Below are 72,089 nucleotides of genomic sequence, written 5' to 3' on the forward strand. Positions count from 1 at the left end.
TAACACAAACCATCGAGTGCTATAAGCATTGTGTATTTATATATATAACAGTAACACTCCATAGTATCAAGTACTGAAAGCATTTGTGTGTAATTGGGTATTTATTAGTATCTTCAACTAGTGAAATTTGCTATACAGTCCATGCGGCTGAAGCAATGAAGTGTAGTGCGTGATTCTTGCTTTGAGTGCTAATGGGATTCTAACAAGTCCCTGCATATTATCTGATGGTATTTGTGCCGACAAAACATGCAAAATATCTGTAGATGTAAGAGAGGTGGCTCTAGTGTTGATTATATCTAGGAGAAATGCTCTGCCGCGTCGATTATATCTAGTGTTGATTATATCATTTTTTAAAACTAGTTGGATGAAAATAGTAGGTGCCATGTCGATTTGTTCAGTCCTTGGATGAAATAGTTTTTCTTGCTACAGTTAAGTGAAAATGTTCAGTGTTCCAATACTGTAGAGAAACTATAGTGCCTGTTATTCAGTTATGACTCCTTCACTGAAACTATAGTGTTTGCTAAAACTGAGATGTAAACTAAAGGAGTTTGTGATTTGCAGAAGCTGTAGCATACTCCAACAAGTGATAAATGCACTCACTGAAACTGTTGTATATACTGTCATAAAGTTCAGCAAGAACAGGGCATCAACAATGCTACTCTAGTATCAAGTTGGGGAGGGACAAATGGACATGGCATCATTGTAGCTGTACTTCACAACAAACTATTAGTCTTAGGATTAACACTCCTCATATGAGATGAGAGGACTTTTTTAAATGGCTTCTTGCAGTTTTGAGAATTCAGTTTATTCGGTTACTAAAGATTCAGTTAATTCAGTTAGGCACACAAATTTTAGAACTTTTGTGTGCCCTAGTACTTGGTGTTTGTAGAAAACCAGGAGTGTCAATGTGACTAGAATTCACTTGTTCTTATATGGGTGAAACTTCACTTGTTTTTAGGCTAGTGTAGGGTGTTGCTTTATTCTGTCATCATTTGTAACTATGTCACAAATAAATTGTTCCTTCTTCTGTATTTGACAAGTAATGACTGTTGATAAGCTGAGGCATGGATTAAGCTGTTTCTTTGCTGTAACATACTGTATATCGCTCCACAATGAAATACAATACATATTGATGTGCTTTGTAAAACTTGTTCATGTACTGAACTACTAATGCCTTGTGATGCTCTGAATTACTTGTGATGCCTCTGAATTACTTGTGATCACATTGAGAAAGACTTGTAAGGATGATGATCATCTTTTACAGAAAACAATTTGTGATGATTTTGCTAGTTTGCTGGGTTTTGTCTCCGACCATCGTGTCATGATGATTGTGCAGGTACCCCGAGAGGCCCTTGAGTTTGCCGGAATGTCGATTAACTTCCGTTCCAACAAATTCGGGTAGTCCATATGTCCTATTTTCAGGAAAGGCCATGCTAAAATTTTCCGTGAATTTTAGCATGACTTTGCTAAAAATAGGACATATGGGGTACTTGCGACTAATGCATGGGCCGGGGTATCTTAGTACTTAATTAAGTAGGATCAACTGCCCCGCCATTCTTGCTGCATTAAACCATAGGTGGCAATAGAGCCAAGTGATTAGGCCCAACCTAAATGATGAAACTTAACTTAGCATTTAGGGTGCCTCGGCATCGACAAACCCTAAATGATAAAACCTTGGCTTTTAGGGTGCCTCGGTGTCGATGAGAACCTAAATGATGTACGCTTAGGCTTTTAGGGTGCCTCGGTGTCGACAAACCCTAAATGATAAAAGCTTAGATTTTAGGATGCCTCGGAGTCGACAAACCCTAAATGATGAGACCATGATCTTGTTCCTTGACAATAACCAACTTTTTGACCAAACTTTTTTCCTATTTAGAGGAAAACATGGCCCACAACAATGAGGCCGGCGGTTCGGGTGGCAAGCAATTCCGGGAGCTGTCCCAGGCGATGGAGGAAGAACCTCGCCGCCATGAGGACGCCGTGGACGACACCGATCCTGACTACACAACCCCTAGTGGCGTCGGGGATGACACCACTGATGGTGCCGCCGAGGATGACACCACTGATGATGGCGGCGCACGCACAGATGGCAGCCAACCGAAGAGGCAACGGAAGGACCGGCGCCCGAGCGTGCTCGGCACCGTCAAGGAGGAATTTACTGAAGTGAACTCCGACGGGCATCCAACGGCGCCCAAAGAATTAGTCAAGGGGTACTCGGTTCAGCCCGGGTGCATTCTCCGGAGCATCATCTCGATCAACACCGAGAACCTAATGCATAAGGACTGAGGGAATTTGCATAGCCTCCTCTTCACGAAGCTGCACGAATGATACAAGTTCCCCGCTGACTATGCAAACACACGCCTATCACGGAATAAAGTGAATAGTGCCGCCCTCACGAGGATGAGCACGACCCTGTCTACTTGGAGAAGCACGGTGAAGGCAATGATTGAAAAAGGTGATAGTTATGAGAAGATCAAGGCGAAATATCCTTTGATCAGCGAAGATGACTACAAGGAGTTCAAGATCAAGTGCGAGAGCAGTGCAATCTCCGAATCAAGTTAGTGGGGGAAAGAAATGCGGCAGTTGAACTTAGGGATCCACCAACTCGGTCCCGGCGGTTACAGAGTGGAGGAGCCTATATGGGACAAGGAGGAAGCGAAGCGTGTCGAGCAAGGCCTACCGCCCCGCTTTGAGAAATACCGTGACAAGCAGACCAGGAACTTTCTTAGGGCCCGGTACAAGGAGGACCCGGTAACAAAGGAGCTTACCACGGATCCGAAGACCAGGGCGCTTGAGCTTGTTCTGTTAAGGAATACACCCCCGCGTAATTATCTCCATATGGTTGCATTCTAATTAATCCCCAATATTTCTAAATGGTTCACGTTCCTTCCGCAGGACACTGAAAGCAGTAGAGCGGGGTTGTCTTAGTGCTCCCCTTTTGACACCCCTTTAAATAGGGCGTTGAACGTAATGAAAAACAAGTATAAGCTCAGTAAGCCGTCGTCAGCTGGTCGTGTGGCCGGCAAAGGCTTGTCCACAAAATGGTCATCATACTATACCACTTGTGGGCGAAAGGAGAAAAAGACCAGCTCGAAAAGCCAGTCACGCGAGGTTGAAGCACTCAAGGCACAAGTGGTGCGGATTCCAGAGATTATCCAAGAGCAAGTGCAACAACAACTGGGAACGACGCTCACCGCCATGGAGCCTACATTGATTCAGGGGCTGACGACCTGGATTGCGGGCGGCCAATAGGGGCCTCCCCCGGTTCCCAGCTTCACGACCAGCAACTCGCACAATGCGCAAGCGGCGCCATTGGTGTCTTCGGTGGAGGCGGTATTCATGTCTCCGGCGCCGGCACGGGCATTGGATCTTAATGCACCCGGGTGTACGCCGGCCGGCACCTCGCCAGCAAGAGGCCCCTCCGTCAGTTGCGCGCCCGCCGTTGGCGGTGCCTCGACATTAGTCGAGCTCGACGGCATCACGGTAACTAAGCCTCTCGGCCGACGACTTCATCTCCTTGCCTTTGACTGGGCATCCCTGACGCCCTACATGTTTTTGCAGGGCGCCGCCGACGTTCCTTGCACTCTCCTGCACCTCGTGGGCGGCGAGTTGGTCGATGTCGCCAAGGTCATAATCGTTCAACCGGGCAACCCCGTGTTCCATGGTAATCCGATGCCACCCACAGTGTATAGGGTTGAACTGGTTCGGGTGCTGCCAGGCTGCGACGAGTTGTTACCTCCGATTCGACCCGCTGGGGCCGACGAAGATGATGAGATGATCCTCAGGGCCTGCGTAAGCTGGCCCCTGCTTTGGCCGAAGAGCCAGATTCATTTGGGGCTGGGGGACACCACCCCACAGACAAGATCGCCAGTCGTGCCGGCGCCAAGCCATGGCAAGAACGCTGCAACGCTATCGGACATGCCGGACATCCCTATGGCACAGGATCCGGACATGCATATGGCATAGGATCCGGACGACGACAACAACGACGACGGTACATTTACCAACGTCGATAAGTACTTTGCCGAACATGGGTACAGTGACGAGTTCTGCGGGCCTCCTTCTCAAGAACCCAACCAAGACGACCGCGATCTAGCTAGTACCGCGGAGAAACCCAACTGCAACAGGCGTCATCTGGTGTTCAGTTCTCTGGAGACGCCTCCAGCTGCCGCCTTCACCGAGCCTCAGATAGCTGAGGTGCGAAATATTATCAGCCCCAACATGCTCAAGAAGGTGGTCTGTGAGCAGAACTCGATCCCATTACAGCAGATCAATAAGAAGGGACGGAAACGAAAGACTAACAAGGGCGCCGGTGCAAGCCAGCCGACACCAAGTACGATCCGTGCTCAGGACGGGCCACCTTCACCTAAGGATATCTCGAGGAGGGTGCATGTGGCGGGTAGGGCGATGCTACCGACAAATATGCTGAATGCTGCAACCGGTGCTATGCAGAGTCTGCATGACAATGTTCTTTATTTGGAGAAGAGGCGTCTCTCCCAGAATGATGTGGCATACCCGGTTTTCGTGGCCAAGGTGCCAGAGGGCAAGGGCTTTGTGTATGGCACCATCGGGGGTACGATCGTCGTGCGGTTTGATGACATCTTTGCGATGTTTAACCTTCATCCGCTACACTACACCTTCGTTCGGTTGTTTTTGCTGAGTATGGAGATGCGGATCATTAGAGACAAGGCCCCGGACATCGGGATAGTCGATCCCTTCTACGTGCGTGCCAAGATCTTGGGCAGCGCTGGGGACCGGCAAGTCGCGAGTTCACACCTCGAAGGCGTCAATCTGGCAAACCCAGATAAGGATAACTTCCTCGTGCCTTACTTTCCTGAGTAAGTCATCCCCTAACCGCCCCATAACATATGATTTCTTAGATTTCGATCGTTTTTTTCTAACATTCCATGTTCTGTGCAGTGACACACATTGCACACTCATCCTCTTAAGCCCGAAATATTCCATGGCCACGTATTTCAATCCGGACTGTGACTCCAAGATAGACTACACAAATATCAAGAAAGTTCTTGATGATGCTCTCCCCGGCTATGCCACATCTGGAGGCACCTTTAAGAGGCCAGTTCGTAGGTATGGCAGGCATGTGTTCACCCACAATACGACGTTCCATTGCGTCAAGCAGCCGCCTGGCGGTCAGAAGGATGCCTACTATGCCCTCCATCACATGCAGGCGATTGTACGGGACCATAATCACCTTCTGCTACCAAATAATCTCAAAGATTGGGCCGCAAGATTGGCGGCAATCCAGGAAGCGGACATCCGACAAGAATTCTTTCGCATCCAGTCAGAGTTTGCAGAAATCATCCATCAAGATGTCCTTCGTACCTCGGGGCAGTTCTACCTCAGGTATCAACCGTCCAACAGTGAGATAGACACAACGCTACAAATGCAGGCTGACAACGCCCGCGACTTCATGACCATCACGAAAGACGGCGGCTTCATCCATGCTCCGGTCCCATGAGTCGAGTCGAAAGTAGTGATGCTATGTGTAGTTCTGAAACATTGATTAGCTCATGTCGTAATTAAACTTTAATGAACTTGTATGTCTCTTTGGTTTGGACAGTCGTTCAACTTAGATGTAATCGATGCTATTTATTAGTAGGACCGTGAATCGTGCTATTAATGTCTTTCTTTTCTCTTCTGATCCTTTTGTTGCATTCTTATATATTTCTTATGTATTGTCTGTTGTTTGGCTAGTGCATAGAGATGCCGTCGTATGTCGTGTACAAGGGTAAGGTTCCCGGAGTCTACAACGACTGGGAGGAGTGTTGGAGACAGGTTCACCGTTTCAGCGGTAACAGTTACAAAGGGTACACCACTAGGGCGGAGGAGGAATCTAGATATGTGCGCTATCTAGCGGGAGAGAGGAGGGAGTGTTGGAGGAACCGGATGAAGACCAGTTTCATCGCGATGATGCTCATCGTGCTGACCGCAGCTCTCTTCTATGTGATGGTAGTTTAGATGATCGATATCGACTCGTAATGTGAAGACAAACTCGCTACTCGCGGTCTCGAGACTTGTAATGTTCTATCTTTGTTCGGTCTTTTGAACTCCGAGAGTAATATGATGAATCATATTCGGAGACTAATCTTCTATTGTATTCGATGAATCTGCTGTTGCTGTGTGGTGCTGTCTATATTCTGTCCAATAATATATTTTGTAACCTGTGCAAATATCAGAAAAGAAAAATAATAATCCCTAATATTCATACTGATGGCGCACCACTCAGCACTCTAATGACGCACTGTAGAAAGGATACTAATGGCGCATCACCCCAAAGTGTGCCATTAGTATGCCAAAGCACATGGGTAAATATGGCGCCCTGGGAGGCATACTAATGGCGCATGTTGGTCTATACTAATGGCGCACGGCGTGGTGCGCCATTAGTATACCAGATACTAATGGCGCACCAGTGGTGCGCCATTAGTATTTAATACTAGTGGCGCACCAGTAGTGCGCCATTAGTAGGCAAAACTGGTGCGCCACTAGTAGGCCTTTTCCTAGTAGTGTCTCATGGGTGTGATGGATCATTTTGCTCCAGTACACAAAATAGAAAAACCCCATGTCTCCATCTCTCTACCTCTCCGAGGCTATATGGGTAGCACATTCTTAGCTACCGTTTGTCATAAAGTTCCACCTTAATGAATACACATGCGTCTCTCATGCATGCCACTTATCAGTGGCTTTATTTGAGCAATGCTCATTGTGGCATACATCACAATGCCTATTTGCTATGACACAGTCAATCCAGCCAAGAGAGCTTGACCTCCATACATAGCCCATCGTGTCCCAATGAGTTTGTTGTTTCCAACCTCGCATGTGCCCATGAATAAGGATCCCAATTGTGATAAATATCTTGCGTATTTTTTGTGTTCATGAAATAAAATAGAAACAATTCTAGAAATGGATTCATGAATGACGTGTGTACTTACCATTTGGCAAGAAAATCATGGTTGTTTGTGTTCTCCACATAAATGAAATGGAAGTCTAACTACTATGAGTGCATATCTTTTATTTGGCAGAACACTCTATTCGCCATGCATTTTCATGAAAGCCCAGAGTTGTATATGTTTCCATAACACCTTGGAATTGTCACTTACCTTTTAGTTATTTCTAGCGATGCCATTTAGTATTACGACAAGGGGCATGTGAGCTTGATTCATCTTGGTGATTTTCCGGTGTAGTTTAATTTTCATTTGAGTGAAATGCGCCACTATTCCATTAACTCAAATTGACTGCACAATATAGACCAATAACTTGCAAAATGATCACATTTGGGCCATAAATTTGTTAATTTTATCAAATAAGGCTAAAATTGTTTTGGTATGGAAGACTGACCACGTGGCTTCCACGTCACATTATCTTTAACTGCTTGTAAACGTACTAGTTTTCACATAGGTCTTTTTGCAACAATGTTGACCTCACAAACTTACTATTTTTTGCAGCTCTGACTTTTGCAATTGCTTCGACTCAATTCGATCAGCACACCAGTTTCCCTCTATTTAGGTCAAGGAGTTTTTTTAAAAGGTTGCATGTTCCATGATACTTGAACCCACAACCTGAGGGTGTAAGCAATGGTCTTTGTAAGCACTAGAACACCAAGATATATATATTACAACACAAAGATGTGGTTAATTGTTACAAAAGTGCATTTATGAAATATATTAGATGAGGGCATGTTTGATGGCACTCGAAACCACACCCTAATGAAGGGGGGGGGGTGCATGTTGACCTCTAGAATGCAAAGTATTTTGTTTCTACATGGTTACACAATGTATATAGAATTCGAGGATTCTGCTGCCATGGCAGCCAATTCAGCTTCCACAGGAGGCAATTTTGCTGCTATGGGAGTTGATTTGATATGATCTCCAACAAGAGCGAAGTGGCAAAATATTGAGAACAACATAAGAAAAGGGATTGACCAATTAAATAAAATGGGCACCCTTGCAAAAAAAAAACTCCTCTAAAAACTTGCGTGCAACATAACAATAAAGGTTAATGAGTGTTTGTTCTACCCTTAAGATTATTGGCTCAAGCCTTGTTGAATGGACCAAAAAGACATTATTTATTGTTATTTTTTGAAAGCAAGGAAACAAGGAAAAAGTAAACTCCGTGGCAAAAATAACCCTCCAAAAATTTGAGTGTCCACCATGTCCCACTGGGTTCCAGTTTCCAGCTTTCCATGTGCTTAGGCCTATGGCTCGAGTGTGATGACTATCTTGCCTTTTTTGCAAAAGTTATAAATTAATTAGATCTAGACATAGATGGTGGAATGGTGTGTGTAGTTTCCACTCGACAAGAAAATCATGGTTGTTTGTGTTGTACATATAAATGGAATTGAAGACTAGCAACTACAAGTGCATACCTTTTTACTTGGTAGAACACTCAAATTTCCATATTTTATTGAAAAATTGGAGATGCATATGTTTCCATAACACACTGGAAACTTTAACATTTTGGTTATTTCTAGTCACATCTTTTAGTGTTATGACATTGGACATATGAGCTTGATTCATCTTAATGGATTTATGAATAATTTCCTTCTCATTTTGATGGTGTCCTCCATTCTAGTGCATTCAATGCCATCATGTGATGATGTGAATTTTGCAATCTCTTAAGTGGATTTCCATTTTACTAACCGGCAAAATAATAGGCCTGACATTGATTTAGACAAGTGAATACAAACTCCATGGAACAAATTATTACAGTGCTCCAGATAACATGTGCCACAGAACCACGCTGGGAGAGAGCACATGGAGGGCCACGCGTCTAGAAAACATTGGAAGAGTCGATCGACCCTGCTGCACCTCCAAGCCTCACCGCCAAAAATCACCGTCGAGTAGGACCCACAACTAATCACCGGTGATGAAGATGATGGACGACGTCCTAAAGGTGGATGAAGACGAGTTCTTCTAGTAACCTTTGGACATAGAGGATCAATATATCACCAACATCGAGTATCCTTTAGAACAACATGCACCGGAGAGGTATATGCCCCTTAAGCAGGCAGTGGCCTCCTCAAAGAAGCTAAAGCGACACTGAAGACCTACTTTCCAAGGATCTACATCCAAAGACAACAAATTTGGCCTCCAAGATAGGAGGTTGAGAGAGATGGTTGCCACTACATGCACATGAATTCGACAAAGACTCCACTCCATCCAGAGAATTACATGTGGTATGACAACTCCCCAGCTCAAGTGAAGAGAACCGCTACCTATCCATGGAACAAGAAAGAGCATACACCAATTCTAAAGGAGGTTGGTTCAGTTTTGAGTGTCGAATTCACTATTGTTGGAGACCAATAGTGAAGCAGGAGATCTCTAGAAAAGGATTTTTTGTGTCATCGGAGGTATGATCGGTATAAAGTTGCAAGAGATTATGGGATAGCAAAGGGGCAATGATCCAAAGAGATCTCGATGCAACCTTTGGCCGAATGCTTGGCACCGATATCACGGGGCCAAAAATTGAAATGGGAGAAAATGACTTGGGAAATCACAAGAACAGAAGGTAGGTTATTTAGAAGGGCACCTTTGGGACAAATCGAGTAGAGTACTTTGGCGAGTAAGGCAGTGATGGAGACCATACTAAGGATGACCATGATAGGAGCTCGTGTTCATCATATTATGCTTGCTTTGGCATGCTACTGGCTCTAGATTTTCTTTAGCATGTGCTTTGAGTGTCTAGAAAACTATATTTCTTTCTAGCTCAAATTCTAATATTGGTCATGTACCTCTTGTTGCATATTTGACGCTTAAATTTGCTGCACCTTTCCCAAAGATTCCACCTTCTATACGCAAACAAAGATAAAACTGATGCTGCTTTTGCTAATACATGGTACTCGCTTGCTTTTGGATCTTGGCGCCACCCTTTTCTAGCTACTGAGAACTGATACCTGTGTGTGTTGTTTTCCTTGGTATACTAAAATTCACAAGTATGCATAATTTTGTTCTGCATGCTTAGCCAGAGTGTTATTGATACATGAGATACCTTGGAAAAGTATGGCTATTTCATGTTTCCTTCTACCTAAATTTAGTTCTAGCTATCCCCAGCCTTCCTCGGCACTCTCAAGAGACCCACAGGCTACAACTCCGACTTCCCATATCTGATCTGAACCCCGATCAGTCCCACCGCCGATTGTTGCCGCTCGAGCATGATGTTTGGCAGCAAAGAGGACATGAGAAAGATCTTCTCCATATTATGCGGGTCCCTGATACACCCTCATCGTGACGCTGCATCCCCTCCCGCACTTGGGTCTTCCCTGAGACACTAGTGTACCTCGCCGACGTGAGGAATGCCACCACCGCGGAGGCCTTCTCGAGTGATGGCCACATTGTCCAGGTCACCGTTTGCATCACCAACCAGCCTCCTATCTGTGTGTCCACTGCCTTGGCATCACGAAAGACGGTTGTTGTAGGCCCAACATCATCTTCTCGGAGAAGGATTTCCTTGTCCTCTCCATCCTCATCCTACCATCCTAGAGGGCGACGTGAGTACTTCATCTACAAGGCCAACCCCGTGCCATCATTGTGCCTGCTCCCAGGTCCCCACCAGCGCATCCTCACATCCTCGGATCTCGACCTCTTGACCTATGATAATGGTGTCCATGTCATCCTAGCTGCGTTGTGCTATTCATCGATCCCTTGGGGTTTGACCTCCTCCAGGACCTGGGTTTGGAGGTGTAAAGTGCCGTAGGTGGAGCTATTGTTCCATGTCAGAGCATGGATGACCTAGTTTCTACCTTCCAAGGTCATTCACTTTGGAGAAGCTCGAATGGGTTGATCTCTGGACGGGGATTCCGTTCTACAAAATGCTCAACAAAATGCGTGTGGCGCGCTTCATCGCATTTCCTAAGGTGATGCCTGGCAACACGAACAACACAAAATTGTCTGTGTGGCTAGTTTAGAATGTTGCATACAGTAATTGCATGATCAAGTTTGTCAATATAAAAATATGTGAAAGACCAGATGTTGATTAAAGGTTGTATGATGACATGGATATGGAATGACTTCTTGCGACCAATGAAGCAAGGGATTCATAGCTTATGACAAGGAAATCTTGGTTGACTACCCAAGTCATTCTATGTTGTTGTCTGACCTAACTCCGAGTGACACCTAAGCAAGAGAGTTAACATTAAAGGACCCGCTAGCATCTCACCTGTCTCGCGCTTGACCTGTGATTGTGATAATATTGTTTACTTGTTGTGTAAATCAACATTTTGTAGCATAAAGACATGGCTGATCACAGTTGACCTGAAAAAGAAGATGTTGGTTGATATGGCACCATTTTCTTTCAAAGGATATACCTCATCCCACCCTTGTGCATTGTCCAAGTATCTGAACATAGTTCCAGGTAATTATGCTAATGCTTGCATGTTGATCATTTGATTTCTTCTTGTAGTCAAAGTACTTTATTAATGTTTTTCTTGTGAATGAAGTAGTGTTATGATTATGAGTATGTTTCAGTATGGAGACGAGAAACATGTTTAGTGGTGTATCTCGGTTATCCATTACACTGGGTAGGGTTCACATATTACTCATGTCCTGATGAACAAATATAAATTTGGTTACAACTTCTAGTTGGGTTGATGGATGTAAGTAAATTACTAAAGCCACACGCACCCCTTAGTTTGCTATTGCACCCTTGGTTTTCTGATCTAGAGTCCACGTTGCATGTGCGATGTTTATTGTGCAAATTGCATTTTGTTCACATGTGGTTGCTGAGTCTAGCATTAAATCCTGATAGCTGTGATACTGTATGGGTAAGAATTAAATGGAGAAGCATTTATTGTTGTCAAAATTTACCCGCATGTGTGGTTCTCAACCTTTGAAATATTTGGGTGTTCTAATTGATCAACAAAGACATGCATGATAGGATGTTCACTATCAGGTTATATAGGATAGTACTGCATCCAAAACTAAAAAAGTATTTGTGCAAAATACAATTCAGTCAGCTAAGCAACTAAAAATATTGTATGTGACCTAGAGACGTGAATGTGAACTCGTCCTTTAGCCTTTTTTGATATTATCCGACAATAAGTTGTGGACTTTTGTGGCTGAACTCTGAATTGAACTCAATACCTTATAATCAATCAGTAGATATTTCCTGACCAATCAATGCGATTTTAGTTATGAACGATTTAATGGGATTCTTATATTTGGTGTATTCTGGTGTTGTGATGCATAAGAAACACGATGACCATAAGCTGAGTTGGACCCTCTGATGCTCATTTATCTCATGTGTCCCTGATGCATCAATGGAAGGTACTTTAGGAGGACAGTGAGGAGCTTGTGACAAAGACATTTTGCACTTGAGCACCATCCTCATCATGTCAAAAGCCAACTCAAGCTTCCCTAAAATGCAAACATGGAGATCCTTTACGGTGGCCCTAGCTTTTGTTGTCCGTCCTCTACAAGACTCTATTATTGCCATTTTATTCATTGGGCTATTTTGTGTTCCTGTGACTAGCTACCTACCATTTTAGTATTATTAGCTTAACATTATGGGTAGTTCTATCACGAGTATTTTGGTATGGTTAACTGGTTTCTCCAATTTGTGGACACTGTTTGTCTAGTTTGCTTTCATGATAACCAAGTAGTGAAAAATCGTACCGCTGGTCTAAAATATCTAAGGTTTGGCATGAGAACCTGGTATTTTGCAAACCTCCTAAACAAAGTATCTCTACTTATAAGATTGATTTAACTTATTGTTTCACTTATAAACCATGTGGCAATAGAAAACCGAGACCAAAAAGGCCAAACAGTAAATATAAAATCAAAGTCGTTATGCATCAGTTGGACATGTATACACAAATAAATAGCTCCTACCACAATGTATGTTTAGCAAGCCTTACCAAAGAGGCACATGGGAGATATTCAAGGAATTTTTCCACACTAATGCATTTTCACATGACCAAGTGATATGTTGTAAGTAAGGGAAATGGGGAAACAAATATATAAATGATAAAATCAGCAAAGTAAAAAAGCTAGTTCCACATTTCCCTGCTCCATCCCGCTCCAACCCCGAACGCTAGCCTATTGGAGTACCACTTGTCACTTTGCCTCAATCACAAAACCGAGCCTACTAGACCCCACCACTCATCGCTTTGTCACAATCTTGAATCCTAGCCTGCTAGACACTACCATTTGTCGCTCTGACATAATCTCAAACCCTACCCTAGCAGACGCCATGATCAATTGTCCTCCGCCTGCAATCCCGGATTCAATCCATGAGGATCTGCAGGAGTCCTTCAAGGATATTCATACTATTAAACACTTGAAGCACCACACAGAATTACCATCGCGACATCTCACACAATCAAACCCTATGCATGCTGGCCATGATGCCATGAACAAATATAGAGGTATGGTTATTATCGAGAGCATCAACTCAACCCCATTGCATAGACATAGTGTGTGGCTTGAGCATGTCGGCATGGGATTTGTGATCTAAGATTGATGCCACCAATACAAAGGTTAGCATATGTCTTCTACTTTAAAACTTTGTATTTGGATTGTATCCATGCTTCCCTGCGTATGGGATTCAGCTGTTTTTAAAATCAAGGAGATCGAAGTGATGAGTGATCATATCAGGTTTTGATCTAGCTCTACGTCCCTCAGTGGAACCCTAGTAGACCTATGTGCTCCTCTTCATTGTTATGCATAGCCCCTAGCTTTTGTGTATTTGCTATGATTAGTTTCTTGTAGTCTAGCATGGTTTACATTTTAACATTATTTGGTTAGCTTCTTGTAATTTAGCATGGCTTATACTTTTAGCATTTTTTGTGGTTAGTTCTTTGAGTTTAACATACTTTACAAATAAACCATTTATCTGGTTAGTTCTTGCAATTTTATGACGTTTACACTTTTAGCATTTATGTAGTTGTTGCATTTTAGTGGTTTACAATTTTAGCACTTCACTGGTTAGGTTCTTGTAGGTTAATGTCATTTACACTATTTGCACTTAATTGGTTAGTTTCTTGCAATTGATCACACACACATGATGAAGTTTGTAACGATGTAATTGCTCGAGGGTGCCTTTGAAAACTACATCTTGCCCATTACGTGCAGAGCTGGCTTGTGCAGTTGAGGCACTATGGAGAAATTCAATTAAGAGCTGATCATGGATGCCAGATAAACAAAGATGAGGTTATTGACTATGACATCTATCTCCAAAGTGGGCATCTGCTCCAATGGGTGCAAGTGGAACAATGTGGTTTACGGTTGGGGGAGGGTTACCACTACTACACATTCTTTGGCCCATTCCTCAAGAAAGAGAGCTAAGTCGGGCGAGAAACAAATCCAATGATGAAAATCTAGGTTTTGTGGTGGTGACCTAATGAGCCTGCCTTGACTGTTTGTGTTTGATAGTTTGCACCATTATATTGGATGCTTTCTTTTCTTTTATCACATTGATCATGTGAATTATATGTTATATCATCTATTTGTTTTATCATATTATGCAGGGAATCGAGACTTTTTGTTTTGGCAAGAGTTCCAATTTGGGAGAACCTCCATGTTTGTCATTTGAAAGCTATTGAGTTATAGTTCTAACATCAGAAGTAAATTGCTGACATATTTGCCCATACAACCATCACAAGTAAATCAGACATGTCTTGCCCACACCATGAAGCAAAAAATGGGGTCATGTGATTGTACCCACAAATGTTTGTGGGGATAAGGTGAAAGGAAATATGGGTCTTTCCTTTTCCACTGGAAAGTAGAACAAGATTTAGGTTTAGGATTAGCTATTCAGAAAGAAAGCTAGGTTTATGAATGAACAGAACAAGAAGCAAGGCAAATGATGGACTGGCACTAATGAAATTTGGTGGCCATCGGCACAACAATTTTTTTGATTGTCCATGAAATCCTCATTTTGCCTGTCGCCTACAGAGCCGGTCTATGTAACTACGATGTCATGGAGAAATTTGATGAAGAGTCGATCATGGATGAAAAGCTCAAGAAATATGAGGTTGTCTAATAGATGGAACAAGATGTATGGATGACAGGATATGTTAGTCCAATAAAAAATAATAAAAAGTATGCCAAAGTGTATGTAATTGATAGCAATATAGCATGAATCATACAAAAATTGTAGATATGTTTGGTACGTATCATCTTCTACCATCTCCTCTTCCACATCCCACTCTCTTTCTCACCATCATTCCACCACCATGAACCCCTCCCCACCAGCCTTCAATGGACAACACTGCTACTCGGGTGACCGCATGGCGCCCACTTAAAGTTTGTGAAGTATATGGAGGTGTACTCTCGGTTCAACACCATGGATGAGATGATCAAGGAAGGAGAAGTTGTGCTCTCACATGCAATGAATACTGAGATAGAGATGATGAAGCCTAACCCTGCCAAAGGTGCTATGCAAGTGGACATACTGTTGTGGCCATGGATGAGGATAAGTCGGCAGATCAAGGTTAGAGAGCTAGATGGTCCAAGTACAAGTATACCATTGTGGTGGCACCGACCACCATTGTTCTGGAGGACGATAATGAGGAGGAGATGGTGGACATTGGCAATACCAAAGCAGTCGAGATGGTGGCCAGGTATCCTGAGCCTGGCTCCTCTACAATGTCGCTATAGGTCGAAGAGTACCAGCATCAAGGTTACCACCGCTCAAAGCACCTCTAGGCCTGCCACGTCTAGTTAACATAAAGGGATTCTCATCTATTATAACCCCCTTTTAGTCAAAATCCTTCCCAATACCCTTGTACAGACTAACCGAGCAAGCCTTAAATGAACTCTCCTAGTTTAATCAATGCCATAACAGACCACTTTCCATTTAATCGACGGTGAAGTTTAATCGATGGGTAAACGACGCCTTAATTGATCCATGCGAAGATGTGGAGAGAGGGCATACCTCCATTGACGAAGGCATATGGGAGAGAGAGGATCGGTGATGAAGCCGGTACGTGCCGTTGGTGCTTGCCATCCAGATCTTGCCTCCTATGATGGTCACTGCCGCTGGTGAGAATGAAGAGAGGGGAGACCGAGCATTGAGAAATTTGTGAGTGGATTTATGGTGCCACATCAAGAAATAATGTGGTGTCTCTTGCGGGTCCCTCATGGGCAGCCGCCTGCAACCATGTGTGGTCACTCACATCGCTCGGGCCTAGCTCATTGGAAGCAGTTGATTGGGCTGTTCCTATAGACGGTGCTCTAATTGTCATGCCATGTAGGCCAAATAGTAAAAGTAGGCATCCAAATGGGTTAATTTGGCTGCCCAAAGCCTGTATGATGCTAACAAAGCCTACCAAACACACGATAAGGGGTGGACTGTAGCAATGTTGTGGTGAGGCATCAGCTCCTTCGATTGTCCATGTACATCGCCGTCCCACTCTTGTCATTCCTCTTATCATGCCTCTCTGTCCTACCGGTCGTCCTTAACTATATCGAAAGTGCCTCTATAAGATCTAGCGGTCCCACCTCACCACATCTCATCTTCAATTGGCGTATGGCTCTCCTAGTTGACCACGAGCCGTGATAGTGTTCACTTGTCGCAGGTTGGTCGTCGGTATACCCGTGGTGTGGGATTTTTGGTAGTTCAACCCCCTCCTTCTTTGGCTCGGACAGATTGAGGATTCGATCCAAACTTATTTCCCACCCCATCAGTTGTGTTTAGCTTTGTTGCCGATCTTGGACAACTTCATCTTTTATTCGTTCTCATACCTTTCTCCCCATGGGTTTGTACATGTCCACACCTCGGTCCTCCTTCTACGACATGGATGGCTGTCGTTTTGACAACATCAGGCTAATAGATTCGTAGCTTGGTGACATGGTTTCTATGATCACACAAGTGGTGGCATCGATCTCAAGGCTAATGGTGGTTTTGTCCATCTGTTACATGTGCTTCAGTCACTGTCATTGTCGTCGCTATGGTAGTCACATTGTTTGGGTTATAGTGGATTGGTGTCCACGCCTTAACAGTGGACAGTTTTTGCTTTCTTGCATTGTGTTGTAATTTTACTTGTATGTTGGTTTCAGTCATCTCTTGGTTGCATAGCATCAACTCTTGGGTTGCCTATCCTAAGGCCGATTAGGTTCTTATGTTTGTTTCAAGTGACGTGCCTCTCTGGAATGTTGTATGATTTGTTCCTTCTTAGGATTTGTATTATCTTCTTTCTTAGTGAAATCACATGCAACTCGCTTGCATGGTTCGAAAAAAATCTCCAACTAGCTTAGAAAGTATATCTTACATTCTAGGTGTTTTGTGTGCACCATTGTCAATGTTTGGTATAATAGCTTAGCAAATTAAACATGAAGAAATTATGAAGCATCGAGAAAAATGCCACAGGAGAAAATACATATATCTGTAAGAACTCTTGGTATTCTCTCATGGATGTGATGGTTCGTTTTGCTCCACTACACAAAATAGCAAAACCCCACTTCTCCATCTCTCTACCTCTCTGGTGCTATATAGGTGGTACATTCTTAGCTATCGCTTGTCATAAAGTTCCACCTTAATGAATACACATGCGGCTCTCATGCATGCCACTTATCAGTGGCTTGATTTGAGCAATGCTCATTGTGGCATACATCACAATGCCTATTTGCTATGACACAATCAATTCAGCCGAGCGAGCTTGACCACCATACATAGCCCATCATGTCCCACTAAGTTTGTTGTTTCCAACCTCACATGTGTGTATGAATAAGAATCCCAATTGTGATAAATATCTTGCCTATTTTTTGTGTTCATTAAATAAAATACAAACAAATCTAGACATAGATTCATGAATAACGTGTGTACTTGCCATTTGGCAAGAAAATTATGGTTGTTTGTGTTCCTCCACATAAATGAAATGGAAGTCTCACAACTATCAGTGCATACCTTTTATTTGGCAGGACACTCCATTCGCCATATGTTGTCTTGAAAGTGTAGAGTTGTATATGTTTCCATAATACCTTGGAATTTTCTCTTACCTTTTAGTTATTTCTAACAACGCCTTTTAGTATTATGATAAGAGGCATCTGAGCTTGATTCATCTTGGTGATTTTCTGGCGTAGTTTACTTTTCATTTGAGTGAAATGCGCCCTTATTCCATTAACTCAAATTGATTCCACACTAGAGACTAACAACATGGAGAGTGTAAATTACGCCAGAAAATCACCAAGATGAATCGAGTGTGATGACTATCTTGCCTTTGTTTTTGCAAAAAATGTAAATTAAGTAGATCTACACATAGATGGTTGAATGGTGTGCGTACATTCCATTCAGTAAGAAAATCATGGTTGTTTGTGTTGTACACATAAATGGAATGGAAGACTAGCAACTATAAGTGCATACCTTTTTATTTGGTACGTAGAACACTCAAATTTCCATATTTTTTGGAAAGTTGTAAGATCCATATGTTTCCATAACACATTGGAAACTTTAACTTGCCTTTTCGTTATTTGTAGAGACATATTTTAGTATTATAACATTGGCATATGAGCTTCATTCATCTTGATGAATTTATGACTATTTTCCTTGTCATTTTGATGGTGTCCTCCATTCTAGTGCATTCGATGTCATCATGTGATGATGTGAATTTTGCAGTCTCTTAAATGGATTTCCCTTTTACTAACAGGTGAAATAAAAGACTTGCCATTGATTAAAAGAAGTGAATACATACCCTAAGGAACAAATTATTACAGTGCCCTAGATAACACAAGCCACTCAACCACACAGGGAGAGGGCACATGGAGGGCCACATGTTTAGCAAACATTGGGTGTGTCGACCGATCCTGCTCCACCTCAAATCCTCGCCACCAAAAATCACCATCGAGTTGGACACGTAGCCGAACGCGGGTGATGAAGATGATGGCCGGCAACCTAAAGGAGGATGAAGACGACTTCACCTAGCAAATTCTGGACACAGAGGATAAATATCTCATCAACACCAAGGATCATTTAGAACAACATGCACTAGAGAGGAATATGCCCCTTAAGCAGGTTGTGGCCTCCTAAAAGAAGCTAAAGTGAGACCAAAGACCCGCTTTCCAAGGATATGTATCCGAAGACAACAAATTTGGCCTCCAAGATAGGAGGTTGAGATGGATGGTTGCCACTACATGCACGAGAATTTGACAGAGACTCCCCTCCAGCCAGAGTAGTAGATGTGGTATTGCTCAATCTCCAACTCAAGTAAAGAGAATCGCTGCCTATCCATGGAAGAAAGAGCATGCACCAGTTCCAAAGGAGGTTGGTTCAGTTTGTTGGAGACCAATAGTGAATTATGAGATCTCCAAAAAAAGGATTTTTTTTGTGTCTTTGGAGGAATGATGGATTGATGGGTATAAATTTACTGGAGATTAAGGGCTAGGGGTGGGGCAACGATCCAGAGAGATCCTTGATGCAACCTTTGGTCGATGGCTTGGCACCATCATGGGGACAAAAATTGAAATGGGAGAAAATGACTGGGGAATTCACTAGAAGAGAAGGGATATTATTTAGAAGGGCACTTATAGGATTAGTCAAGCAGAGGCCATTAATGAGGAAGGTGGCGATGGAGACCATACAAAAGATGACCTTGATAGGAGCTCATGTTCGACATATTATGCTTGCTTTGGCTTGCCACTTGTCCTAGATTTTCTTTAGCATGTGCTTTGAGTGTCTAGAGAACTATATATCTTTCTAGCTCAATTCTAATACTAGTCATGTACCTATTGTTATGTATTTGACACTTTAGAGTGCCGCACTGTTCCCAATGATCTCACCTTCTGTATGAAAACAAAGATAAAATTGATGTTGTTTTGGATAATACATGGTACTCGCTTGCTTTTGGATCTTGGACGCCACCCTTTTCTGGCTACTGAGAACTGATACTTGTGTGTTTGTTTCCTTGGTATGCTAAAATCTACCAGTAAGCGTATTTTTTTTCTACTTGCTCGACTAGAGTGTTATCGGTACATGACATACCTTGGAAACTATTACCTATTTCTTTCTATCAAGATTTTATTTCCAACTGTCCCCAACCAGCCTCCCTCAACACTCACAAGAGACCCATAGGCCGCAACTCCCACTTCCCAAATCTGATATGAACCCTGATTATTCCAACCACCGATCACTGTCGCCCGAGCATGATGTTCGATTTCGACAGCAAAGAGGACATAAGCAAGATATTCTCCATGTCATGCGGGTCCCTTCGCACCCGCATCGTGAAGGAGCGTGCCCTCCCTCCGCCTGGTGTTCCTTGAGATGCTGGTGTACCTCACCGATGTAAGGAATGCCGCCACCATGGAGTCCTTCTCAAGCGCGGCCACATTGTCTAGGTCACTGTTTGCATCACTGCCTAGGCTCCTACCTATGCATCCACTGCCCTGGCCTTAAGCAAGACAGTTGTGGCATGCCCAAAATCGTCTTCATGGAGAAGGACTTCCTCGTCCTCTCCATATTCTTCCTATCCATCCTTAGAGGGCGGCACGAGCACTTCGTCTACAAGGCTAGCCCCGTGTCATCATTGTGCCTGCTCCTAGGTCCCTACCTGTGCATCCTCACATCCTCAAATCTCGACCTCCTGCCCTACGACGATGACGACCTTTTCGTCCTGGCTGCGCTATGCTATTCATGGTCCTTTGGGTTTTACCCTCCATTTCTCCTCCTTTAGGATGTGGGTTTAGAGATGTAAAGTGCCACAGGTGGAGCTATTGCTCCATGTTAGAGCACGAATGACCTTGTTTCTAGCTTCTAATGTGATTCACTTTGGAGAAGTTTGGATGGGTTGATATCTGGATGGGGATTATGTTCTGCAAGGTGCTCGAAAAAATGTGTGTGGCACACTTCATCGCAATTCCTAAGGTGATGTGTGGCAACAAGGACAACGTGAAATTGTCTGTGTGGCCAGTTTGGAATGTTGCATATAGTAATGGTATGATCAAGTTTGCCGAGATAGAAAAATATGAAATACCATATGTTGATGAAAGGTCGTATGTGGACATGGATACACTCTATGAGTCAGACTACTTGACAAACCCCAAAGAAATTTGGTGGATGGCCATGACATGGTACAAAATGACTTCTTGGGACCATTGGAGCAAGGGATTCATGGCTTATGACAAGGAAATCTATGTTGACTACCCAAGTCATTCTATGTTGTTTCCTGACCTAGCCGTGAGTGATTCCTATGCAAGAGAGTTGACACTAAAGGACCTGCAAGCATCTCACCCTATCCTGAGATGGACTTGTGATTGTGGTCATGTTGTTTACTTGTTGTGTAAATTCAAAATTTAAAACATAAAGACATGGCCAATAACTTTTGACTTGAAAAATAATATGTTGGTTGATATGGCACCATTTTATTTCAAAGGATATACCTCAGCCCACCCTTGTGCATTGTCCAAGTATTCGAACATAGCTCCAGATAATTATGCTAATTCTTGATTATTGGTCATTAGATTTATTCTTGGAGGCAAAGTACTTTGTTAATTTTTTCCTTTTAAAGTAAGTTTTACAATTATGAGTACGTTTCAGTATGGAGATTAGAGACATGTTTTAGTGGTTTATGTCAGTTATCCACTACATTGGGTAGGGTACAAATATTAATCATGTCCAAATGAACAAATATAAATTTGGTTACAACTTCAGGTAGCTTGGTGGATGTAACTATATTAATAAAGACTCATGCACCCTTAGTTTGCTGATGCACCACTACTAGGGAAAATCCTAGTAGTAGCGCGAGTTTTGAGGCTATCAGCAGCGCGGGCTGCCGCGCTACTACTACGACGCTACAACTAACTGTTAGTATAGTGCGGTCCGCACCCGCACTACTACTGTTGACTATATTAGCAACGCTTTTCTGGAACACGCTACTATTAATTACCTATAGCGGTTTCCTAGCCCCTCGCTACTGCTATATCTTTCATCATTTTCCCCCTGCTTCCTACCCCGTTTCAATTATAATAAACTGCAATTTCTAGATAGTAGGTACTACTAGATATCAATTTCATAAAGCATTATAGGTACTAGGTAGTACTCCCTTCGTTCCAAATTACTCGTCGTGGTTTTAGTTCAAACCACGAGAGTAATTTGGAACGGAGGGAGTACTAGATAACAATTTCATATATAGTCAACATGCATCCTCAAGCAGTACTAGGTGATATCGACGATGATCATCATATGTAGTTCTAAATGATATCGACGACGATCATCATATGTAGTTCTAGATGATATCGACGACGATCACCATATGTAGTTCTAGATGATATAGCCACACACACATATGTAGTTCTAGATGATATCAACGATGATCATCATCCTCAAGCCTTTGCAGTGGGTGTTCCTGATAGTAATTAGGATGGCCTGTCCAACACGAAGATTCTTGCCAACGAGGAATCTCTTCCACCAACCGAGTTTTAGTGTATGCGACCGTCCGTGTCCATGCGGTAAGTACATGTTGTGACGGAGCCCCTTGCGGTAAGGCATAGTCCAACTGAGCCTTCTTCATCAGGCTCGATACCATAACTCACAGATAGGCTCTTTGCCAATTTCTGAATAAGAAAAACATATCAATTAATATATAGCCTTGCACATACTCTTGCAAATAAGTATATATGGATTATCCACACCATTAATAGTTCCTTAGATTCTACACTAATAAGCATGTGATTGGAGTCTACACTAAAGCATATCATCGACTAGATTCCACACAACATATCATTGGACTCTACACTAAGCATATCATCGGATAATTTGCATTTGTAAGTATAACATACCATATCATGTCGATCGACCATGGAACTTGTCAGGCGGGTCACGAATGGCACCTCGACAAAGTCAGCATGTGGCGGAGTTATGTCCCATAGGTTGCACACCTCCTCCTTGCTCAACCTCATTCTTTGAGCTACGATGGCTTCATGAAGTGGGTCCTCATCATCTCCATCGAGTGGGTCCTCGTTATCTTCATCATCTTCGTCATCTTCATCATCTTCCACCAGGTTGATATAAATGACAGCCAACTTGGGTCTTTTTGCTCTGAAGGAGAAGCTGATCAACTCACCACCAGTAAGACGCATGCGGGCGAGGAAACGACCCATCCATCTCCTCCAACCTACGACATATTGCGTCCTTTCTCGACCTCCATAGTGTACGCCCCCAGAAGCCTCAAATGTCACAGTGTCTCCTGTTAGCTTGTTGAATTTCAACCTCACATTGCATGGGAATATATGTGTAAAAAAAGCAAAATGACACAATGCAGTAATGCCAACACTAAAAATAAAATAGTTGTTACATTTCATATAATTCACTACAAGAAATATGTCAACTAGTGACCTTCTGTCAGTGACCCTAGAAGAATTGGTCATAGATCTATGACCATTTCAGACCAATTGGTCAAAAGCTGTTCGGGGGGCTCCAAACCCTAAACTATAACGACCATTTTGGTCAGAAAGGTTGTAATTTCCTTACACAAAATGGTCATGAAGCAGACAGCAGTGGTCCACTGCCTTATTTCTAGCTGATCACGACCAATATAGATGGTCATAACCTTGTAAATTGTGGTGGGTTGCTATGACTAGGCGCCACCTCATCAGTTTTGCCTATGTGTCATGTCCATGTGTCAATTTTTGCCCTAGGTTGTGAAGCAACCTATATTTCTGTCATTCCCAAAATTCGCAAAAAAATCTCATAAATTCTTTGGGTCATATCTTCGTCAAATATGTAAAAAACCTTCCTTGCCTAGTTCAAAAATAATTCAACAATATTCATTTTCCTATTCTGTTCAGAACAACACTTTGTGAAGGAAGTGCTATTTATATATTCTTGATTGCCCTCAAAATTTTTGGGCACTATTTCCTATCCAAATCATTGCCTCATGACAAAATTTAGCTTCATTTGCCCAGTAAATCTTCCTCGGCAAATTTCCGAAGTTTTTGTCCACCTAGAACCTTTGTGAAAGAAGTACTAGCTATGCATATCCTAATGAGTTAAATTTTTGCCACATATTCTTTATGCCTACGTAACTTACCTACACCAAATTTGAGCTCAGTTCATTTAGCCAATTTCTCTCACTAATTTTCCGAAGTTTCTGTCCAGAGAAGAGCATTGTGAAGGAAGTGCTATTTATATATTATTGGTTGCCCTCAAAATGTTTGGGCACTCTTTCCTATCCAAATCATTGCCTCATGACAAAATTCAGTTCCATTTTCCCAGTAAATCTTCCTTGGCAAATTTCCAAAGTTTTTGTCCACCTAGAACCTTCGTGAAAGAAGTACTAGCTATGCATATCCTAATGAGTTGAATTTTTGCCACATACTCGATATGCCTATGTAACTTACGTACACCAAATTTGAGCTCATTTCATTTAGCCAATTTCTCTCACTAATTTTCCAAAGTTTCTGTCTAGAGAAGAGCATTGTGAAGGAAGTACCACTTTGGCATGTCCAAATGGTATCCATTTTCTACAGTGCTTTCCTATTCCCAAATAACCATCCTCCACCAAATTTCAGCTCAATCCATTCATTATTTTGGGCCCATCCTAAACATTCGTATTTATGTCTAGCGTGGTACTTTGTAAAGCAAGTACCACCTAGGCTCCTCCTTTTGAGCTAAAAATTTGTGAAGACAATCTTCTTAGTAACTGATCATCCTCAGCCAAAACTCACGCACATTAGCCATATGCATTTCCCATACTGCTAATCAAACACTTGGCTGCTAATTCATGTTTGAGCATAGATCGGTCTCCTCGTGAGAATCTTATGTTTTAGTTTTCTTTCTAGCACCTACCTGGGGAGTGCCCAACCTACTAGACATGCCTAGGCCACCCAGAACGCATGGCAACGCCACGGTCACGCGGTGACCATCCGGCGGGCATGCGAGTTTACGCGCTCTAGAGTTGGGGACCTCGGCCACCGTCCAAACCTCGACGTATCGCCACCAAACCATGTATTTATGATTAAATAGGTACTTATGTAACTAGAAATGATTTTTGGAAAAAATAAATAGCAAACTATAAGGCAGCTGCAGTTCAAATTTGACCCGCTTCCAACTGAATTGGCGGAAATTTGCCTTTTTCACAAGAGGTGGATCAAAACTTTTGACACCCAACCATTTTGTTAATTGTGCATTAGATATGTCCTAGTATTGTAGAAAATTGATTTGGTCCAATTTTGCAACAAATATATGGTAGGTCCTTCACAAAAAGCACTCATTTGGGGCACTCAAAAAATGGAAAAAGAAATTTCCATCCAAAGAAAATGATAACTTCCTTAGGCAACATTGTTTGTCATTCCAAGATGCACCCTTGTGCACAATATGAGATCATTTGAACGAACTATGCCATGAATGTGGCCATAAGATTGATCATTTGGCTTGAAAGCCATGAATCGTCAGAGATTATAGCTTGTTTCTGAGAACACTACTTAAAAGAATTGCCGTATTAGAAGTTTATTATTTTTCCTACTAACTTGGTCACATATAATGACACTATGCGAAGGTTTTCCAATTTTTTGATTTTTTTGAATTCTTTATGCCCGTTCCAAAATGCGGTCAAAAAGGCGGGCATGACCGTTCCTAGATAGTGGTTGAATCTTGGAATTTTTTTGGTGTTTCTCCAATTAAATAGATACTTAAGTACCTAGAAATGATTTTTGTAAAAAATAAAGAGGAAACTATGAGGCAGCTGCAGTTCAAATTTCTGATTTGACCCGCTTCCTACTAAATCGGCGGAAATTTGTCTTTTTCACGAGAGGTGGATCAAAGCTTTTGACACCCAACCATTTGGTTATTTGTACATTAAATATGTCCTAGTATTTTAGAAAATTTATTTGGTACAATTTTGTAACAGATATTTGGTAGGTCCTTCACAAAAAAGCTCATTTGGGGCACTCGAAAAATGAAAAATGAAATTTTCGTGCAAAGAAAATGATAACTTTCTTAGGCAACATTGTTTGTCATTCCAATATGCACCCTTGTGCACAATATAAGATCATTTGAACAAACTATGCCATTAATGTGGCCATAAGATTGAGCATTTGGGTTGAAAGCCATGAATCTTCACAGATGATAGCTCATTTATGAGAACACTTTTTTTTAAAACTGTCGTATTACAAGTTTATTATTTTTCCTGGTAACTTAGTCACATATAATGACGGAATACGAAGGTTTTCCAATTTTTTTTGTTTTTTTTTTGAATTTTTATGCCCGTTTCAAAATGCGGTCAAATGACGGGAATGACCATTCCTAGCTAGTGGTTGAATCTTGAATTTTTTTGGTGTTTCTTTGATTAAATAGATACTTACGTACCTAGAAATGATTTTGGAAAAAATAAAGAGCAAGCTATGAGGCAGCTGCAATTCAAATTTGACCCTCTTCCAGCTGAATCGGTGGAAATTTGTCTTTTTCACAAGAGGTGGATCAAAAGTTTTGACACCCAACCATTTGGTTATTTGTACATTAAATATGGTCTAGTATTTTAAGAAAATTATTTGATACAATTTTGCAACAAATATTTGGTATGTCCTTCACAAAAAACTCATTTTGGGCACTCGAAAAATGGAAAATGAAATTTTCGTGCAAAGAAAATGAAAAGTTCCTTACTACTAGTTTGTTATTTTTTTCTTCTAAAAACTAGGTCACATTTGATGACATGATGAGAAGGTTTTTCATTTGTTTCACTTTTTTTCCAATTTCTCAGGTCAAGTAAATAGCTGAGATGATCTAACATCTTATTTTTAAATTTATCACGACCAATTTAATTGGTCATAATATTGTATTGCGTTCTGATTGGTCCGTGGACAAGACACACAGATCATGCACGAAACACCGTTGGATCCTCCGGCAGCCGTCACCCCTCGCCTCCCCCACCAACCCCACCTGAGGCGAAACCCTAGCTCTGGCATCTTCCATCCACCCCCGCCTCCTTTCTTTCTTTCTTTCTCTCCCTCCCCTTAGATCCTCTCCCCTCTCCCCCGATGCAGATCCCCCTGTTCCCCCTTGTCGCCGCCACCCACCCCTATGAACCTCGCCGCCACCCACCTCCACCGCTGCCATCACTCTCCCCTCGTCTTCCTCGTCCTCGACCAACCTCGCCACCCGTGGGGCTCTCGCATCGCTGCCACTCCACACCCGCGCATGACAGAAGAGAAGCCCGAGGTCCTCCTCTGATGATCCTATGCCTCACTCGCCCGCGGGGCTCGGTGCTCCACCTCAACTGACCGGCACAGATAGAAGAGAAGCCCTCGTCGGTCACAGGTCCTCGACTCCGCCGTCGTAGCGCTGAACCCTCGTCGTCCAGATCTAGCCGCCGTCGCAGCCATGCCGTTCACCCCGGACCCTCGCCCTCGTAAGCGATGCACGCACCCTTCTCCTCCGATTCACGATACGTCCGTGGTCTCACATATCAGATCTGACTGACTGACCTCCAATTCACGTTGTAGGTGGCCACGGTCTCTGCCATCAACGTCGCCGCGTCGTCTAGGGCTCTGTCAAGCTCGGGCAGGCGAGGCGGCCTCGATCTGGTGGACACGGCCTCTCTCCCCTCTCCGGACCAGACCCACGGGGCCCTGGGCTGGCGCGGTTCCCACGACCAGCGGCCGGTCGGTTCTCCCGTTGGCGTCATCTTCTCTTCTCCGGCGTGGTCACCTCAGTGCCTCGCGTTGCCTCCTCCGATGTGATGGAGAGAGATGGCTTGCCAGAGTCAGCAGGGCCACCAATAGTCGTGACTTGGGCCCTCGCACACTCGCAGATGGTCTCGACGGCAAGGTCTTCATCGGTTGCGTCCAATTCCATCAACTCTGGTACAACATCGAGTGCAAGGTCTCTGATTCAGCTCTCTTCTTTTATCATTTCTGCAGCAACACCAGTCCATTGCTTCAAAACGATGCAATTGTCTCTTGCTCACGTAAACACAACAAATTAGTGTATAGAAAATTTCGATTGGATTTCCCTGGCTTTATGTGATCTGTACGTAGAATATCCCCTCCTGCAGTATCTCAACTGTATTACTTGTTGTGCAACCCAAATGAGTATAATCTCTGATGAATGTATCAACCAATTAGTTGCTGCATTGTGACAAATATATATAATTGATATAGGCAAATGTTCATTTGTTGTATCTCTACTACTTGTTCAGTACTAATCTGCGGCTTATCCTAACCGTCGCAGGCTATTTGAAGTTCGGGATCAACACAAAAAGTGACGCAACTCTGTACCGGGAATGGGCCCCTTGCTTATTTTCTGTTCGGTTTGGACGCTACAGGTGTCGTCCCTCCATGGACGAGGAAGACATCGATCTGGAACCCAATGAAAACATCGTCCACCCCGCACAAGGGTCTCTCCCACCCAATAAGCCTTTTTTTTCTTCCAAGTTACCGATGCTCTGTTTCTTCCAAATTTCTGTTATGTATGTTGAGTTCGCAACACAATGACAAAATTAGTATTAGAATGCTGCATATTTATTAGGATGTGGCTGAAACGTTGGATGGCCTTCCTGGACATGTTTTGTTGCTATCAATATTTGTCCCATGTTTTGTTTACTTGCTGGACATGTTATGGTTCAAGTGTTGATGTTGTTTAGTAAATGTTTTGGTAGCTATATACCTACTGCTGATTGAATTGGTCCTTAGTTTAGTTAGTGGACTAAGTGGTTAACTTCTAAGGTTCAGCTACTAAAACCCACTCGCAAATTTGTTTTCTGGCTCCTATATCAGCACTGCTAAATCCTAATAATAATCAGTTTGAATGCATAATTTGCTTGGTATTGCTTTATAGATGCCTCTTTGTGATACTTAACTATATGAGGATGATTATGTTGAAAATAAGTTTTGACAAACCATTTATCCTATCCTGATGATAGCACACATAGCCTCATTGCATTAATCTAATTTTTATTTCTTATTCTGAGTAGCATATAGCGATAGATTTGTTTCTCTTGGTTCAGGATTTAATAACTATCTTAATTGTAGGTGCCCTTGGGACTCAATAAGATGCTACCTTAAAGAAAGCATTTCCCTTCTTTAATTTCATAAACTCTTCAATTTATAGTTCAGTGGAAATGTCTATTTTAAAGAGTTCTATATATGCTGAGAATGTATTGGTACTTTATTGTTTGCATCGCAGTTGCTGCAACATGTATATCAAATACTGGACTAATAGATTGCCAGTTTGTCCACTGCATACTTTGAGGCTTTGTTACCTACTCATTTTAGAGAACTGTATACTTACTACTACAATTGTTACTACTGTTATTGTCATATCTACTTGTTTTGGTTCCCTCGACTTGACTAGTTTCGTAGAATATGTCTGTTCACATGTTACACTCGAACACCTTTGTACTACTGTTGTTGGTGTATGCAAATCATATTTGTGATGGAGTTTCTGTAACTTGACATTTTTATATGGCTTGTTTATATTGGTAATTATACATTGTGATGTTCCATAGATTTTTTGTTGGTTGAACATGATGGTTCTATTTAGAAGTAGAACTGTTCATTGCAAGTTTAATGCTCCAACATTGATAACACTCCATGCTTGCTGATCCAAATTTTGATTGGTTGTTCTCGCAGACCTGATGAAGCCATGATGCTTACCTCGCTGGAGCGTATCAACCCTGGACATGGTACCACATTCTCCAGGTAGATAAGTCTTCGGTCTATCCCAATTTTTTTTCTGTTACTTGGTTTTGAGATGCTTATTTTGGGACGAAGGGAGTATTATTGTGTCGATTCCCTATGTGATATAGAATCTATGATATTTTGTTTTGAGTCTGTTGTAATTGATAATGATTTGTGTAAAATTAGTGTAGAATATATGTCCTGATATCTTAAGTCATTTGTGCGTGCTCAATGAACCATCTGAGATTGAATCATTTTCTGCGTTCAACATCTAGAACCATTCTGTCCGTGTTGGTATTAATGCTACAACTGTGCTTTCTTGTCTCTTGTGTTGCGTGGTCCTTGTGGTTATTACTATTACATATACATACGCTTCATGATTCAGTCCCTAGCTGCTTTGTATGTTTGTTTTTATTCTGTTTCTAACACCTTTTGTTTATTGTTAGATGCCTTTGTTCAACCTCTACAAACAAGAGCTCCAACCTGAAAGTGAAGAAAGCAGAAGTATACTTGTAGAGCTAGTTATATGTTGTGATAGTATCTGGGTGAAACATACTATGTAAAGATTGTGCTATTAGCCAAAATTAGCATGTGTATTGATAATTACCATCTGTTAACTGTTCTCAATGAAATATTGCTTTAAATTATGGAAATTGAAACCTAGGATGTACTTGACAAGTGGGACCTAATAGTATTTGGCATCTAAAAAGGATGTGTCCCAAATAATATTCACGAGAAAAAGGCTGAAAATTAAGGAAATAGAATGTAAAAGTCCTAGGCCCAAAAGAAAAATACAAGAGACCCAAATAAGAAATGGTCCGCAAAAGGCCATGGCCTAGAAAATAAAAACGCTGAAATGAAAACGGCCAGAAAATAAAAAGCTATAATGTTGGGCCTGGCCCATATAGCTGGTCAAAATTAATAGGGAAAAATATATAAAAGGCTGAATTGTTGGGCTCGGCCCATGTAAAACATCGAATTGGACCAGGCTGAATCTTATCAACGACCTTTTCAATTGGTCGCAATTTTGCCACGTCAGATTGCCACGTCGGATCCGACATGGCCTGGGCAGATAGCCAGTGACCAAAACAAAAGGTCATGGGTTCAACGACCTTTTCTTTTGTCGTAAACATCTACGACCTTATCCCGAAGAAGGTCGTTAATTTCAGTTTACGACCGTCAACTTTTGACCATCTGTTGTTGGTCACAAAAAGGTCGCAAATGAAAAACAATGACCTTTCAGTGACCAATAGTGATGGTCGCAAGCTGAAATATTTCTTGTAGTGATTTCTTACCGCCGCATGATGAAAACCCGGCTGGAAGTAGATGCCGAACAGGTTGCCAGTTGCAAGGCTGCTGGCGCACCTTGACTTGCATAGTTGACATGGTGGTGGTGGTGGTGGTGGTGGTGGCGCCATTTTCCTAAAGCAATATGAGAAAAGGATTAACGATCCACTTCATCGGAAAGAAAAATAGTAGCATGTGATACTTTTGGTTCTTCTTTAGTTATATTTTCATAGCTTAGTAACACCTTCTAGAATAGAACCAACAGCTAGCAAGAAAATGCCAAATCTTCCGCGAGAAGCAATTTGATTCTTCTTCCGCGAGAAGCAATTTGATTCTTCTTCCACGAGAAGCAATTTGATTCGTCTTCCGCGAGAACAATATCAACTAGCGTACTAAATCAACTAAATCAAAATGTTCTATAAACCAACTAGCCTATTTAATCAACTTGCCTACTAAATCAACTAAATCAAAATGTTCTATAAATCAACTAAATCAACTAGCCTACTAAATCAACTTGCCTACTAAATCAACTAAATCAAAATGTTCTAAATCAACTAGCCTACCAAATCAACTAAATCAGATGAACTAAATCAAAATGCTGCATATGAACTAGCCTACTAAATCAAAATGTAGCAGGGAGGACGGGTTGTGGTTGGAGGAGGGAGGAGGGAGAAGGGAGAAGGAGGGGCGACTGGAGTAGGGAGGAGAGAGTAGGATGGAGGAGGAAGGGCGGAGCGAGGAGGGGCCGGCCGGCGACGAGTCCAGGAAGGACGAAGGAGGAGGGTGGTACCGAGTCCATCAAGGAGGGGGAGGTGACGGCGGCGCAGAGGGAGGAGGGGTAGGCGAGGGCGGCCGGCGGGGGAGGATCGGCGTGGGGGGGAGGTTGAGGGGGAGATCGAGTGAGTGTGAGTGGATCAGATAGAGGAGAGCGTGGGTGGTGGGAGATAGCTAGTTTTAGCAGTAGCGCGCTATAGGGAAAGGCGCTACTGCTAAACGATCTAGCAATAGCGCACTTCCAGTTAACGCGTTGCTGCTAGAACTAGCTTTGCAGCGGGGTCGTGGGAATTATAGTAGTAGCGCAGCTTACAGGAGGTGCACTACTGCTTCTTTTATTTCAGCAGCGAGTTGTGCTGGAGCGCGCTACTACTATACATTGCAGCAGCGCCTTATTTTGAAAAACGCTGCTGGTAAGATCCTATGTATAGGCTTTTCCCTAGCAGTGCACCCTTGGTTTTCTTATCTAGAGTCCACCGTGCATGTGCGATGTTTATTATGTTGATTGCATTTTGTTCACATGTGGTTGCCGAGTCTAGCATTAAATCCTAATAGCTGTCATTCGGTATGGGCAAGACTCAAATGGAAAAGCATTTATTGTTGTCAAAATTTACCTGCATGTGTGGTTCCCAACCTCTGAAATATTTGGGTTTTCTAATTGATAAAAAGACATGGACCATAGGATGTTCACTGTCAGGTTATAGAGGGTAGTACTGAAGCCAAACAAACTAAAAAAGGATTATGCAAAATAAAATTCAGTCATCTAAGCAACTGAAAATATTGTATGTGACCTAGAGACGTGACAGTGAACTCTACAGGGATAAAGAAACTTCTAACCACATCATGTTTTGCTGTGCTTTAGCCTTTTTTGGGATTACATGACAAGCAGGTGCAGACTTTTGTGTCTGAACTCTCAGTTGACCCTAATACCTTACAATCAGTAGATATTTCCCGACCACTTTGTCGTGGAATTGTCATGGCAGATGTCCTAGCGAAATGACTTAGTCGTGGAGGCATCGCAACTAGGAAGCTTAAAGGGGTTAATCGGGACAAAGGACACGAGGTTTATACTGGTTCGGCCCCTTACGGTGAAGGTAAAAGCCTATGATCCAGTTTTGAGTGGGATTGCTTATGTCTCGATAACCAGGGAGTGAATCGATTGACCTAGCTATCGAGTTGATGTTTCTTGCCCTGAACCACTGCCAGGTCGTCCCTTTATATATGGAGGTCGATGCCCAGCGGCTCTGTAGAGTCCCGGCCGGCTCATAAACAGTGTCCGGCTCGGTCTCTTAACTATTCTTGCCTTACAATATATGTCACGCATACATGGCGGTTTATCACTACGGGCCTTAAGTCGCTTCTGGGCCTTGGGCCCTTAACTAAACCACCATCTATATCCTGGGTCTTGGGCTTCAAGAATATTTGCAAGTATAACCCGGCCCCTCCTGGGTGGGTCATACCAATAGTTATATCTTCAACATTAGGACCTAGATTGATTTGAACTGGTTTCATGTCAATCTTCAACATTTAAGGAAAAAATCTTCTGCCCTTATGAAATCTTTGTAACCCGCCATGACATCATCCTCTGGATTTGTGGTAACCCTCCATGATGTCACCTATCATAAAAGCACGTTTTATCCAATGCATCCCAACGGATCTTTGTCTTGATTACCATCCTGAAAATTGAGGCGTCCTTGTAGTTGGATAACTCATATTTTTGGCCTCCTCATTTTGCGCGCTCTTTTAATGGACCTTCCTTATAAATAGACCCGACTAGGTCTTCCTAATGCTTCCCCTTACGCATCTTCTTCCTCTTGCCTCCGTCTGTCACTGGAGCTCTGCCGCCACCACAGCAGGGCATCTCGTCTCCGTTAACCTAGGCCAAAAAATAGCGGCGCCCCTCCGCAGCAGATCCATCGCAGTAAGTTTTCCCCTTTCCGCACCATAGATCCATGCTAGGGTAAGCGAGTTCATCTGTACAGTTCCCTGTTCATCCCAGTTCTCCGCATTTGCTTGTGTCGTGGTTTCTTTGATCCAACAGCAGCGTAGATCTTGTGCGGTAGCTGTTCTGCATCCATTTTAGGTGCTAGGAGATCTTCTCTCTTTGTAAAGAACCCTCCGTAGAGTGCATGAACTTCTATGTACTATGTTTTTCGGTCTAGAAAATTTTCTTTTTTGAATGTTTGTTTGATCCAAAATAATAGTTGTAGTTTGTGAAATCTGTTTTTTCAACACTTAGGCAAAAATCTGCACTTGTTAGATTCATCTAGCCATCGCGACTTTGATCACTGGATTAAAAGCGGCAATGCTTCAATTGATAACTTGAACCATCCCTGGGAGATTTAAATAGATTCGGCTTATAGAACATATGGCGGCTTAAATAACCAAGACATAATTATCCTTATACCATTAGGCCCCTTCTTAAGCCGCCATCTTGAATAAGCACATTAATATTTTGCCCTGCCCGGCTTAACCTTGAACCGACACTTTACTTTGTCTTAGGATTTCAATCAGAATGGCACCAAAGGCACCTACTTCCTGCAACTGGGTTAAATCCATTGTCACTGACAGCACCTTGGATGACTTTGTGAAGACGACTATCTGCCAAAAAAGAAGTCATGCCTTATCGTGCTCCTGACCCGGAGGAGGAATTTCCTCAACCCAAGGATGGAGAGGTTGTTGTTTTCACAGATCATATGAACCGGGGTTTCACTCCTCCTGGCTTAAAATTCTTCAGAGACGTGTTGAGTTTCTTTGATCTTCACCCACAAGACATCGGACCCAATTCCGTGTCTAACATCTGCAACTTCTAAGTATTCAGTGAAGTATACCTTGGAGAAGAACCCAATATGCTGCTTTTCAGAGAGCTATTTTATTCGAACCGCCAGAACGAATGTGCTAGCGGCCAGAGCTTAGAGTTGGTGGTGTCTCAATCCAGCGCCGTAGGGATGCGATCTTTCCTTACACCAACCCACCGAGCCATCCCAAAGATTGGAATATGACGTGGTTTTATTGCAAGGATACCTCTCCAGCTGGTGAAAACCCTATGACCGGCTTTCGTGCTCTTCGTCTTGGGCCCAACCATCATCTTCCTGACAAGATTATAGCCGCTGAACATAAATCACTTGCCCCCACCTTGGCCAAGATCAAGGCTCTTTTGGGGAACGGGTTGACAAGCATCGACCTGGTCCGGGTTTGGCTCGCCTGTCGGGTTATTCTGTTGAGCCGCCGCCCCGGCTTAATGTGCGATTATACTGGCGCCAAGAATGATCCTTTGCGTCACAACCCTGATGACTTGCCTGAAGATGTCATTGATGATATGACCAAGTCTCTTCTGAACGAAAGCTTGGCAGACTATGGTAACATGGGCTTAGCCCCCTTCTGCAAAGCTAACCCGGCCCCAAACGTAAACCTCCCACGCGAAATAAATACTTTAATTCTTCAATATTTCGCCCATACTCATGCATATGCTAATCTTTGCAGGCAGGTGATAAATTCTGGAAGGTCAAATATGACCATGAAGCTGCCAAGAAAGCCAGGAAAGAGAAGAAAGCCGCCAGGAAAGAAGCTGCCAAATGGAAGGGCAAGAAGGCCACCGCCTCTGACCTGCTTCGGCTAGCAGGCTCTTCTGAGTCGGTGGTAGCCCTTGATTCCCTTGGCTCATTTTTTAACCATCTTATTGACACTGATTATCAGCAGGAGGACACAGGAGCAAGACGTAACAAGGTTGATGAGGTAACTATCCTTTCCTCCGACTCTGAGCCTTTGCCAAGACGGAAAATCCGCAGAGTGACCCAGGAAGTAAGGTTTTCCCATCCTTTAGCCATCACGATCCTCAATTTCTTTTGAAACGGCAAATTCACGAGAGCCGGAGGTAGACCCGGACCAGCAAGGATGCGGAGCTCTCCTCTGGCTTACCAAACACCCCAAGGAAACGTCGGAATGAGGTCACTTTGTTTTAAATATCTTTTATCCCTTGGCGGGTCTCATTCGTCAACCACTTAATTCTTCTGACTCGAATTACCAGGACACTTCCCCTTCCTCCCGCAACTCACTGCAGTCCAACCTGCCGGCTTTCAAGACTGCACCAGGGTATGATAATATGCTTATCTTGTATTTACTTTAATCCCTTGCATCTGTACCAACCTTTATTTTGACGCAGTGGACAAGCCAAGCCCAACAAACGGGTTAGGAAAAGCAAACCAACTGAAGATACAGTCGTGACTGAGCCGGTTCTTGAAACGGCTCTGCCGGACTCGACCACTCATGAGCCGCCATCTGAGCCAGCTCAAGACTTACCAACTCCTGCTACTGACCTTCCCACTGTACGAGCCACTGGCGAATCAGAAAATCCAGAAGCCCCTAGCCCGGTCAGGACTGATGACCCTCCGAATGCTGATGTTGAGATCACTAGAACCGGCTTTGTTGAGCCGGGAAGACCGACTGTACTGGCCAAGTGCCCTACCAAGGAAAAACTTCTGGACCACCGCCGGGTCAAGCTGGATGTTGCAAACTATGCTCATATGAGTATTGGAGACATCTTTTCTGGCTACATGAGCCAAGTGCACAGCAGCCGAAACCTGGAGATTGATATGGTGAAGCAGATGCACCAAAAATTCAAGGTATAACCCGTTCTCTCTTATTCATTAATCTTTACTATGCTAGCCCCCAAGTCTACTGCTTATGATGTTTATGCTGTAGACTTAGAAACAAGCTTAATGATATTAGTAACATAGATGAATAACATATATAAGAAGTCCGGCTTACTCTGTAGTCCCCAAGGGGCGGCTTAACCAATATGGTTGAGCCGGTCCTTAATATATAAAAAATACTTACAGATCTTTGAACAACAATATGCATTAGCCCCCAAGTGCCAAGTATTATTGCTCACAAAATGCTTCGAACTTACTCTTATGAATTGCCATCCTATGAATCGCCATCCTATGAACCGCCACTGAAATAAGATTCTTCGGTAACATTATCCCCCAAGTGCCAAGTGTTGTTGCTGGCAAAAGATGTGGGACTTTAATAATACACAAAAACTGGCTTGCTTTTGACTCTATATTTGTGTAGGCCACCACGAGCCAACTCGAATCCGAGGTGACTGATCTGAAGAGACGCCTTGAAGCCCAAGACACGGAAATCCAAAAGGCCGACACCAAGTTCAAATTCAGCGTTTCTGAACAAGAAAAACTGAAGAAAGAATTTGAGGCTGAAAGGAAAGCCTGGGCTGATGAAAAGGCTGCATTGATTAACCGGGCTGAAAAGGCAGAGGCGGCTCTGGAAGAAGCCACCGGTGAATTAACCGGTTTAAAGCGCCATGTCTCTCAGATGGTCTCAGCAATCTTTGGTAAGTCGCCCTCGTTGGCATTCTGGGAACGGGGGCCCCCAAACTTGCCTGCCTGCGGCCTGCGGCGTGGCTCAGGCGGAGGCCCAGTGCAGCCCAGCTTCATCAGCTCAAACTCAAGACCCTCGCGAGGGGACAAGCCTCGCGGGATGGACGACAGGAAGCTTCCTCAGGAGCAGCCTCATCAGGCGGGCTCGCGAGGAGGCGGAGAGATCAAGGCAGGGGTACCTCGCGAGGTGTCCGTGATGCAAGACATGACGATCGAGACCAGGCGGGCGCCAGGCGGGCACAGGCCTGCGCAGTGTCCTTGTTTCCCCTTTGGTGCAAAGGGAGCAAGCACATGCCAAGGCATCAGGCAAAGGTTACCGTTTAGGTGCAACAAGACCAAGGCCAGGAGAACGGCAGGATGGAGGTCACCGTGGAGCCTAGGACGGCGTCACCGTCAGAGTCTTTGGCTGTCGAAGACCAACTTTAGTCAGGATAAGTGTACTAGATGTTCCCCTTCAAAATGGCCAACTGTTGGCGCCCTTCCCGCTCATTATTTGGGAAGAGGCCCAGGGCCTCTATAAATAGAGCTAGCCACCACAGAGTAGGGAGATCCAGATTTTGGGTAGACTAGAGAGGGAGAGAGGCGACTGAACTCACCCAAGCAGTTCATCGCACCAGCTCAAGAACACCTCTCGCGAGGCCGTTCTCCCCCTGTATTGTTCATCATCAGCCCCTGAGGCAATCCACCACACCACACACTGGAGTAGGGTATTACACCACAGTGGTGGCCTGAACCAGTATAAACCTCATGTCCCCTGTGTGTTCTTCTTTGTAGCCTAGATTCCTTGCGAGGCTTCGAGACGTGAGTTGGTAGGGGAGAGATCTTCGTGCGCACCCCAGTGTTCGAACCTCAAGGGTCTGCTGAAACCCGAAATCGGACAGCCCTGCAAGTGTTTAAATATTTAGGCCTTTCAATTGATCATAAAACTAGAATAACTCACCTCATCATTTTTATGCAGGCCCCAGAAGCTCAAATTTGAACCAAGACATGCTGATCAAACTGAAGGCAGTGTACACTTTGGTGGAGCAATTGTACACCGGGTCTCAACATGCACTAGCCATGCTGGCTCTGTCGAATGAAGTGCCAACCCTCCTGGTAGAGGTCTTGAAGAAGCTTTCTGTGCTCCCTCAATGGTTCAATGAACTGAGGCGGTCAGCTGCAAGAGCCGGAGCGGTAAATGCTTTAAGATGGGCCAAGGCTTGGCTACCAGAGTTAGACCCGGCCGACATTGCCACTGGCTATCCAAGTTTGAAGGAGGATGGCACCCCGTTTGAAGAAAACGACTTCACTGCTTGTGTAATGGAGATACGCCCCGTGGCTACTCTTATAGGGAATGAAGTAGATCTTACCAAATACCAGGCGGGTTATGATGAAGAAAACTGGAGAATTCCAACGCCTCATTATGAAGTGACCAGTCTGATCCCCCCACTCTGTAAGCACACCTTCACCCCTGAAGTTGACCCGGCCGACCTAGTTGATGCTGAAGCTGAATTTGAAGCTTTGAACAACATTGACTGGTCGTTGTCAACCTTCCAGGAAAGGGAGCAGGGCGAAGACCCGGAGAGGGCTAACCCGGACGCTTCAGGCCAATCGTGAAGGTTAACTTGCCGTGGCGGCTCATACCTGGGATGTACTTAAAATACAATGTGAATCATTTGGACTCAGGGAGTCCTGTAATAGAATAGAAATAACTTTATTTTGGTCGTGCCATCATGCACGTTTTAATGCTTAACGTCATTAATCTGTCGTGTTATATCCATCCGTGTTACTTTTCATCTGCTTACCATATGCTTGATCAGACCTTTTTAACTGTCCTGCATATGAAAAGAGACTACAAAATCCCTTGGCGGTTTACCGCCAGGCGGGTAAAAATAACTTAAAAAGAGTCATAGACTAACTTGTTTAGAAAAAACACAACTATGATCTTATACCTGTGACTTCTTAAATTTGTACCGCCGGCTCATATGATCCGGTCGGTAAGGGTGGTAACCCAGTCTTTGGACACCCAAAATTTCAAAGGTATAATGATGCTCATATATTGGCGACTCATTAGTCAATATTAAACTGGGTTGAAAATAACCGTACTTATACTTGCAAACCTCAGAAAAGTCTTAAGTCAAATAAAGGTTGCTTGTAAAGAAAACTTAAACCAAAATATAATATAAAAAACTTCAAGGCTGCTGATTCGAATACGAGCAGCAAACCGTTCCAAAGGGGTTAAGATAGGATTCGAATACGATCATTTAGCCCCCAGCGGCTTTGGTGTTGTGCCGATCAAGAGGGTACCGACAACTGTGTTCTCTTTGGTTCGAATACGACCTATGTTTGAACAGGAAGCCCGCTAATGACCTTGAGAGTTTTTTAATGACTCTAATTCGAATACGATCAAAGTCGGTTCCCAAAAGGGGTTAAGCCATGATTTGAATACGATCAAGAAGCCCCCTAGTGAGCTCAACAGTGTGCCAATCAAAAGGGTACCGACAGCTATGTTCTCTTTGGTTCGAATACAACCTATGTTTGAACAGGAAGCCCCCTAGTGATCATGAGTTTTAACGGCTAGATTCGAATATGATCCTCAGCCGGATCAAGAAGCGGAACTTGATCGAAGACGATCAGCCCCCAAGTGATCACGTGAAATGACAATGATAATAATAATGACACATTTACCTTTGAGGAAGGGAAAAAAGGACAGAGGTCCTGCTTTATTATTTATCATAATATATACATTGTCAAAATATGTACATCAGGAGAGCCGATGGCTCAGGTATAGTAAGGCCGAAGATGAGCAATGTTCCATGGCCGGCAGGTCTCCTCCTCCGACTTACATGAGTCTTTGTGCTCTCGAACATCGATAAGGTAATATGACCTGTTGTTAAAGTTCTTGCTGCCCACGAAGGGCCCTTCCCAAGGTGGGGATAACTTGTGTGCATCAGTTTGATCCTGGATGAGCCGGAGCACCAAATCACCTTCCTGAAAGGCTCTGGACTTAACCCGGCGGCTGTGATATCGGTGCAAGTCATGTTGGTAAATCGTCGAACGAGCTGCTGCCAAGTCCCGCTGTTCATCTAATAGGTCAAGAGCATCCTGACGCACTTGTTCATTGTCTGCTTCAACATAAGCCGCCATGCGAGGTTAGTCATGACAGATGTTGCTAGGGAGAACCGCCTCAGCTCTGTAGACCATGAAGAAAGGCATATAACTCGTAGATCTGTTGGGAGTAGTGTTGATGCCCCATAACACAGAGGGTAGCTCCTCAACCCAGCAACCCGGCATCCGCTGCAGGGGGACCAAAAGCTGGTGTTTGATGCCTTTCTAGATCTCCTGATTGGCTCTCTCGGCTTGACCATTGGATTGGGGTGAGCTACTAATGAAACATCAAGCCGAATATGCTCACGTTGACAAAATTCTTCCATGGCGCCTTTAGACAGATTAGTGCCATTGTCAGTTATAACGTTGTGTGGAAAGCCGAAGCAAAATATCACCTTCTTCATGAACTGAACCGCCATAGCTGCATCACACTTACTGACTGGCTCTGCCTCAACCCACTTTGTAAATTTATCAACCACTACTAAAAGGTGGGTCTTTTTATCTTTGGACATTTTAAAAGGCCCAACCATGTCAAGGCCCCAGACTGCAAATGGCCATGTAATTGGAATCATTCTTAATTTTTGAGCCGGCACATGAGACCATCTTGAGAACTTCTGACAACCATCACATTTACTAACCAAGTCTTCTGCATCAGCATGAGCCGTCAGCCAATAGAATCCATGATGGAAAGCCTTAGCCACGAGGGATTTTGACCCGACGTGATGACCACAATCCCCTTCATGAATCTCATGAAGAATTTCTTGGCCTTCTTCAGGAGAGATGCAACGCTGAAACGCCCCTGTAACACTGCGATGATGCAACTCGCCACTGACAATCGTCATAGACTTAGACCACCGGGTTATCTACCTGGCCAAGGTTTCATCCTCAGGCAACTCGCCCCGGATCATGTAAGCCAGATATGGCACCGTCCAGTCTGGAATGACATGAAGAGACGCCACCAATTGTGCTTCCGTGTCAGGAACAGCCAAATCCTCCTCCGTGGGTAACCTGATAGAAAGGTTATGCAGAATGTCCAAAAAAGTATTAGGCAGCACTGGCTTATGCTGAGATCCCTGCCGGCTTAAAGCATCAGCCGCCTCATTCTTTTTGCGGTCAATGTGCTCCACTTGATAACCCTTGAAGTGTCCAGCAATTGCATTAACTTCACGGTGATAAGCCGCCATGAGAGGATCCTTAGAATCCCAGTTGCCTGATACCTGCTGAGCCACCAGATTTGAGTCGCCGAAGCACCTTACCCGGCTTAAGCTTATCTCCTTAGCCATCCGGAGACCATGGAGTAAGGCTTCGTACTCAGCTGCATTGTTAGTACAGGGAAACATCAACCATAGCACATAACAAAATTTGTCCCCTCGAGGGGAGGCTAAAACAACTCCAGCCCCCGAGCCCTCCAATTGCCTGGACCCATCAAAGTGAATAGTCCAATATCTGTTGTCCAGCTTTTCTTCAGGCATCTGCAGCTCTGTCCAATCATTGATGAAATCCACTAGTGCTTGAGATTTAATAACCGTGCATGGCACATACTTTAAACCATGAGGCCCAAGCTCAATGGCCCACTTGGTGACTCGTCTTGTGGCTTCTCTATTTTGAATGATATCCCCCAAAGGAGCAGAGCTAACCACAATAATGGGGTGGCCCAAAAAGTATTGCTTAAGCTTCCGGCTCGCCATGAATACCCCATAAACGAGCTCCTACCAATGTGGATATCGTTTCTTTGACTCAATAAGGACCTCGCTGATGTAGTAAACCGGCCGTTGAACTGGGTATTCCTTGCCAGCCTCCTTGTGCTCCACCACGATGGCCACGCTGACGGCACGCGTGTGAGCAGCCACATATAATAACAAGGGCTCCTTATCAATGGGAGCAGCAAGAATTGGCGGCTCAGCCAGCTGTTTCTTCAGATCTTCAAAAGCAGCATTGGCAGCATCACTCCAGACGAAGTTATCCGTCTTTTTCGTCATTTGATACAGTGGTATGGACTTCTCGCCTAACCGGCTTATGAACCAGCTTAAAGTAGCGATACGACCCGCCAAACGTTGTACGTCATTGATGCATGCTGGTTTGGCTAGAGAGGTGATGGCCTTGATCTTCTCCGGGTTAGCCTCGATGCCCCTGTTAGAAACTAGAAAACCCAAAAGCTTGCCTGCAGGCACACCAAAAACACACTTGGCCGGGTTAAGCATCATCTTGTAAACCCGAAGATTGTCAAAGGTTTCCTTGAGATCATCAATCAAGGTCTCCTGCTCTCTGAATTTCACCACTATGTCATCCACATAAGTATGAACATTGCGCCCAATTTGATCATGAAGGCAATTGTGCACACAACGCTAATAAGTCGCCTGGGCACTCTTGAGCCAAAAAGGCATTGATACATAGTAGAATGCTCCAAACAGAGTAATGAACATCGTCTTCTCCTGATCCTTAACTGCCATCTTGATCTGATGATGACCAGAGTAAGCATCCAGAAAGCTCAAACGCTCATAACCCGCCGTAGCATCAATGATTTGATCAATACAAGGGAGAGCAAAAGGATCAGCTGGACAAGTCTTGTTTAAATCCGTGTAATCCACACACATATGCCAAGTGCCGTTTTTCTTAAGAACAAGCACTGGGTTAGCCAACCACTCTGGATGAAAAACTTCAATGATGAACCCAGCTGCTAAGAGTCGGGCCACCTCCTCCCCAATGGCCTTCCGCCTCTCCTCATTGAACCGCCGAAGAAATTGCTTGACCGGCTTAAACTTTGGATCAATATTAAGAGCATGCTCAGTGAGTTCTCTCGGTACACCTGGCATGTCAGAAGGTTTCCATGCAAAGATGTCTTGGTTCTCACAGATGAACTCGATGAGCGCGCTTTCCTATTTGGGATCCAAATTAGCACTGATACTGTACTGCTTAGATGTGTCGCCTAAAGAAAGTCAACAAGCTTAGTATCATCGACCGATTTAAACTTCATGACCGGCTCATGCTCTATGGTTGGCTTCTTCAAAGATGTCATATCCGCCGGATCAACATTATCCGTGTAGAACTTTAACTCTTCTGTTGCATAGACCGACTCAGCATAAGCCGCATCCCCTTCTTCGCATTCCAAGGATACCTTCCGGCTTCCATGCACGGTAATGGTTCCCTTATGACTCGACATCTTGAGATGCAAATACACATAACACGGTCGTGCCATGAACTTGGCATAAGCCGGCCGCCCAAATAGAGCATGATATGGGCTCTTGATCTTGACTACTTCAAACATCAATTTCTCGGCCCTGGAGTCGTATTCACCCCCAAAGGCTACCTCCAATTTGATCTTACCGATTGGATATGCCGACTTACCGGGCACGACGCCATGGAAGATAGTGTTGGACTGCTTAAGGCTTTTATCAATTAACCCCATGTGATGGAAGGTCTCATAATAGAGGATGTTGATGCTGCTGCCTCCATCCATGAGTACCTTCGTGAATTTGTATCCACCCACCTGAGGGGCCACCACCAAGGCTAAGTGACCCGGATTATCAACCCGGGGAGTGTGATCTTCCCTACTCCATAGAATAGGCTGCTTAGACCATCTCAAATAACGAGGAACTGTCGGCTCAACAGCATTCACAACCCTCTTATGAAGCTTCTGGTCTCGTTCGCATAAACTGGTAGTAAACACGTGATATTGCCCACTATTCAGCTGCTTCGGATTGCTCTGTTATCCGCCTTGCTTCTGTTGCTGACCACTCTAGCCAGATTGTTGGTTATATCCACCTTGACTGCCTTGAAATTTTTGAAAATTGGGGTTTGAACCGCCGCCCGGGCCATGAAAACCACCGCCGCCTGAGCTGCGGCCCTGCCCATTGTTACCATCGAACATGTTGGAATTCTTGAAGGCCTTCATGATCGTACAATCCTTACATAGATGGGTAGCCGGTTTCTACTGAGTGTCGTGCCTTGGATAGGGCTCGTTTAATAACTGCTCAAGTGTGGGGCCTGACCCACCTGATCGGGGAGGTGGTCTCCCCTTGCGCTGTTGGTTGTTACCCAGCGCACTAGTGTTAGCCACAAAATCCAAACTACCGCCAGCCTTATGTTTATTACCTCCTTGATTTGCCGGGTTGTGCTGAGATCCCTTGCCGTTGCCGTTCTTTTTTCCCTTCCCTGTCTTGTCATTGTCAGACTCGGGATCCTTAGTGGCGGTGTCCTGGACTAGGGGGTACTCATCACATCGTCTCCCGATCAGTTGGATTGGGCCAAGGACCCCCATAGCTGTATACTCATGGGCCAGTTCGGACAACCCCTGCCGCATACAAGGAAGACTCCACAAGACTTGGCGCCCAAGACAAAGACTCTCCTAAACCCTAGGCCTCCGGTGCCTTATATAAACTGAGGCCAGGCTAGTCAATAGACAATCTCATATTCATTACTATCATCTCGTGGTAGATACATGTACTCTGTACTATACCCCATATGAATACAATCAAGACCAGGACGTAAGGTTTTACCTCCATCAAGAGGGCGCAAACCTGGGTAAAATCCGTGTCCATGTTACCGTCGCTCCAAGACGCCTAGCTTAGGACCCCTACTACGAGATACGCCGGATATTGAACCGATATTGGTGCTTTCATTGAGAGCCTGCTGGGCGATCGTCACGGATTGATGGGATGATCAGGTGTTATATTTCCACTTTATTCTGTTTTGCATGCATCAATTTTTTGCCAAAAGTATCTTTGCTTTGACTGCAGATCAAGCTCGCGGAAAAATTTGTGCGACTGATCAACAATTCCAAGGATCCGCCATTGTGCAGATATGTTTTTTTTGGCAGAAGGTATGCGTGGTTATACTGGTGCTAGATGGCGGCACACGCTTAATGCGGCGGCGGCAGGATGTTCGGCGCCCGAGCTCTACGGCAAGATCGGTTCAATCAAGCTGATGCATGTGCTCTACATCGAGACTCATGGACCTGCTATAAAAGAAAAAACTGGGATCAGCGGCCGCTACTACCTTTTGGTTCCGCGTGCCTTCCTCGGGACAGCCAAGAGGCCGTACACACTTTGTCAGGTTTGCGTGGAATCAACCGAGGTGATGTGTTCTTCTTCACGTGATCCACCAGGGAAGTAAATCAATTCCTTAAATAGTACTACTATTTGTCTAAGTACATCACGTCTATCAAATCAATGAATAGGGCATCTTAGCTTTTGCTCACGTGATGACAAAATTTGATGTTTGATTTTTGGTTGCTCCCTATCAATTGCCATTACAACTTCTCGTGGACGCGGTCTGCCCGAATCACCTAGGACATGGGTCTGCTACACGTAGAATAAATCAGATCGGCCGTTCCGTATATTGGTCGGCCTGATGCAGTCTTGAGGCACTCTGGACAGGACTTCCATCGTCCATAATCATCTCATCTGCCATCAGCATGGACGTCGTCGATAAATCACCAGGTGCAATCGTTCTAAGTTATTGACGACGTGCATATTAATATTATTTCAAAGTTTATTTTCTATTGGTTAGCGACTCTTGGTGCTATAGGTTTTGCACTTCGGTCTACATTGCGGTCGTCGTTTCAGGGCGATCTGATTAGCCACCACTGTCTGGCATACATCATATCCGTAACACGGGCAACCCTGTGAACCCGGCACCCTCGTCACGCGACGCCCTATCGACATTGGCCTCGCGCTATTCCAAATATCTTTTAATAATTTATTCCACATAAGTAAATTCTATCAAGAATTTCTATTTATTTTATTATTATCTGGCTTGTGCTACTTTACGCATATAGATGACCAACCTTGACTATGCCATGTCCGCCATGTAGCGTCACCACTTCGTCAAACCAAACTCTTTGTTCGGGCGCCTCAGCGCCCAAGCCATATTCCTTTAACTATTTACTTCACTTAAGTCAGTTAAGTAGAATATATATTTTTATTACTTTTGGCTTGCACTATCTTATGTGTGCAGGTAATCGACTTCGGATGCGTCACGGGGTTACTTCGGCATGCCGACATCGTCGCTCAACCTCTATCGACAAGTTGTTTTGTCACCTTGGCGCGCTATCTTCATCAACCGACGTCTGCCACACCGACCTGTTTCGACGCGTCGACCGATATGGGGGCTCCGGCGTCTATCCGCCGACTCGCCCCATCACCTCGGCTAGATTGGGGGCTTCAGTACCTTTTCATTAACCTACTCCGGAGTGCCGAACTCCTTGCTCGGACACCTCGGGCTTGGTGGCTGGGACCTCGACCATGCTGAGGACTATGAACCTTGTCGGATCTGTCACAAATCAACGGGTGTCTTCGTGCCGCCACACGGCCGAATCCGTCATCAACACCAAGCACATTAACCAGCTAAGTCGCTTTCATGCTAAAAAACTTTCAGTTTTAAATTTTATTCGGTTTGACGAAGCATTATACTTTTTTGGCAAAAAGTTGTTTGTGAAAAACTTCCTTGTCCAAACTTTGTTTGTGACACACAAATTCAAATACCCTGTTTACTTGGGGGCTCCCTTGCTGGAGATTTTCCTCTTGCATATGATTATACTTGTACAGCTTCGTTCCTTGTTTGTGTATTATGCCACAATATGCACCATATTGACCTAAGTGATTTGCAAGCTAGGTTGCCTTGCTCCTGTGTTTACCCCTACGTTCCCGATTGTTCGGCTAGGGAGTAAAGGGAGCACCTCTGCGATTGTCATGATCGGGTCACCCGAGCTGGACCTTAGACTGGGTGAAGCCGAAAGCTAGCGCTCTTACTATTTTCAATAATTGTCGACACACAACGGAACTCATGAGTACAAAAAATCTATTGCACAAGTCTCATAGTAGCAATGAGCAACCGAAGAAAGGTATCGGTGGGGGTACTATTTTCTTCGGAGATGCTTCTTACACTTCGTCAGTAATATAGCATAAGTTCCCTGAGCGCGCTTTGTCTATTACAGCCCTATGGCCTGATTGCCTGGTTATCGGAAACACCGTCGATATTCTCGACAGGTGAAGTACATAACACTTTTCGGCCCTTGGCCGAAGAGGGAGAAGCCGATGGTCGGTTAAGACGCGTTTAAAGTTTGGGTGAACACATATATGATATAAGTACTTCGGTACATACAATCATTATACATAAAACTCTTTTACCCAAGTCACTCGGGGGCTCCTAAATTTATGTGAGCTATTTTATAATAAGTGTTCTTCTTCTTAGTCGTTGCAAATTTTTTTTTCTATCACTCCTTTTTTCGACGCGAGTGTGTGGTCAATAGCCGCTAAAGTTTGCTAAACTAGCCTAACGAGAAGCACTCCGCCTTTGGGATAGGAGGTTGAAGCCGTAGGCTGACCCGCTTGAAGTCTTGAGATAGGATGTATCATGTTAAAGCACGATAGAAGCACAATTCTTTTTTCTAAGACCAAATTTCTGATTGGCACCGAACAATTGATCTAGTTCAAACGTCGAATTTTTCCTGATGTTTTTTGGTTTTCCAATCCTATGGCACTTTCCAGCTATTTGTGTGTTTTCCCCATAAGTCTCGTAGTGCAATGCCGGACACCTTTAGAGATTCGGCAAAAATTCTCGGATATTGCTATATATGCATCCGTTTTGAATTGTGTTTTCGGTCAATAGTTGGGTTGCCCGGCTCCTGCGCTTGCCTCCTATGTTCCGCTTTGTTCGGCTAGGTGTGCAAAGGGAGAACCACTGCGATTGTGCTTCTAGCTCGCATGGTTAAGCACCGCAGTGGAGAAAGCCGAAAACTGACTGTCACAATAAGCGTAAACTGGTCAGCGGTCCGATGACTGTATTAAATGATGGGCCATTCATAACATTGGCCGAAGTGTTTATGGCTTGACCTCGGCTGTCGCCGAACACTAACCAGGGGGCTACTTGCTGGCCTCCCAACTTTAAGCTCCTATGACTAAGTGAAAGTTATAAAGGCCGCATATCTGATTGCCTCGTTTCCGCTAACACAACCGCCTTAGGGCACCGAGACATTGGCTAAGGGTTGTTTTGTTATTGCGGAAACACCCTGCATAGCATCTACAAGGGGGTAGAAGCCGATGATGGGCCACTTTTAGATTATCAACGATCCCAATGGAGGTGAAAATTTGGGTTCATTTAGACCACAGAGTTTGGAAGATTTCCCCGAACTAAATCCTCAGTATTTTCCTACCACATTGATCGGAGTTGCGGTTTCATGATCATGCTTAGCATGACAACCCAAAGAAAGGAACCAATAGCGGGACTATTTTCTTTGGATGATGTTTCTTATGTTAAACAATAATATAACATGTCTCTCTATGTACCTTTGTTTATAAAACCGTATGGCCGGATTGCCTTGTTTGCCGTAAATCTTTGCCCTCATAAAGGCTTTATAAAGTAGGACAAACACTCCTCGACTGCTGGCCATGGAGGTTGAAGCCAATGGTCGGTCAACAAAGTTTTGTACAATGCGGATCCAAGCATTAATGACGTAAAGTACTTGGATACATAGAGTCATTACACATAATTTGTGATTTTACTATGGATATCGATCCTTAATTCGGCCTCCCGTGCCCGCATTAAGGCTCGGGGGTTACTAGGCTTCGGGCTTATTATTTACAAATATTAAAAGGGCACATCGATCCCCTAATCTGGTGTTGCCACCTGACCAGTGTCTCGGGGGCTACTGCATTGACAATCCAATGCAGAAAATTTAAAGGGCAATATAGTTTTTGAAGAGATTATTATCCTCAGGTTGGTCGACCGCACCCAACCTGAGTCTCGAGGACTTTGCACACCGTGTTTCTATTCCTAAGTATGATGCCGAGCTGGGAATTGATCCTCAGGCTGATTTTATGAATCGACTTGAGTCTCAGGGGCTACTAGGGTCAGCGGTTTAATTTTTTTCCTTCCGGTGCATCCCGAATATTAGGCCAACACGCACCTTGAGGGCTACTGGCTATACATCTCGGCAGAGATTACATTGCATAATTCGGAATTAAATTCATAAAAATCAGCCCATGGCCGAGGTGGTGCATCACCTCGGATACAGTCCGACGTTGGTGCTCGACTACAATAGACACCCCGGAAGCAGTCCGGCATAAAGCTCGGACTGGCTACATAGAGGGCATTTCCGGCATTAAGCTCGGCTAAACTCCTTCAACTTTTTTGAACCAAGGTGATCTATGACACCTTGGATATAGTCCGGCGTTGGAGCTCGGACATAGTCCGGTGTTGGAGCTCAGATGCAGTTCAGCGTTGGAGCTCAGCTGTAGCAATACTGCTCAGATACAGCCCGGTGGTGGAGCTCGGATACATTCCAGCAGTGGAGCTCAGATACATTCTGGGATTGGAGCTCGAAAGCGGTCCGGCGTTGGTGCTCGGCTGCAAAGGATACCTCGAATGCAGTACGGCGTTGGAGCTCGGACGCAAGAGGAGACTGCCGCCCGGGAACAACTCCAAACCCGAGGTGTGGCATAAAAATAACAAGGCATTGATAAAGGACAAAAACTTAAAGGGGCTCCTCGGATACCTGACGTATAAGCTCTCCGGATGCACTTCGGCGATCCTCAAGATCGAAGATGAGAAGATTTGTTGAACCAGTTTTCAAGACCGACGACCGAAGATGAAGAACAGTTCGGAAGAATCGAGGAGCGTCCCCACTTGAAGACCGGTTCAAGGGGTTACTGACGGTGTCCTGGACTAGGGGGTACTCACCACGTCATCTCCCGATCAGTTGGATTGGGCCGAGGACCCCCATGGCCATATACTCATGGGCCAGTTCAGATAACCCCTGCCGCATACAAGGAAGACTCCATAAGACTTGGCGCCCAAGATAAGGACTCTCCTAAACCCCAGTCCTCCGGTATCTTAATATAAACCGAGGCCAGGCTAGTCAATAGACAATCTCATATTCATTACTATCATCTCATGGTAGATACATGTACTCTGTACTATACCCCATATGAATACAATCAAAAGCAAGACATAGGGTTTTACCTCCATCAAGAGGGCCCGAACCTGGGTAAAATTCGTGTCCATGTTACCATCGCTCCAAGACGCCCAGCTTAGGACCCCTACTATGAGATACGCCGGATATTGAACCGACACTTGGTACTATTAGAGTCGGCGTACTTGACCAGAGCTGCCATCAGCGTGCCCATATCATTACAATCGCGCTTGAGCTGCCCTAGATTTTGTTTCAGAGGCAAAAAAATGGCAATATTTATCCAACATTAAAACTGCAGAGCCGACATCCATCTTATTAGATGAATGTATTATGGCTTTAACCCGGCGCACCCAATGGGTTGTAGACTCGCCCTCCTCTTGCTTGAAATTCATCAAATCCACAATTGACATGGGCTGCTTGCATGTATCCTTGAAATTCTGGATGAACCGGGCTTTTAGCTCCGTCCATGAACTGATTGAATTAGGTGGCAGGCCTTTCAACCAAGTGCAGGCGGTCCCATCCAACATCATGGTAAAGTACTTGGCCATCGTAGCATCACTGACCTCCAATAACTCCATAGCCATCTCGTAGCTTTCAGTCCATGCCCCGGGCTGTAAGTCGGCTGTGTAGTTCAGTACCTTCCTAGGTCCCTTAAAATCCTTGGGCAAGCGCTCGTTATGTAGAGCCGACACTAGACAGGGGACACCTCCGGTCATGGTGGCTACACCTTCCTCGATAGAAGTCGTAGGATAAACCGGATACAGCTGGTAAGCCGTCAGCTGAGCCGCCTGCTCAGCTGCCTGCTGAGCCACTGCCCGCTCAGCCTCTTGACGTATTCTGTCCTGATCTACCAAGTTAAAGGACCCGTGGTGCACCGGGTCATGACCACTTGGCTGGTTACAACGACGGACGGTTCTTGAAACAGCCGATGAATCCATGTGCCTGCTATAACTCGGGCTTTGACTTGGACGAGGGGTCGAATGGATGTTGTCCCGGCTGTATGAGTATGCCTCCTGTTATGCTAAGGCCGTCTGAAGAAGTTCTCTGACCCGGGAGGTTTCAACCGCCGTCGGAGAGTCGCCATGAATTGGGAGAGCCGCCAGCCGTGCCGCCGCTTCTATCATGTTCTCCAACAGGTTAGAATAGTGACCCGGAGGGGTTGGTACATACTGAGGTGGAGCCGTGTTCACGCGGGGAGGCCCCATCACCTGTGGCTGAACCGGTGCCTCGCCCCCGGGTGTCGCAACCCGGTCTGCCTCAGTACACGGGGAGAGCCACGGCGGGTTACTCGGCCTTGCACCAGGCGTGTGAAAGAGGTTTGGAGGATCATAAACCGGAGGGAGTCGAGACTGAGTCTTCTGATGTCTTCTCCTCATGACCTCCTAAGACGCGTTCTGATCTTGCGTGAGCCGGTAAGTCTGTACCTGAATCCGCTGAGCCTGAACGTCCAAAGCCGCCCGCTCTGCAGTTATCCTGACGTATTCCGCTACTAGATCTTCCTTAGCCTGCACCATATCTAATTTTAACTGTGCCACTTCCGCATCATGTCGAGCTTGATCCGTCGGGTTGACCACGGCGGTTAACAGAGTGGTCACCTTATCCGTGAGATCCATCAACACCTAAGCCGGCGAGCGGACAGGGCCTCCTGCCCCGGCCGCTGCTGATCCGGAGGTCATGGCTGCCGCAGTTTTGGAGTCTTGGATATGTTGTATGCCGGCCATGAAGATCCCAACCCTGCTCGGCGGCTCGAAGCAGTCTGGAATACTGCTGCCACCGGAACAGCCCCCAAGCCTGCCATCTTGCAGTTGATACAATGAATCCGTGTCACCTGTGGATGACCCGCCATCAGAGTAGATGGCCGTTTCACCACCAGATGCAGATCCCTCAGAGAGCCCTTCATGGATACATCCCACAAAGGCACGCTTCACAGCAGGCAGAGCCCGGGCGGGTCTTGCACGCTGAGCCGTCTCGACGAGGTCGGTGCAGATGTCCGGCTCGCCGATCTTGCCGATGAAGAAGTGAATTCCACCGAAGGGGACCCGGTACCCGTACTCAATTGAGTCAGCATCGGGGCCCCATCCTGCATCATCAATGTAGATCTTGCCGCGATGACTCTTGGTCATCCGGCCCACAACATATCCCGTGAGTCCTTCAAAGCTGCCCTTCAAAACTCAAATCCACCATGCGCTGGCCCCACGATGGGCACCAGCTGTCGTGGAATTGTCATGGCAGATGTCCTAGCGAAAGGACTTAGTCGTGGAGCCATCGCAACTAGGAAGCTTAAAGGGGTTAATCGGGACAAAGGACATTAGGTTTATACTAGTTCGGCCCCTTACGGTGAAGGTAAAAGCCTAGGATCCAGTTTTGAGTTGGATTGCTTATGTCTCGATAACCAGGGAGAGAATCGCTTGACCTAGCTATCGAGTTGATGTTTCTTGCCCTGAACTACCGCCGGGTCATCCGTTTATATACGTAGGTCGACGCCCAGTGGCTCTGCAGAGTCCCGGCTGGCTCATAAACAGTGTCCGGCTCGGTCTCTTAACTATTCTTGCCTTACAATATAAGTCACACATACATGGCGGTTTATCACTACGGGCCTTAAGTTGCTTCTGGGCCTTGGGCCCTTAACTAAACCGCCATCTATATCCTGGGTCTAGGGCTTCAAGAATATTTGCAAGTATAACCCGACCCCTCCTAGGCGGGTCATACCAATAGTTATATCCCCAACACACTTGATGCTGTTTTGCTTATGAATGATTTAATGGGATTCTTATATTTGGTATACTTTGTTGTTGTGATGCATAAGAAACAGAATGACCATAAATTTATTTTGGACCCTCTGATGCTCATTTATCTCATGTGTCCCTGATGCAATAATGGAAGGTACTATAGGAGGATAGTGAGGAGCTTGTGACAAATACATTTTTCTCTCGAGCGCCATCCTCATCATCTGGAAAGCCAACTCAAGAACCTAAAATGCAAACATGGAGATCTTTTGTAGTGGCCCTAGATTTTATTGCCCATCGTCTGCAAGACTTTGTTATTGCGATCTTATTCACTGGGTTAGTTTGTGTTCCTGTGACTAGCTACCTACCATTTCAGTATTATTAGCTTAACATTATATGTAGTTCTATCGAGTATGTTTGTATGGTTAACTGGTTTCTCCAATTTGGGGACCCTGTTTGTCTAGTGTGCTTTCATCAATACCAAGTAGTGAAAAGGCGTGCTATTGGTCTAAAATATTTAAGGGCTGGCAAGAGAATTTGTTCGCTATATATGGAAGATTAGTTATTATCAAATCTAATTTAAGTACCAATACAACACTCTTTCTAAGGCTTCTCTCTTATAGCCCTCCAAATGTTTCGAAAAAGGAGTAGACTTTTTTATGTAGACATGAGGTAACGGGGTTAAGGGACAAAAAATCACCTAGTTAATTTGGTGTTAGTCAGTGTGTGCCCAAATCAAGTGGTTGATCTTAACTTGCCAATGATGAATAAGAAATTTTTTGGAAATGGTTATAGAAGCATCAAAATGGAAAGGGGTTAATTTTGTCGACAAAATACGCTATTGGCAGATGTTCTTTCAAGTTGAGGTTTTTTTTGAACTACAGGACAAGAGTGGGGACACTCCTCTCTCGCCTCACCATCTGGCGAGGCTGCCGAATCTAATGAAAAGAGAGGGATCTGGGGAGGAGGAGAAACATGGGAGGGGTGTGGAGGAGAGAGGTAGAGAAAACAAGGTGGGGGCACACATTTGTAGCCGTGTCGGTTGTGGAACCTTAACTTTGATGCCGCCAAGTTGTTTCCCCTGAGCTAGATCAGTTGAGCATGAAATCTAGCTCTAAAGTGGGCATATGATCCAATCGGTGCAAGTGGAACAATGTGGTTTATCGTTGGGGAGAGGGTTACCACTACAACACATTCTTTGACCCATTCCGCAAGAAAGCGAGCTAGGTTAGGCGAGAAAAAAAATCCAATGATGAAAATCTAGGTGTTGTGATGATGACATAACGAGGTTGCATTGAACATTTGTGTTTGCTAGTTTGCACCATTAGCTGGGATGATTTCTTTCTTTTTATCACATTAATCATGTGAAGTCTATGTTGTATCATCTATCGGGCTTTAGCATATTATGTAGGGAACCAAGACTGGTTGTTATGTTCCAATTTGGAAGAAATTGCATTTGTTGTTTGAAAGCTATTGAATTGTAGATCAACCATCACAAGTAATATGCTAACATATTTGCCCATACAACCATCACAAGTAAATATCTTGATTGTTACAAAAGTGCATTTGTAAAATATATAAGATGAGGGCATGTTTGATGGCCCTCGAAACCACACCCTATTGAATGGGGGGGGGGGGAGGGTGCATGTTGACCTCTAGAATGCAAAGTATTTTGTTTCTACATGGTTACACACTGTATATAGAATTCGAGGATTCTGTTACCATGGCAACCGATTGAGCTTCCACAGGAGGCAATTTTCTGCCATGGGAGCTGATTGGAAATGATCTCCAATAGGAGCAAAGTGGCAACATATTGAGAGCAACATTAGAAAAGTGATCGGCCGATTAAATAAAAAGGCACCCTTGCAAAAAAACTCCTTTAAAAACCTGCGTGCAACATAACAATAATGGTTAATGAATGTTTGTTCTACCCTTATGATTATTGGTTCAAGCCTGGTTGAATGGACCAAAAAGCCATTATTTATTGTTATTTTTTGAAAGCAAGCAAACAAGGAAGGAGTAAAATCTATGGCAAAAATAACCCTCCAAAAATTTGAGTGTCCCCATGTCTCACTGGGTTGTGGTTTCCAACTTTCCATGTGCTTATGCATGTGGCTCGAGTGTGATGACTATCTTGCCTTTTCGCAAAAGTTATAAATTAAATAGATCTAGACATAGATGGTGGAATGGCCGGCGTAGTTTCCACTCGGCAAGAAAATCATGGTTGTTTGTGTTGTACACATAAATGGAATTGAAGGCTAGGAACTACAAGTGCATACCTTTTTATTTGGCAGAACACTCAAATTTCCATACTTTTATTGAAAAATTGGAGATTCATATGTTTCCATAACACACTGGAAACTTTTACCTTTTGGTTATTTCTAGTCTCATCTTTTAGTGTTATGACATTGGACATATGAGCTTGATTCATCTTGATGAATTTATGACTAATTTCTTTCTCATTTTGATGGTGTCCTCCATTCTAGTGCATTCAATGTCATCATGTGATGATGTGAATTTTGCAATCTCTTAAGTGGATTTGCATTTTACTAACCGATGAAATAAAAGGCCTGACATTGATTAAGACAACTGAATACAAACTCCGTGGAACAAATTATTACAATGCCCCAGATAACACATGCCACACAACCACGTAGGGAGAGAGCACGTGGAGGACCACACGTCTAGCAAATGCTGGGGGAGTCGACCGACCGTGCTGCACCTCCAAGCGTCACCGCCAAAAATCACCATCAAGAAGGACCCACAACTAATTGCCGGTGATGAAGATGATGGTCGGCGTCCTAAAGGTGGATGAAGACGACTTCGTCTAGTATCCTTTGGACATAGAGGATCAATATCTCACCAACATCAAGTATCCTTTAGAACAGCATGCACCAGAGAGGAATATGCCCCTTAAGCAGATGGTGGCCTCCTCAAAGAATCTAAAGCGACACTAAAGACCTTCTTTCCAAGGATCTACATCCCAAGAGAACAAATTTTGCCTCCAAGATAGGAGGTTGAGAGGGATGGTTGCCACTACATGCACATGAATTCGACAAAGACTCCGCTCCAGCCAGAGAAGTACATGTGGTATGATAAATCTCCAACTCAAGTGAAGAGAACCGCTACCTATCCATGGAACAAGAAAGATCATGCACTGATTCCAAAGGAGGTTGGTTCAGTTTTGAGTGTCAAATTCACTATTTTTGGAGACAAATAGTGAAGCAGGAGATCTCCAGAAAAGGATTTTTGTGTCATCAAAGGTATGACGGGTATAAATTTGCAGGAGATTATGGGATAGGGAAGGGGCAATGATCCAGAGAGATCCCGATGCAACCTTTGGATGAATGCTTGTCACCATCGTGGGGCCAAAAATTGAAATGGGAGAAAATGACTTGGGAAATCAAAAGAAGAGAAGGGAGGATATTTAGATGGGCACCTTTGGGACAAATCGAGTAGAGTACTTTGGCGAGGAAGGCAGTGATGGAGACCATACTAAGGATGACCATGATAGGAGCTCGTGTTCATCATATTATGCTTGCTTTGGCATGCCACTGGCTCTAGATTTTCTTCAGCATGTGCTTTGAGTGTCTAGAAACTATATTTCTTTCTAGCTCAAATTCTAATATTGATCATGTACCTATTTGTGCATATTTGACACTTAAGTTTGCTACACCTTTCCCAAAGATCCCACCTTCTGTACGCAAACAAAGATAAAACTAATGTTGGTTTTGCTAATACATGGTACTCGCTTGCTTTTGGATCTTGGCGCCACCCTTTTCTGGCTACTGAGAACTGATACCTATCTATGTTGTTTTCCTTGGTATACTAAAATTCAGAAGCATGCATAGTTTTGTTCTGCATGCTTGGCCAGAGTGTTATTGATACATGACATACCTTGGAAAAGTATGGTTGTTTCCTTTTTCCTTCTATGTAAATTTAATTCCAGCTATCCCCTGCCTTCCTTAGCACTGTCAAGAAACCCACAGGTTACAACTCCCACTTCCCAAATCCGATCTGAACCCCGATCTGTCCCACCGCCGATTGTGGCCGCCCGAGCATGATGTTTGATTTTGGCAGCAAGAGGACATGAGAAAGATCTTCTCCATGTTATGTGGGTCCCTAATACACCCTCATCGTGACGCTGCATCCCCTCCCGCGCTTGGGTCTTCCCTGAGCCACTAGCGTACCTCGCCGACGTGAGGAATTCCACCACTGCGGAGGCCTTCTTGAGTGATGGCCACATTGTCCAGGTCACTGTTTGCATCACCAACCAGCCTTCTATCTGTGTGTCCACTGCCCTTGCCTCATGGAAGACGGTTGTGGCAGGCCCAACGTCATCTGCTCCAAGAAGGATTTCCTTGTTGTCTCCATCCTCTTCCTACCCATCCTCAGAGGGCGACATGAGTACTTCATCTACAAGGCCAACCCCATGCCATCGTTGTGCCTGCTCCCAGGTCCCCACCAGCGCATACTCACATCCTCGGATCTTGGCCTCTTTCCCTATGATAACAGCGTCCATTTAATCCTGGCTGCGCTGTGGTATTCACCGATCCCTTGGGGTTTGATCTCCCCCAGGACTTGGGTTTGGAGGTGTAAAGTGTCGTAGGTGGAGCTGTCGTTCCATGTCAGAGCGTGGATGACCTAGTTTCTAGCTTCCAAGGTGATTCACTTTGGAGAAGCTCGAATGGGTTGATCTTTGGATGGGGATTCTATTCTACAAAATGCTCACCAAAATGTGTGTGGCGCGCTTCATCGCATTTCCTAAGGTGATGCCTGGCAACATGAACAACACAAAATTGTATTTCTGGCCGGTTTAGAATGTTTGCATACAGTAATGGCATGATCAAGTTTGCCGAGATAAAAATATAAGAAAGACCAGATATTGATTAAAGGTCGTATGATGACATGGATATGGAACGACTTCTTGCGACCAATGAATCAAGGGATTCATAGCTTATGACAAGAAAATCTCGGTTGACTACCCAAGTCATTCTATGTTGTTGCCTGACTTGACTCTGAGTGACACCTATGCAAGAGTGTTGACATTAAAGGACCCACTAGCATCTCACCTGTCTTGCACTTGACCTGTGATTGTGATAATATTGTTTACTTGTTGTGTAAATCAAAATTTTGAAGCATAAAGACATGGCTGATCACAATTGACCTCAAAAGAAGATGTTGGTTGATATGGCACCATTTTCTTTCAAAGGATATACCTCAGCCCGCCCTTGTGCATTGTCCAAGTATCTCAACATAGTTCCAGGTAATTATGCTAATGCTTGCATGTTGATCATTTGATTTTTTCTTGTACTCAAAGTACTTTATTAATGTTTTTCTTGTGAAGGAAGTGTTATGATTATGAGTATGTTTCAGTATGGAGATGAGAAACATGTTTAGTGGTGTATCTAGGTTATCCACTACACTGGGTAGGGTTCACATATTACTCATGTCCTAATGAACAAATATAAATTTGGTTACAACTTCTAGTTGGGTTGATGGATGTAAGTAAATTACTAAATCCACATGCACACCTTAGTTTGTTGTTGCACCCCTGGTTTTCTGATCTAGAGTCCACCTTGCATGTGCGATGTTTATTGTGCTGACTGCATTTTGTTCACATGTGGTTGCTGAGTCTAGCATTAAATCCTGATAGCTGTGATACTGTATGGGCAAGAATTAAATGGAGAAGCATTTATTGTTGTCAACATTTACCCGCATGTGTGGTTCTCAACCTTTGAAATATTTGGGTGTTCTAATTGATCAACAAAGACATGCATGAGAGGATGTTCAGTGTCAGGTTATAGAGGATAGTACTGCATCCAAACAAACTAAAAAAGGATTTGTGCAACATACAATTCAGTCAGCTAAGCAACTAAAAATATTGTATGTGACCTAGAGACGTGAATGCGAACTCGTCCTTTAGCCTTTTTTTCCAGAGTATCCGACAATCAGTTGTGGACTTTAGTGGCTGAACTCTCAATTGAACTCAATACCTTATAATCGATCAGTAGATATTTCCTGACCAATCAATGCAATTTTGGTTATGAATGAGTTAATGGGATTCTTATATTTGGTGTATTCTGGTGTTGTGATGCATAAGAAACACGATGACCATAAATTGATTTTAGACCCTCTGATGCTCATTTATCTCATGTGTCCCTGATGCATTAATGGAAGGTACTTTAGGAGGATAGTGTGGAGCTTTTGACAAAGACATTTTGCTCTTAAGAGCCATCCTCATCATGTCAAAAGCCAACTCAAGCTTCCCCTAAAATGCAAACATGGAGATGGAGATCCTTTACGGTGGCCGTAGCTTTTGTTGTCCATCCTCTACAAGACTCTGTTATTGCCATTTTATTCAGTAGGCTATTTTGTGTTCCTATGACTAGCTACCTACCATTTAAGTATTGTTAGTTTAACATTATGTGTAGTTCTATCACAAGTATTTTGGTATGGTTAACTGGTTTCTCCAATTTGTGGACCCTGTCTATCTAGTTTGCTTTCATGATAACCAAGTAGTGAAAAATCATACCGCTGGTCGAAAATATCTAAGGTTTGGCACGAGAACTTGTTATTTTGCAAACCTCCTAAACAAAGTATCTCTACTTATAAGATTGATTTAACTTATTGTTCCACTTATAAACCATGTGGCAATAGAAACCTAAGACCAAAAGTAAATATAAAATCAAAGTCGTTATGCATCAGTTGGACATGCAGACACAAATAAATAGCTCGTACCACAATGTATGTTTAGCATGCCTTACCAAAGAGACACATAGGAGATATTCAAGGAATTGTTTCCACACTAATGCATTTTCACACGACCAAGTGGTATGCTGTTAGTAAGGGAAATGGGGAAACAAAAATAGAAATGATAAAATCAACAAAATAAGAAAGCTAGTTCCACATTTCCCTACCCCATCCCGCTCCAATCCCAAACCCTAGCCTATTGGAGTACCACTTGTCACTTTGCCTCTATCACAAAACCTAGCCTACTAGACCCCACCACTCATCGCTTTGTCACAATCTCGGATCCTAGCCTGCTAGACACTACCATTTGTCACTCTGACATAATCTCAAACCCTACCCTAGCAAACCCCATGATCAATTGTCCTCTGCCCGCAATCCCTGATTCAATCCACGAGGATCCAGAGGAGTCCTTCAAGGATATTCATACTATTAAACACTTGAAGCACCACACAGAATTACCATCGCGAAATCTCACACAATCAAGCCCTATGCATGCTGGCCATGATGTCATGAACAAATATAGAGGTATGGTTATTATCGAGAGCAACAACTCAAACCCCATTGCATAGACACACTATGTGGCTTGAGCATGTCAGCATGGGATTTATGATCTGAGCTTGATGCCACCAATACAAAGGTTAGAATATGTCTTCTACTTTATAACTTTGTATTTGGGTTGTATCCATGCTTCCCTGCATATGGGATTCAGCTGTTTTTAAATCAAGCAGATCGAGGTGATGAGTGATCATATCAGGTTTTGATCTAGCTCTATGACCCTCAGTGGAACCCTAGTAGACCTATGTGCTCCTCTTCATTGTTATGCATTGCCCCTAGCTTTTGTGTATTTGCTATGATTAGTTTTTTGTAGTCTAGCATGGTTTACAGTTTAACATTATTTGCTTAGCTTCTTGTACTTTAGCATCTCTTATACTTTTAGCATTTTTTGTGGTTAGTTATTTGAGTTTAACATACTTTACAAATTAAGCTTTTATCTGGTTAGTTCTTGCAATTTTATGAGGTTTACACTTTTAGCATTTATGTAGTTGTTGCATTTTAGTGGTTTACAATTTTAGCACTTCACTAATTAGGTTCTTGTAGGTTAATGGCATTTACACTTTTTGCACTTAATTGGTTAGTTTCTTGCAATTTATCTAGTTTATACTTTCAACATTTATACTTGATCTCACGCACACATGATGAAGTTTGTAACGAAGTAATTTCCCGAGGGTGCCTTTGAAAACTACATCTTGCCCATTAGGTGGAGAGCTGGCTTGTGCAACTGAGGCACTCTGGAGAAATTCAAGTAAGTGCTGATCATGTATGCCAGATAAACAAAGATGAGGTTATTGAACAGATGGACCAAGTTGTTTCCTCCGAGCTAGATTAGTTGACCATGACATCTATATCCAAAGTGGGCATCTGCTCCAATGGGTGCAAGTGGAACAATGTGGTTTATGGTTGGGGGGAGGGTTACCACTACTTCACATTCTTTGGCCCATTCCGCAAGAAAGAGAGCTAAGCGGGCGAGAAAAAAATCCAATGATGAAAATCTAGGTGTTGTGGTGGTGACCTAATGAGGCTGCATTGACCGTTTGTGTTTGATAGTTTGCACCATTATATTGGATGATTTCTTTCCTTTTATCACATTGATCATGTGAATTCTATGTTGTATCATCTATTTTTTTATCATATTATGCAGGGAATCGAGACTTTTTGTTTTGGCAAGAGTTCCAATTTGGGAGAAATTCCATGTTTGCCATTTGAAAGCTATTAAGTTATAGTTCTAACTTCAAAAGTAAATTGCTGACACATTTGCCCATACAACCATCACAAGTAAATCAGACATGTCTTGCCCACACCATGAAGCAAAATATGGGGCATGTGTTGTACCCACAAATGTTTTTGGGATAAGGTGAAAGGAAACATGGGTCTTGCCTTTTCCGCTAGAATGTAGAACAAGTTTTAGGTTTAGGATTAGCTGTTCGGAAAGAAAGCTAGGTTTGTGAATGAACAGAACATGAAGCAAGGCAAATTATGGACTGGCACCAATGAAATTTGGTGGCCATCGGCACAACAATTTTTTTTGATTGTCCTTGAAAACCTCATTTTGCCTATCGCCTACAGAGCCGGTCTATGTAACTATGATGTCATGGAGAAATTCAATGAAGAGTCGATCGTGGATGAAAAGCTCAAGAAATATGAGGTTGTCTAATAGATGGAACAAGATGTATGGATGATAGGATATGTTAGTCCAATAAAAAATAATAATAAGTATGCCAAAGTGTATGTAATTGATAGCAATATAGCATGAATCATACAAATATTGTAGATATGTTTGGTACGTATCATATTCTACCATCTCCTCTTCCACATCTCACTCTCTTTCTCACCATCGTTCCACCACCATGAACCCCTCCGCACCAACCTTCGATGGACAACACTGCTACTCGGGTGATCGCGTGGTACCCACTTAAAGTTTGTGAAGTATATGCAGGTGTACTCTCGGTTCAACACCATGGACGAGATGATCAAGGAAGGAGAAGTTGTGCTCTCACATGCAATGAATACTGAGATAGAGATGATGAAGCCTGATCCTGCCAACGGTACTATGCAGGTGGACATACTGTTGTGGCCATGGATGAGGATAAGTTGGCAGATCAAGGTCAGAGAACTATATGGTCCAAGTACAGGTCTACCATTGTGGTGGCACCGACCACCATTGTTCTAGAGGACGATAATGAGGAGGAGATGGTGGACATTGGCAATACCAAAGCAGTCGAGATAGTGGCCAGGTTTCTTGAGCCTGGCTCCTCTATAATGTCGTTGTAGGTCGAAGAGTACCAGCATCAAGGTTACCACCATTTAAAGTACCTCTAGGCCCGCCATGTCTAGTTAAGATAAAGGTATTCTCATTTAATATAACCCCCTTTTAATCAAAATCCTTCCCAATACCATTGTATAGACTAACCGAGCAAGCCTTAAATGAACTCTCCTAGTTTAATCAATGCCACAACAGACCACTTTCCATTTAATCGACGTGTGAAGTTTAATCGATGGATAAATGATGCCTTAATTGATCCATGCGAAGGTGTGGAGAGAGGGCATACCTCCATTGATGAAGGCATATGGGAGAGAGAGAATCAGTGATGAAGCCGATGTGTGCCACTGGTGCTTGCCATCCAGATCTTGCCTCCTACGATGGTCACTGCCGCTGGAGAGAATGAAGATAGGGGAGCCTGAGCATTGAGAAATGTGTGAGGGGATTTATGGTTCCACATCGGGAAATAATGTGGTGTCTCTCACGGGCCCCACACGAGCAGCCGCCTGCAACCATGTGTGGTCACTCACATCGCTCGGGCCTAGCTCATTGGAAGTAGTTGATTGGGCTGTTCCTCTAGACACAGGCCGAATGGTGCTCTAATTGTCATGCCATGCAGGCGAAATAGTAAAAGAAGGCATCCAAATGGGTTAATTTGGCTCCCCAAAGCCTGCATGAGCCTCGCAAAGCCTACCAAACACACGATAAGGGGTGGACTGTAGTAATGTTGTGGTGCGGCATCAGCTCCTTCGGTTGTCCATGTACATCCCCGTCCCACTCTTGTCATTCCTCTTGGCATGCCTCTCTATCCTATCGGTCGTCCTTAACTATATCGAAAGTGCCTCTGTAAGATCTAGCGGTCCCACCTCACCACATCTCATCTTCAATTGGCGTATGGCTCTCCTAGTTGACTACAAGCCGTGATAGTGTTGGCTTTTCATTGGTTGGTCGTCGGTATACCCGTGGTGTGGGATTTTGTGGTAGTTCAACCCCCTCCTTCTTTGGCTCGGACAGATTGAGGATGCAATCCAAACTTATTTCCCACCATGTCGGTTGTGTTTAGCTTTGTTTCCGATCTTGGATAGCTTCATCTTTTGTTCTTTCCCATACCTTTCTCCCCCTGGGTTTGTACATGTCCACACCTTGGTCCTCCTTCTACGACATGGATGATTGTCGTTTTGACAACATCAGGCTACTAGATTCATAGCTTGGTGACATGGTGTCTATGATCACACAAGTGGTGGCATCTCAAGGCTAATGGTGGTTTTGTCCATCTATTACATGTGCTTCAATCACTGTCATTGTCGTTGCTATGGTAGTCACATTGTTTGGGTTATAGTGGATTGGTGTCCACGCCTTAGCGGTGGACAGTTATTGCTTTCTTGCATTGTGTTGTAATTTTACATGTATGTTGGTTTCAGTCATCTCTTGGTTGCACAACATCAACTCTTGGATTGCCTATCTTAAGGCCGGTTAGGTTCTTATGTTTGTTTCAAGTGTCATGCCTCTCTGGAATGTTGTATGGTTTGTTCCTTCTTTGGATTTGTATAATCTTCTTTCTTAGTGAAATCATATGCAACTCTCTTGCATGGTTCGAAGAAAATCTCCAACATGGCTTAGAAAGTATATCTTACATTCTAGGTGTTTTGTGTGCACCATTCTCAATGTTTGGTATAATAGCTTAGAAAATTAAACATGTAGAAATTATGAAGCATTGAGAAAAATGCCATAGGAGAAAATATATATATCCATAAGAACTCTTGGTATTCTCTCATTGATGTGATGGTTCATTTTGTTCCACTACACAAAATAGCAAAACCCCACTTCTCCATCTCTCTACCTCTCTAGCGCTATACGGGTGGTACATTCTTAGCTATCGCTTGCTATAAAGTTCCACCTTAATGAATAGACATGCGGCTCTCATGCATGCCACTTATCAGTGGCTTGATTTGAGCAATGCTCATTGTGGCATACATCACAACACCTATTTGCTATGACACAGTCAATTCGGCCAAGCGAGCTTGACCTCCATACATAGCCCATCAAGTCCCACTAAGTTTGTTATTTCCAACCTCACATGTGTGTATGAATAAGAATCCCAATTGTGATAAATATCATGCCTATTTTTTGTGTTCATGAAATAAAATAGAAACAAATCTAGACATAGATTCATGAATAACGTGTGTACTTGCATTTGGCAAGAAAATTATGGTTGTTTGTGTTCCTCCATATAAATGAAATGGAAGTCTGGCAACTATGAGTGCATACCTTTTATTTGGCAGAACACTCCATTCGCCATACGTTGTCTTGAAAGTGCAGAGTTGTATATGTTTCCCTAATACCTTGGAATTTTCACTTACCTTTTAGTTATTTCTAACAACGCGTTTCAGTATTATGATAAGAGGCATATGAGCTTGATTCATCTTGGTGATTTTCTGGCGTAGTTTACTTTTCATTTGAGTAAAATGCGCCCTTATTCCATTAACTCAAATTGATTGCACACTAGAGACTAACAACATGGAAAGTGATCACATGTGGGCCATAAAATGATTAATTTTATCAAATAAGGCCAAAACTAATTCCGGACGGAAAACTGATCACGTGGCTACCACGTGAGATTATCTTTAATATCTTGTAAACATACAATTTTTCTACATAGGTCTTTATGCAACAATGTCGATGTTGCAACTGACTTTTTTTTGTAGCTATGACTTATGCAATTGCTTTGGCTCAAATCAATCAGCACATAGGTTTCCCTTTGTTTGTGTGAAGGAAAAAAATTAAAAGGTTGTGTGTTCCATGAGACTTGAATCCGCAAAGCGAGTTTGTTAGCAATGGGCTTTATAAGCACTAGAACACCAAGATCTTTGCATATAAGGATTTTGTGGACAATATATATTACAACACAAGGATATGGTTACTTGTTTCGAAAGTGCGTTTATAGGATATATAAGATAAGTGCAAGTTTGATGGGACTTGAAATGACACCCTACCGAAGGGGGGGGGGTATATGTTAACCACTAGAATGCAAAGTATTTTTTTGTGTCTATAGGAATGCACAATGTATTTAGAAGTCGAGGATTCTTCTGCCATTGCAGCTAATTCAGCTTCCACAAGATTTGATTTTGCTGCCATGTCATTTGATTGGGAGAAAAGTGGCAACAGATCGATCACAATAGAAGCAAAGTGATCAACTGATTAGATCAAATGGGCACCCTTGCAAAGAAAAGAACTCCTCTAAAAACCTGCATGCAACATAACAATAATGGTTAGTGAGTGTTGGTTCTGCCCTTAAGATTATTTGTTCCAGCCTTGTTGAATGGACCAAAAAACCATTAATTATTGTTATTTTTGAAAGCAAGCAAACAAGGAAGAAGTCAACACTATTGCAAAAAGAGCCCTCCATACATGGTCCATTGTGTCCCACTGGGTTGCTTTTTCCAACTTTCCATGTGCTTATGCCTATGGCTCGAGTGTGATGACTATCTTGCCCTTTTTTGCAAAAAATGTAAATTAAGTAGATCTGCACATAGATGGTTGAATGGCGTGCGTATGTTCCATTCGGTAAGAAAATCATGGTTGTTTGTGTTGTCCACATAAATGGAATGGAAGACTAGCAACTTTAAGTGCATACCTTTTTATTTGGTACGTAGAACACTCAAATTTCCATATTTTCTGGAAAGTTGTAAGATCCATATGTTTCCATAACACATTGGAAACTTTAACTCGCCTTTTCGTTACTTGTAGAGACATCTTTTAGTATTATTACATTGGCATATGAGCTTGATTCATCTTGATGAATTTATGACTATTTTCCTTGTCATTTTGATGGTGTCCTCCATTCTAGTGCATTCGATGTCATCATGTGATGATGTGAATTTTGCAGTCTATTAACTGGATTTCCCTTTTACTAACCGGTGAAATAAAAGACTTGCCATTGATTAAAAGAAGTGAATACATACCCTAAGGAACAAATTATTACAATGCCCCAGATAACACATGCCACTCAACCACGCAGGGAGAGGGCACATGGAGGGCCACATGTTTAGCAAACATTGGGAGTGTCGGCCAATCCTGCTCCACCTCAAATCCTCGCCACCAAAAATCACCATTGAGTTGGACCCGTAGCCGAACGCGGGTGATGAAGATGATGGCCGACAACCTAAAGGAGGATGAATACAACTTCATCTAGCAAATTCTGGACAGCGAGGATAAATATCTCATCAACACTGTGATCCTTTAGAACAACATGCACCGAAGAGGAATATGCCCCTTAAGCAGGTTATGGCCTCCTAAAAGAAGCTAAAGTGAGACCAAAGACCTTCTTGCCAAGGATATGCATCCAAAGACAGCAAATTTGGCCTCCAAGATAGGAGGTTGAGATGGATGGTTGCCACTACATGCACAAGAATTTGACAGAGACTCCCCTCCAGCCAGAGTAGTAGATGTGGTATTGCTCAATCTCCAACTCAAGTGAAGAGAATCGCTGCCTATCCATGGAAGAAGAAAGAGCATGCACCGGTTCCAAAGGAGGTTGGTTCAGTTTCTTGGAGACCAATAGTGAAGTATGAGATCTCCAAAAAAAGGATTGTTTTTGTGTCTTTGGAGGTATAATGGATTGATGGGCATAAATTTTCTGGAGATTAAGGGCTAGGGGTGGGGCAACGATCCAGAGAGATCCCCGACGAAACCTTTGGTCGATGGCTTGGCACCATCATGGGGCCAAAAATTGAAATGGGAGAAAATTACTGGGGAATTCACTAGAAGAGAAGGGATCTTATTTAGAAGGGCACCTATAGGATGAGTCAAGCAGAGGCCCTTGACGAGGAAGGTGGTGATGGAGACCATACAAAGGATGACCTTGATAGGAGCTCATGTACGACATATTATGCTTGCTTTGGCTTGCCACTGGCCCTAGATTTTCTTCAGCATGTGCTTTGAGTGTCTAGAAAACTATATTTCTTTGTAGCTCAATTCTAATATTAGTCATGTACCTATTGTTGCGTATTCGACACTTTAGTGTGCCGCACTGTTCCCAATGATCCCACCTTCTGTATGAAAACAGAGATAAAATTGATGTTGTTTTTTCTAATACATGGTACTCACTTGCTTTTAGATCTTGGACGCCACCCTTTTTTGGCTACTGAGAACTGATACTTGTTTGTTTGTTTTCCTTGGTATGCTAAAATCTACCAGTAAGCTTAATTTTTTCTACTTGTTCGGCTAGAGTGTTACCGGTACATGGCATACCTTGGAAATGTATGGCTATTACCTATTTCTTTCTATCAAGATTTTATTTCCAACCATCCCCAACCAGCCTCCCTCAACACTCACAAGAGACCCATAGGACGCAACCCCCACTTCCCAAATCTTATATGAACCCTGATTATTCCAACCACTGATCACTGTCTCCCGAGCATGATGTTAGATTTCGGCAGCAAAGAGGACATCTGCAAGATATTATCCATTTCATGCAGGTCCCTTCGCACCCGCATCGTGAAGCAGCGTCCCCTTCCTCCGCCTGGTGTTCCTCGAGCTACTGGTGTACCTTGCCGATGTAAGGAATACCGCCACCGTGGAGTCCTTCTCAAGTGTGGCCACATTGTCTAGGTTACTTTCTGCATCACTACCTAGGCTCCTACCTGTGCATCCACTGCCCTGGCCTCAAGGAAGATAGTTGTGGCAGGCCTAAAATCGTCTTCATGGAGAAGGAATTCCTCGTCCTCTCCATCTTCTTCCTGTCCATCCTTAGAGGGCGGCACGAGCACTTCGTCTACAAGGCTAGCCTCGTGTCATCATTGTGTCTTGGCCTCCTGCCCTACGATGATGATGGCCTTTTCGTCCTGGCCATGCTATGCTATTCACAGTCCTTTGGGTTTTACCCTCCATATCTCATCCTCCAAGATGTGGGTTTAGAGCTATAAAGTGCCACAGGCGGAGCTATCGCTCCATGTTAGAGCACGAATGACCTTGTTTCTAGCTTCTAACGTGATTCACTTTGGAGAAGCTTGGATGGGTTGATCTCTGGACGGGCATTATGTTCTGCAAGGTGTTCTAAAAATTGCGTGTGGCACAATCACAATTCCTAAGGTGATGTGTGTCAACAAGGACAACATGAATATGTCTGTGTGACCGGTTTGGAATGTTGCATATAGTAATGGTATGATCAAGTTTGCCGAGATAGAAAAATATGAAAGACCAGATGTTGATGAAAGGTCGTATGATGACATGGATACACTGTATGAGTTAGACTACTTGACAAACCCCAAAGAAATTTGGTGGATGGCCATGACATGGTACAAAATGACTTCTTAGGACCATTGGAGCAAGGGATTCATGGCTTATGACAAGGAAATCTCTGTTGACTACCCAAGTCATTCTATGTTTTTGCCTGGCCTGACCGTGAGTGATACCTATGCAAGGGAGTTGACATTGAAGGACCTGCAAGCATCTCACCCTATCCTGAGATGGACTTGTGATTGTGGTGATTTTGTTTACTTGTTGTGTAAATTCAAATTTTAAAACATAAAGACATGGCCAATAACTTTTGACTTGAAAAAGAATATGTTGGTTGATATGGCACCATTTCATTTCAAATGATATTCCTCAGCCCACCCTTGTGCATTGTCCAAGTATCTGAACATAGCTCCAGATAATTATGCTATTGCTTGATTATTGATCATTTGATTTATTTTTGGAGGCAAAGTACTCTGTTAATGTTTTCCTTTTAAAGTAAGTGTTACAATTATGAGTATGTTCCAGTATGGAGATTAGAGACATGTTTTAGTGGTGTATGTCAGTTATCCACTACACTGGGTAGGGTACAGATATTACTCATGTCCAAATGAACAAATATAAGTTTGGTTATAACTTCAGCTAGCTTGGTGGATGTAAATCAATTAATAAAGACACATGCACCCTTAGTTTGCTGATGCACCCTTGGTTTTCTGATCTAGAGTCCACTGTGCATGTGCGATGTTTATTATATTGATTGCATTTTGTTCACATGTGTTTGCGGAGTGTAGCATTAAATCTTAATAGCTGTCATTCTGTATGGGAAAGACTCAAATGGAAAAGCATTTATTGTTGTCAAAATTTACCTGCATGTGTGGTTCCCAACCTCTGAAATATTTGGGTTTTCTAATTGATAAAAAGACATGGATCATAGGATGTTCACTGTCAGGTTATAGAGGATAGTACTGAAGCCAAACAAACTAGAAAAGGATTATGCAAAATACAATTCAGTCATCTAAGAAACTGAAAATATTGTATGTGACCTAGAGACATGACTATGAACTCTCCAGGGATAAATCAACTTCTAACCACATCATGTTTTGCTGTGCTTTAGCCTTTTTTGTGGATTACATGACAAGCAGGTGCAGACTTTTGTGTCTGAACTCTCAGTTGACCCTGATACCTTACAATCAGTAGATATTTCCCGACCACTTGATGTGATTTTTCTTATGAATGATTTAATGTGATTCTTATATTTGGTATACTCTGCTTTTGTGATGCATAAGAAACACGATGCCCATAAATTGATCTTGGACCCTGTGATGCTCATTTACTCATGTGTCCCTGATGCAATAACGGAAGGTACTATAGGAGAATAGTGAGGAGCTTGTGAAAAAGACATTTTTCTCTCGAGCGCCATCCTCATCATCTCGAAAGCCAACTCAAGAACCTAAAATGCAAACATTGAGATCTTTTGTAGTGGCCCTAGCTTTCGTTGCCCGTCCTCTGCAAGACTTTGTTATTGCAATCTTATTCACTGGGCTAGTTTGTGTTCCTGTGACTAGCTACCTACCATTTCAGTATTATCAGCTTAACATTATGTGTAGTTCTATCGAGTATGTTTGTATGGTTAACTGGTTTCTCCAATTTGGGGACCCTGTTTGTCTAGTGTGCTTTCATCAAAAACAAGTAGTGAAAAGGCATGCTATTGGTCTAAAATATCTAAGGGCCGGCAAGAGAATCTGTTTGCTATATGTGGAAGATTAGTTCTTATGACATCTAATTTAAGTACCAATACAACACCCTTTCTACATGCTTCACTCTTATAGCCCTCCAAAAATTTCGAAAAAGGAGTAGACTTTTTTATGTAGACATGAGGTAACGGGGTTAGGGGACAAAAAGTCACCTAGTTAATTTGGTGTCAGTTAGTGTGTGCCCAAATCAAGTGGTTGATCTTAACTTGGCAATGATGAATAAGGATTTTTTTTTGGAAATGGTTATAGAAGCATCAAAATGGAAAGGGGTTAATTTTGTCGACAAAAAACCCTATTGGCAGATGTTCTTTCAAGTTGAGTGTTTTTTTTGAACTACAGGACAAGAGTGGGGACACCCCTCTCTCAACTCACCAGCTGGCAAGGCTGCCGAATCTAATGGAGAGAGAGGGATCTGGGGAGGAGGAGAAACACGGGCTAGGTGTGGAGGAGAGAGGTAGAGAAAACAAGGTGGGGGCACACATTTGTAGCCATGTAGGTTGTGGAACCTTAACTTTGATGCCACCAAGTTGTTTCCCCTGGGCTAGATTAGTTGAGCATGAAATCTAGCTCTAAAGTGGGCATATGCTCCAATCGGTGCAAGTGGAACAATGCAGTTTAGGGTTGGGGAGAGGGTTACCACTACTACACATTCTTTGGCCCATTCCACAAGAAAGAAAGCCAGGTTAGGCGAGAAAAAAAATCCAATTATGAAAATCTAGGTGAGGGAGTCCTGGATTAGGGGGTGTCCGGATGGCCGGACTACGACCTTTGGCCGGACTCCCGGACTATGAAGATACAAGATTGAAGACTTCGTCCCATGTCCGGATGGGACTTTCCTTGGCATGGAAGGCAAGCTTGGCGATACGATATGTAGATCTCCTCCCATTGTAACCGACTCTGTGTAACCCTAGCCCTCTCCGGTGTCTATATAAACCGGAGAGTTTTAGTCCGTAGGACGAACAACAATCATACCATAGGCTAGCTTCTAGGGTTTAGCCTCTCTAATCTCGTGGTAGATCTACTCTTGTACTACCCATATCATCAATACTAATCAAGCAGGAGTAGGGTTTTACCTCCATCGAGAGGGCCCGAACCTGGGTAAAAACATCGTGTCCCTTGTCTCTTGTTACCATCCGCCTAGACGCACAGTTCGGGACCCCCTACCCGAGATCCGCCGGTTTTGACACTGACATTGGTGCTTTCATTGAGAGTTCCTCTGTGTCGTCACCTTTAGGCCCGATGGCTTCTTCGATCATCAACCACGACGCGGTCCAGGGTGAGACTTTTCTCCACGGACAGATCTTCGTATTTGGCGGCTTTGCATTGCAGGCCAATTCACTTGGCCATCTGGAGCAGACCGAAAGCTACGCCCCTGGCCATCAGGTCAGATTTGGAAGTTTAAACTACACGGCTGACATCCGCGGAGACTCGATCTTTGACGGATTCGAGCCACAGCCGAGCGCGCCGCACTATCACGATGGGCATGATCTAGCTCTGCCGCCGGACAGTGACCAGAGCACCGCCCAGGTGTCCGCTCCGACCCTTAGCTCGGAGCCGACTGCGCCGGTCGACGACAGGTGGCTGGACGCCGCCTCGGGGGATGCAATCTCTACGGCGATCGAGCCGAACACCAATCTTGTCCTTTGTGGAGCTCGTGACTCCAAGGTGTCGGACTCCTTTCCAGACTCTGAATCTTCCGCACCCCTCCCGATCAAACCCAATTGGGCTCCGATCATGGAGTTCACCGCCGCGGACATCTCTCAACACTCGCCCTTTGGCGACATCCTGCATTCAC

General features: G+C 43.8%; 4 pseudogenes; all 4 read left to right on the forward strand.

Annotated features, from left to right (window-relative positions):
* The first annotated feature begins 10,245 nt into the window (after positions 1-10,245).
* LOC119292904 lies at positions 10,246-12,298 on the forward strand (annotated as a pseudogene).
* Positions 12,299-20,093: 7,795 nt separating this feature from the next.
* LOC119292905 lies at positions 20,094-21,390 on the forward strand (annotated as a pseudogene).
* Positions 21,391-56,798: 35,408 nt separating this feature from the next.
* On the forward strand, positions 56,799-62,317 carry LOC119292906 (annotated as a pseudogene).
* A 5,410-nt stretch (positions 62,318-67,727) lies between these two features.
* Positions 67,728-72,089, forward strand: part of LOC119292907 — a 151,985-nt pseudogene continuing 147,623 nt past the window's right edge.

The sequence above is a fragment of the Triticum dicoccoides genome, chromosome 4B, assembly GCF_002162155.2.
Source record: "Triticum dicoccoides isolate Atlit2015 ecotype Zavitan chromosome 4B, WEW_v2.0, whole genome shotgun sequence".
Taxonomy (NCBI): Eukaryota; Viridiplantae; Streptophyta; class Magnoliopsida; order Poales; family Poaceae; genus Triticum; species Triticum dicoccoides.